The sequence below is a fragment of the Symphalangus syndactylus genome, chromosome 3 (genome assembly GCF_028878055.3).
Source record: "Symphalangus syndactylus isolate Jambi chromosome 3, NHGRI_mSymSyn1-v2.1_pri, whole genome shotgun sequence".
Classification (NCBI taxonomy): domain Eukaryota; kingdom Metazoa; phylum Chordata; class Mammalia; order Primates; family Hylobatidae; genus Symphalangus; species Symphalangus syndactylus.
In genome coordinates, this window is record NC_072425.2 from 130,679,327 (window position 1) to 130,742,032 (window position 62,706).

Sequence of the window (62,706 nt, forward strand, 5' to 3'; positions counted from 1 at the left end):
GTGGTTTCTGTGAAGAAGGAACAAAGTACACAGCTTTATATCCCGCATTGCCAGGAGTGTGCCCAGGGTTTGGTCCCTAAATTGGGTTAATACCCAGAGAATCCAGACTGAAAGGATCTTGTTTCTTTAAAGCAGAAATTCTCAAAGTGTGGTCTCCAGACAAGCAGCATCAGCACCACCTGGGAACTTGTTAGAAATGCAAATTCATGGCCTGGCGACATAGCTCATGCCTATAATCCCAGCACTTTGGGAGGCCAAGGAGGGCGGATCACTTGAGGTCAGGAGTTTGAGACCAGCCTGGCCAACATGGTGAAACCCCGTCTCTACTAAAAATACAAAAATAAGCCAGAAATTGCTTGAACCCAGGAGGCAGAGGTTGCAGTGAGCTGAGATTGCGCCACTGCACTCCAGCCTGGGTGACAGAGGGAGACTCCATCTCAAAAAAAAAAAAAAAAAAAAGAAAAAAAAGAAATGCAATTTCACAGGCCCCACTCCAGATCTACAGAATCAGCAACTTTGGCGGAGGGTCCCAGCAGTTGGTGTTTTAATGATCTCTCCAGGTGATTCTGATGTATGCTAAAGAACCACAGCTCTGTTAGCTGAGAAAGCAGGTCTTTGCTTGGACTTAGCAGAGAGAAGCCCAGTCACAATTAGGGGCAACATATGCAGGGAGCTGGGCAAGGTAAGATTATTCACCCTCTATGGAGCCCACCTGCATGTGGCTAGTAGTGAAGAAGCCTCATTCTAGGTCACAGAAGTCTCCTACATCCCCAGCACTGGCTAAGTGTAGAAGATTGCAGAAAGGAGACAGAAGAGGGGGAGCACTGTGTGTAGTGAAAGCAGAGACCTCTACTCACCCTAATGAGAGGAGGGATCCAGAATATCCTAGGTCCAGACTGATATTGACATTATTGTAGGTTCAAACCTCCATTTGAGTTTTACATCTGCTTGGAACCAAACTGTGCTGGTTTAAACCTAAACTCAAAATTATAAATGCAGGAGAACAAGTCCTTCAGGATATGTCTCCTATTTTCTTAATTGGTTATTGGAATGTTCCATCTGCCCGTGGCTAAAGGGTTAGAGTGCCCTGGTCAATCCAGAGGCTATTCTACCTTGTGACAGGCCAGATCTCACTCTTGGCTGATCAGGCAGGCCTCTGTAACAGCTGTTTCAACACTGACTGAGTGGTTAAATATTAAAAGCTGAAAGAGTCCCCTTATACAAAGGCTAGAATATAACAAAAGCCCACCAAGAGTTTTGCCTAGGCCTTTCCTGGGCCTTGAAGCATGACAAGATAATGAAAGAATTCTTAACAGGACTCGTTTAGGATTAAACAAGTTTTTATTGGAGGTCTGAAGAGACTCTCCAGACCTCCACAAACAAGTTTATTGGCGGTCTGAAGGTTTGGAGGTCTGAACTCCCCAAACCTCCATGATTTAGCAGGAGACAAGATAAAGGTAATCACCCCAGCACTGGGATCCATGTAGATTAAGTAAATTTACTGAGGTTCCAGAGGAATGCCTTCAAGACTCAGACCTTAGTTATAGATTAGAAGAAGTTAATCACTTATATCTTTAGATGCCTGCACACTTAAACATAGACATATAGCTTAGAAGGTATATAAGCTCTGGAAAACTTTGTAATTTTGAGTTGGTCTGGCGATTTTTTCCAGGTCTTCTCCCTGTACCTGGTTACAAAAATAATTCTCTTCTTTCCCAGTTCATCTGCATCTCCATATTGGGCTGCAAGAATAAGCAGCCTGACCCTCAGTTTGGTCTGGGAACAATGTCTCCTCCAACCTCAATGGCAGGCTGTTGTGCAAGACCCTCATTCTCTAGCGTTCAGCAGCTTTGAGTGCACATAGTTTATTGATCCTCAACAGTAGAATCAACAGGGCAGCTTAAAAGGAAATTTTAAGTTCAAGGCACATCCCAGAGCAGTGAAATCAGAGTTTCTAGAAGTGGTTCAATCCTTGCTATTTTCAGAAAGCCCCCAAGGTGATTCTAACACGCAGCCAGGGCTGAGAACTACTGAGGATTACAGTTTTTGTGTGAATCCCATCCTCCTTCTGTCTGGTCTCTAATGCTTAAGGGAAGGAGGGTGCCCTTTGATAATGAGACCTGGACTCTTGGATACGGATGTTCATGAGACTTAATTATTCCAAGGCTATGACATGGCAAAAGTGTCCAACAACAAATATGTATAATTAAAATTTAATGATACATTTTGTGAGTCAATCATTCAACAAATATCTATCGCATACTTATTACATGTCAGACATTCAGGATATAATAAACAGACAAAAAGTCCTGCCTTCATGAGACTTACATCCTAGTGGGGGGAAATAACAAATTAGTAAAATATATGCTATGTTAAATGGCGACAGGTACTATGGGAAAAAATAAAGCAGAGAATAGGACCAGGAATTGCCCAGGACTAGGGAGGGTTTGCTCTTTTTAGAATGGCAGAGACTTAAGTCAGAGAGACGAAGTAGCCCTGCAGACATTTGGAGAAAGAACAATCCAGGCAGTGGACGATTACCCTAGTGTAGGGGTATGCCTACCATGTGCTAAGCTCCTTGCAGACATCATTGTATTTTATTCTCACACAACCCTTTAACAGAGGTATTATCCCCATTTTCCAGTGTTCAGAAAGGATCAGCAGGCTGGGTGCTGTGGTTCACGCCTGTAATCTTAACACTTTGGGAGGCCAAGGCTGGTGGATCACTTGAGGTCAGAAGTTCGAGACCAGCCTGGCCAACAAGGTGAAACCCTATCTCTACTAAAACTACAAAAATTTGCCGGGCGTGGTGGCGCATTCCTGTAGTCCCAGCTACTCAGGAGGCTAAAGCAGGAGAATTGCTTGAACCTAGGAGGCAGAGGTTGCAGTGAGCAGAGATCACACCACTGCACTACAGCCTGACAGAGAAGATTCTGTAAAAAAAAAAAAAAAAAAAAAAAACAGAAAGGATCAGTAGCTTGTCCAAGGGCACAGTAAAAGTTGACGTTGAAATTCCAGGTCTGTGCAACCTCAAAAGTCCTGCTCTTAACCCCTACTCTACTGCCCCTGTCAGCATCACATCTCACCCCTGCCATGGAGATGCCACAGGCAAGCAATGTCTGGGGAATGATGCGTGCCCCATAACCCATCTTGCCTCCCCACTACCACCAGTGCCAAAGCCTGGCTTCCATGCCAGGTGTTGATGCTGTCCCTCCATGCTTCTCTCCTCCTAAAGACCTCCAATACACACACACATACACACACACACACACACACACAAGCACATCCTTTATCAAACAGGCCCAATCCTGTTTCCTGTCCTGTCTGCTTCTTTCACTGATCTGCTCCGCACGGGGCGATCTCAGACCAGATCACTCACTGTTTCAGAGCCGTCAAGCTGACGTAACAGAATCCTAGTATCTCATAGTTTCTGTTTGGTAGTTAAGACCATCCTTCAGGGGCTTCCTCGGCCCCTAAGTACCTCTCTCAGCCCTAAGAGTGGTGTTCTAGGGGCCAACACTCAGCTTACTCTTTTACTCTGATCTGAAGTCATCTCAAGGCATTCTCTTCCCCATCAGTATCTACAGAGTTGTTTTTGTTTTGTTTTGTTTCTAGTAAGAGTGGCCCAGAGTGTGAGTACCCTGTGAGAGCCCAACGAAAGAGGTAGTTGGGGGTATGAGCTTTGGATTGGTTGGTTTGCATTTGAAAGGCACACTTGCAAGTGAGTCCTTTCTATATCCAGGAATTGACTAAGCCCTAGGAGCGGCAGTCCCTCCAGAATCAGCCAGGCCCCAGATGTCAAAACATCAAAAAATACAGAAAATAAAAAGACATGATGAAGTCAGTGCTGATTTATTTATCCATCTCCTCCTGCCTGCAGCACAGTGCCTGGCCACAGCAGATGGTTCAGTGGTTGTTCACAGAAAAGACTAAGAAGAGCAGCGCAGAAAAGGCAGTTATGTCTGGGGAGACACACAAGGGTCGGAGTGGGAGGTGTTGATCACACTGTTTTCCATCCCCGACAGGCAGCAGACAACGACTCGACGGACAGGTAGCAGGAAGGGGAGTTCTGATGTAGGATGAAGGAAGTATTTTGAGAGAGAGGCAATCTCAGTAGGACCCCACCACGAGCAGGCAAGTGGGACAGGTGGAGATCAGGAGGGCTCCAGATGCCACAAGGGCTCCTCCTTATACCGCTGAGCCCAGGTGAGCCATAGTCCTTCCCACAGTCTACACAGACATCACCTCCTGCATTTGCCGTCACTACCCCCTCCCCAGTCTAACTCTTGAAAGTCCCGAAGTGCCTGTGATTCTGGCTGGAGCTGCCGTCCTCATCCCAGGTAACAGACTCATCACCTGCCCTCCCCTCTTCCCTGGTGCCTGGGCAGCTTCCATTGTTCTCTGGAGCTTGGCTGGCTGCCAGGTCTTAAATCCAAAAGTTACTTTCTTTCCTGTGGTGGCACAAAAGAAAGTTTTGCCCCTTAGATGGATTTTTTTTCCCCATTCTTCCCCACAATGACCAGACTCTGAAAGGAATAGCAAATGACTTTTTCCTCTTGGCAGAGTAGTGAGATCTTGATCATTCCAAGCCCAGAATGTTTGTGGATCAACATTCACTCAGCAAACCTTGATGAATCGTGATGTGGGACGAAGAGGGTAAACTGGCAGCATTTAACGAGGGTTATTCTACAATCAAATGCATGCTTGACAGTGGCAAAGTGCTTCTGCACATTTGCTTTTATCTTAGATCTATCACAACTCTGCAAAGAGGTGAGGGAGTATATTATTCCTATTTTATCCATGTTGGAAACTGAAACTCAGAAAGGTCAAATAACTTGCCCAAGGTTACGGCAAGAAGTAAGAGCTTCTAACTCCCCTATGGAATATTCTGGTCTCATCCCTGCTGGGAGACACTCCTTCTAGACTTCGTGGCAAAGAGAGGAGCTTCTTGTCTTCTGTTCAGGAGGCAGGAATAGTAGAAGAGCACAGACTTTGGAGCCAGAAAATGTAGACTTGAATCCATTCCTACCCCTCACCAGCTGTGTGACCTTAAGTGTGTTACTTAATATCTCTGAGGCTCCATCTCCTCTTACGCAGAGAAGAACAAGCTACCCCTCACAGGGTTTTTGTAAAGACTCAGTGAACCAACTTTAATAACACACCTGGCTTAGTGCCTAATACAAAGTAACTGTGCAAAAAGTGCTGGTTCTCTCTGTTCTTCTGTGCTGGGGCAACAGTTTGGCCACATGGAAAGGGGCCACATACTCATTCTCAGAGTCCTGAGCTGGACAGGATCCCCAGGAGCTGACAGTTTGAGGTTTGTGGGCTATGACTAAGGGGCATGAGATTTTCCAGCATGATGCTCACACAAAAACCCCGAATGTGAGGTTGGGAGTGAGTATAGCATGCTGGCGCCTGAGCAGAAACCCTCGAGGGACACTTGGAAATCATGACTTAAGAACACTTGGGTGTGCAGTGGCATCAGAGGGGTCAGGGGAGGCATGCTGAACTTCACAGTGGCTCTCCCACGCAGTTGGGCAAACTCTTTGGGCCTCCCCGATTCTCCTTAATAAGCCCTTTCTGTCTTCACTCTCCAAGAACTCATTAAATCCTTTCTTGATGCTATTTTCACTCTGTGGTTCGAACATCAGAATAAGGAGTGCCATAAAATTGTCCCCAGCAGGAGATTTCTTTCGTGAATCCTGAAATACATTTTTCCAGCTTTCAGGAGTGGTGGCCACTCCGAGACTCAGCAAACATGTCAGCTTCGACCCTGACCATGACTTGATTTTACAACATGTTGCTCCTGCCAATCAGTGTGTCCCTGATGGACATGTCTTCATTTATTCAGTCAGCTTGGCTTAGTGTTCATTCTTGAGAAAATCCAGCCTGGTCCCTTAGGACCTTCCATTAATAGACTGGTTTTGTTGCAGTCGCTACCCCCACCCTGCTGTTTCCTCTCAGTTTGGTTGCTTTGCCAATTCACTTTCCCTCCTGCCTTTTCTTACACTTTTCAGCCTCCTGTCACAGTGGAGGCTTAAATGGGCAACTTCTCTTTACTTGGAAGGACCAATACCAGATAAGGGTGGGTTGAGGAGGATTCAGGGGCTAGGGCCACACCTTACCCAGAGCCTGAGCATTACCCTTGCTGTTCTGGGTCTGTTCCATCCTTTTTGTACGTTGGATTCTGCCATTAAAAGAGAAAGCAGAGACTGCCTAGCTCACAGACCCTGAGGATAATTTACTGACTTCATGGCACCTGAGAGTGTCCTGAATGCCTGGCTCAAGCCTAGCTCCAGAGAGTACATTTCAAAAAATGTCAAATATATGCAAAGTACCCCCTCCCCACCGGTATTGCATATTGTACGATTTCACTGAAACTCCATCCTGAATATCACCATAAGAACATCATCATAGAACCCACATTCTCCGACTAGCACTGGGGGCATGATTAGGGACAATTAAAGCACAAATGCAGTGTTCATTCCCAAATAAAAGAGATTTGATTAAAAGGTCCAATATGAATCCTTTCCTTAAAGAAGCGGCCGGGCGCGGTGGCTCACGCTTGTAATCCCAGCACTTTGGGAGGCCAAGGCGGGCGGATCACGAGGTCAGGAGATCGAGACCACGGTGAAACCCCGTCTCTACTAAAAATACAAAAAAATTAGCCGGGCGTGGTGGCGGGCGCCTGTAGTCCCAGCTACTCGGAGAGGCTGAGGCAGGAGAATGGTGTGAACCCGGGAGGCGGAGCTTGCAGTGAGCCGAGATTGCGCCACTGCACTCCAGCCTGGGCGACAGAGCGAGACTCCGTCTCAAAAAAAAAAAAAAAAAAAAAAAAAAAGAAGCACACTAGAGCATGGTAATTAGAGATTCAGGTTCTAGTGCCAAACTACTGGATTCAAATCCAAGCTCTGCCACTTGCTAGCTGTGTGACTTGGGCAAGATGTTTAACCTCTTCTGTGCCTCAATTTCCTCATTTGTAAAATAGAAATAATGATAGCAATCAACTTGTAGGGATGCTGTGAAGAATAAAAGTGTCAGTACATATAAAGCGCATCAAACAGCACCCAGCAGATAGTAAGTGCTCAGTAAAAGGAGCACTCGCCAGTCTCCTCTTGATGGACTTTTATACAGCATGGAGGCTCCCTGGGAGTACACAGGCAGGAGTTTCCAGATGGATGTGGTGTCTTTCAAAATCCTGACATCACCAACATTTTGTGTGGGTTCCTCAATGTCCACAATCATGGTTCAGACAATGACCAAGATTATGCAAATTTCACACACTATCTATAAGAAAGATGAGCCCAGGCCAGGTGCAGTGGCTCACGCCTGTAATCCCAGCACTTTGGGAGGCCAAGGTGGGCGGATCACGAGGTCAGGAGATCGAGACCACAGTGAAACCCCGTCTCTACTAAAAATACAAAAAAAAAAAAATTAGCCGGGCGTGGTGGTGGGTGCATGTAGTCCCAGCTACTGGGGAGGCTGAGGCAGGAGAATGGCATGAACCTGGGAGGTGGAGCTTGCAGTGAGCCAAGATTGCGCCACTGCACTCCAGCCTGGGCGACAGAGCGAGACTCTTTCTCAAAAAAAAAAAAAAGATGAGCCCAGTGTAGTCATCCCACCCCCACTTTCCAATATTTTTGAGAGAAGCTCCTCAACTGCCACAGTAAAGAAGTCTTTATCAATGCAACCCAACAGTCCAGCATTAGCCATGGTGAAGGCCAATTGTGGTCTCCCAGTGAATGATGGACACAAATAAGTCACAAAATACCCTTCATCTCAAGGTAGGAATAATTTCATATATCTTCAGTTCTCATATATGGCTAGGGGGGTTCTCAAACATTTTATTTAAATTTCATTTAAAATTTATTTTAACCATCTAAACAAACCATAATGAAAATGTGGTATATAACCAATTTTGATACATAGAGGTCACCAGCCCATTAGCTTAGGATGCCAAATTAACTTATTTTTATGCAGGCCTCTGAATGAAGTTTTCTCATTTTAATTAAAAAGTACCCCGAGACTAAGAGTCAAGCTGTGAAAAGGCTATTGCTATTTGCAACTACTCAACTGTATAAATCAGGATTTCTTGGTGCTATGCAACCCAAACCAAAATCTAGAGAGAAATTGGTTGCCAAGACTGATACAACTCTGCAATTTGATGCATAGGCCCTGATTTCAATTTCCTGTGCTCACCAAAACAACATCATTCACACCGACACAGAGTAGGTATCACCAATTACGAAATATATGCGCGGTCATAAAATACTGTTCTCATCTCTTTTATGTTTAAGGGTTCCAAATAAATATTTTATTATTGAAAGAAGTCTGAAATCCCACTATAATTGTTATAATGGTATGCTAGTGTCCCTCAAAACCCTCCTCCACGCCTCTCCTAGAGCAATGCAATCTCTCCATTATATGCCTATGACTGTGACTCTCTCCTACTTGAAAACTTTCAGCGGCTCCTCCCATTCCCCATAAGACAAAGTGAGGACTCCTTGGCTTGGCAGACAAGGGCATAGCAATCTCGTTCCCACACACTGTTCACTGGCATCTCTTGTTCCCTGGCATCAGTCCCTGCTCCAGCTGCACAGAACTGCTTGGTATTTCCTAGGAAATGTCAGGTATTTTCATGCTATTCCCTTGGCCCCAAATGCCCTTATCTCTCTCCTGCTCCCAGCCACCTCCCCTCACTCCAACTCAGTTCTGAAATTCATGCGTCAGGACTCAACTCAAGCAGCATCTCCTTAAGCAGCCCATGGCTCATTGGTGCCCCTGTAGTGCCTTACGCCTGGCTCTATAGTGAAATCATCAGCGTGCATCTCCACGTTCCCCACCTGATTGAGAGCTTCTGGTGATGTAGTGCTGTATTTATCTTTATATTCTGGCACATACAGGTGTTTAATAACGTAGAAGGAAGAGAGGGAGGCAAAAGAGGGAAGAGGGAAAAGGACAGAAGGGAGGACAGAAGGGGAGGAAGTGACAGCCAAGCCTCTCATGCCACGCCTGCCCACCTCCCAGGATCACAGAAATAGCCCTTCCAGATTAAGCTGTTACTGGATTACCTGCGTGACTACTCTTTTCCCTGCTCTTTCAAGATAATAATACCTTTGATTCCATTTCAGCATCGTGACACTGAATAACGTTTGTGAAGCAGCATTACTCCTATTACACAGATGAGGTAACTGAGACCAGAGACATAAGGGGATGGGCCAGAATTCTGCCAAGGGCCTGGTCTAATTCCTCTAAGGGCCCAGTTTACCCATCACTGTGAGTTCAGTTCATATGTATATGTGTGTTAGTATGCCCACTTTGGTGGGGCAGTGTGGTGGGAGGGACATGACTTAGTCTTTTCTATTAAAGAGATGATTCAGCCAAAGCTACCATTTCGTGGATTAGAAACAGCATTTTGCCTTGGGCTTTTTATTCTGTGCAAATAGGTTGGTATGGAAACCATGCTTCTGAGGTTGCAATCAAAACACCATTTGCCTCTATTGGTGTTCTTAAAATGTTACATGCTGATAGTAGATGAGAAATTTTTACATTTACCACATCAATTCTTTCTTGTCAACAAGCATCTATCTATAAATGGTTGTAAAGTAATTGTAGCAAACTCTTTCAAAATATTCCATATTTGTGCTCTAACAGCAAACAATAAATATAGCTACTTTACAGCATCTGTCTCCAACTAGATGGTAAGCCCCCTGAAGGCAGTGATATTTCATTCATTTCTGGGTGCTCAAGGATTAGATAGGGAATGGCACCAAGGAGACATTCAATCAATGAGGTTTGATTGGATAAACAAGACAACTGGCAGATTTGCCAACACAGGTTAACCACAACCTTTTACACTGGCCTAGCCCTACACAACCTTCAAAGCCTTCTTGCTACTTTACTTGGTCTTCCCACCTTTTCCACAAGTTAAACAGGCAACATATTATTAGTTCCATTATGCGGAGGAGAAAATAGACACTCAGCAAAGTCCAGTGACTTAGCTGGGCTTGTCAACAAGCACCGGAATCCAGGTTAGAACCCAGGCTTGTCAGCTCCTGGGCCAACACCCTCCCCTCCTCCCCACGCAACCCCCTGCCCTGCCCCACTCCACCGAATGCCTCCACACGTTGAGCAGGAAGTACCTGCTCAACAGGCTCCAGAACACCTGCAACTGGCTCCCATACCTTCTCCGCTGTTTCATGGGCATCCTCTATGGTGATTTAGTTTAATGCAGACCTCTCCAAAATGCATCTGGACTCACACCCCAGCTCCTCTTCCACAGCTTTTCCTTGACCCTGCACATCCGTTTTTTCCTAATTAGCTTTGGCTTACCTTAGTTTTCACTGAAGTCTGCCCTGTGAGAGTTCTGGAGTACGGTGTATTTGTACACTAGAGTTTTTTTCGGGGTTTATTGACATTAATTTCTAGGAGGCCATGTGAGTGGGGATGATAATGAATCACTCTGGGTACTTTTCCGCAGAGAATGAGCTCAGGACCACCATGGGGGCTGGGCTGATACGGACGTGGAGCTCCCTGAAATATAATCAGGGGATGCTTTACAGTGCTTTAGGGAAGTGGGGACTCACAGGAGAGAGGTCTATTTCTGTCATCTTGCCTTTTTGTCTCACTCCAGCGGTTAGGAGTAACCATCAATACCCATGGAGACCAGATGGGAGAAGCCCTCCCTGCTCCGGGCTGCTCACTTTAGAGGACCCGCCCCCTGCAGGGCCAAGACCAGAGTGAGGCAGGAGCCAGCCTGCCTTTGTATGACCCTGAGAGTGATGCCTCCTTAAATTTTGCACTGAGGCACATCACCTGCCTCGCCCTAGTCCCAGCCCTGCTGTCCTGGCCCTTCTTTGACCAGACTCACCTTAAGGGGAGAATTTGCAATGTTGATGTCCTGTGCCTACCCAGACCTGTGTCTCTGTCTCTAGATCCTGAAATTCCCAAGGTCCCTGAGCCCGCTTCCAGAGGCTGCACAGGTGCCCCTGCTGGGCATACCCCTAAGCAGGTTGGAGTGTCTGCACGACTGTGCAGAGGGGCCTTAGCAGACGGCCCTGGCTGAGGGCATGGGAAGAAAAGGTGGCCAGAAGCCTACTCTCTTCATCAACCAAGCTCCAGGACAGAATCCAAAAATTCAAGAATTCAAAATTTGGATCTGACCTTCCATATTTTTATATGGTCTATTTTTTATGGTAAGAAGATAGAACGTTTTTAGTTTGACAGTTAGGGTGATGTGTTACTTTGAACTATTTAGACATGTGGTATATGGGCCTCTATCCACACTCTTGTCTGGACCCCACAAATGTGAGCCTGGAGGAGTCTTGACAGAGGGTGACCTAAACTTCAGAAGACTCTGTGGAGAAATGACCCCTCCACACACACCTACTACTGTAGGTCTCTATTTCTTGTATAGGACCATTGCAATTAATTCTTCATCCTGATTTATGATCCTGCCTGCCAGGTAAAGTGTCCAGGTGGTATGTGAGCATGTGTATGAGGGGATAGGCTTAACGTGGTCACTCACAAAGGATGAGCCATTTTTGCTGAGGATGAAGCATGGTTATTTGCATGAGAATTTCCCTGACATTGTCCATTGAAGGAGGCAGCTAAACATAGTGGGGCCCTGCACGTGGAAAGCAGCTGGAATCAGATCTGTCCCTCGCACAATTAGGGGAGAAGCTCTGCAGAGTCTTAACTCAGCGTCCTTACACTTCCTCCCTTCAGTCAAGCACAGTGACTCACATCTGTAATCCCACCACATTGGGAGGCCGAGGCAAGCGGATCATTTGAGGTCAGAAGTTCGAGTCCCTCCCTTTCTCTGCTTCCTTCAGGCCCTTCAAGCTTCCCACAAAATCAACACATACGCGTGCACATGGATCCTGTGATCTCTCAGAGCCTCCCAAGCCCCCCAGGCTTTCCACTCTCCTGCTACCTTCTGCCACCAGTTTTGACCCATTAGGACTGACGTCATGAAAATTGAGGCCCATCTTTTGGTGGCCCCAGGGACAGTACAATGTCACCAAAACATGGGCTGTACAGCCTTAGACACACATGCAGGGGTAACATACCTGCAAGGTCATCTTCAGCTGCAAGGTTCCAAGTCTCAGCCACCACCCAGGCCCACCCAGCCCCAGGCAGGCTAGGCCGTGATAAAAGTTATTTCTGGATTGCGTCCATTATCAGGAGCAGGAGTGACAGACGAGCTCAGCTGGAGCCCTTTCTTCTGGGATCCTCACTGGTAACACACTCTGTCAGGCCCACCACGTGCCACTGGATTTGGAGATTCTTGGACCCCAGCTGCCTGCCGATGGTTCTGCTAGCCCAAAACTTGGTTCACTGTCCCACCTCATGTGGGAAAAGGCTGGTGGCTGGTGGGGACACTCTGGCCCCTGATGGTTGGGGAGGAGTTGGTCTAAATCCACTCCTGCCAGCCTCACCTTCGCCTTCCACCACCCACCTGGGTCCCTCCAGAAAACCTTGCAAGGTCTGACTTTCTGCCTGGGCCTCAGCAGTCCTCTCAACTGTTCCAGCCCCCTCCTGGATCCACTATACAAATACAGGCTCACTGCCAAGACGTGGGAACAACAAATCTTCCCTCATTCTTTTATTCATGTCCTCACCTCTGCAGAGAGTGCTGAGGAAAAACAAACCCCACAAAATCCCTGTGGGCTCTGGCAGTCGGGCAGTCTCTTCTTTGCTCCTCTCTGATGATCTTGGGAAGGCAAAGGCCAGGAGAAGAAGCCCATCCAGCTCCCGTAGGGGCGGCAGGCCCTTCTCCTCCTCCTCCTGAGTGGGCCCAACCACTCGAAGCCAGCACCTGTAACATGCTGAGCCTGCACCAGGCTCTGGGGACCAGAAATCAGAGTGACCTGAGTGGTCTTTGTGGTAGAGAGGAAATTCCTTTGGCTGCCTTTGTGGAGCTGGGGTCCATGAGGCTTCAGACAGAGCCTGGGGTATCAGAAAGTGAGCTGGAGAGCACCTAAAAAACTGCTAGATTGAGGGGCTCAACCTTTCCTTGAATCTTTGCCCAGGGTACAAATGCTAGGTACAGCAACATGGCGAAAGCTGCCTTCCAAGTCTTTTGCCCAGTTTCTATTGCTCCCATGGATCCAGAGGGCTCCCAGCGACAGCAGCCTTGCAGTGCTGTGAAGCTATAGCAAGCTGACTTCTGTAGATCTGTCCCAGGGAACAGGCTCCTCCGAAAGGTTATCCAAACTGGAAGTGGTGGGCAGACATCTCAAGAGGCAAAAGAAGTTTGAGTTAAAGCTGGTCTGACAAGGCAGCTCCCGTGGAGACCATTTTGCCCAGACTTCTAAGTTGACAGATGAGAGACCAAAATCCAGGGAGACTGAGTCACCTGCCTGAGCAGCACGTTCCCACGTGGGATGTAATGGGACTCTGCATCTAGAACCATTGTTTCCTACTATCAGATGTCACAGCCAGAGGTTCCTTGGAAGGGAGAAAGCTCCGAGATGATCCCAGCCCTTTGCAAGTCTCTGCCTTCCTGGAGCCCACGTGCTGTTCCGGGAGAGGCTAAGTAGCAAGAACTCTGCCTCTGCAGCCACGACTTCTCTCTCCACTCTGTTTGATTCCCCAGCTTGGTTCCCTCCAGCACCACCTCCAGGTGAAAGCCTCCACAGATCCCCCCGGAGTGCTCCACCCTGGGGAGACTCCAAGCAGCCTGGCCTGCCTGGCCTCTTTCCCAGCCTTGAATGTGTGAGAAAGACCAGCCTCAGCCCTCAGGAGTGGGAAGCTGCTGCCTACCTACTTCCTTACGAACCTGCCTACAGGTGGAGGGATTTAACACACAGTTGAAAGAGTCATTAACAACACCTGGCTCTGATCAGTTTAGTAGGAAACAGAGTCCTGAGGGTGGGGCACACCCTGAGTGTTCACTGTGGCATGTCTGCTAGGGAGGTAGAGACAGGGCTCAGTACCAGGATGCTGGACTGGAAAGTGGGGGCAGGTGAAGGCAGGTTTTCCTTTGAGTAGCCATGGAGCAGCAAGAGGGTCCTGAGAGCATGGCCAGGAGACAGCAGAGGAGAGAGGAGAGAAGCATCAGAGGGACTTGGGAAAACATCTGACAGCTACCAAACCAGCTCTAAGCATTTATAGCATTTCCAGTTTTGTCCTATTGTGGGTGAGCCAAGCACCTCCAAAAAGAAAAGATAAGCGCCTGAGAAATGTTCCTGAGGAATGGCAGGGCCGCCCCTTGTTCCCAGAAACCCTTTTAGGAAAAGCATGACTCCACAGAAGGTGTCAGGAGGGGAGAACCTGAATCTGATGCTAGAGGGATCCTGAACCCTCTAGCATCCTTGAGACCCCATAAGCACATAGAAGAAGAGGGAAGGGATCTGCACCCATCATGGCAGCCACGAATGACCCTCTTGGAACGTCTCAGGAGGCTCGAAAGTTCTGCCCAAGCAGGTGGGATGCTGAATCCTACCGGATGAAGACAGAGGTTTCCCTCATATAGAATTGCTCTGACTTCTATAACAATAGGCTCTTGGAATTCCCTGAGCAATTACTACCTCCCCACTCAGCTCTATGCCTGGCTGGCTACTAGGAATTTATTGCAAATAAGTATCATTTCTCCAATAAGACAGTCGGCTTTTCTACCTCCAAATTCCCTACAGAGCTTAAGAGTGCTGGGAACCCAGCTGGTCCTCATTAAGGCCCTTCTGAACCCGAATCTTCCCAATCTTCCTGGCCCCACCTCCACCCCTTCATTCCAGGAGCAGGCTCAGGGGAACAGAGCTGGCCAAGCCACTCGCTTCCCTTCCCTTTCCAAAGAGCTGGACTGGCAGATGCTAACAAGGAAAGTGAGAGCTTCTGCATCTGCAGATCTGACTGGTAGCCTGGCCAAAGAGAACAGGAACTTCTGTATAGTAAGCAAGGAATCTTTATTAGCAAATTCTCTAATTAGGGTACCCTTTATAGCTCTCCTATAGGAGTTATTCATTTGTAAGTTTTAGTCAAGACCATGAATCTCAGGGAGAACTGGAAATTTCTTTTTTTTTTTTTTGAGACGGAGTCTCGCTCTGTCGCCCAGGCTGGAGTGCAGTGGCGCAATCTCTGCTCACTGCAAGCTCCGCCTCCCGGGTTCACGCCATTCTCCTGCCTCAGCCTCTCCGAGTAGCTGGGACTACAGGCGTCCGCCACCACGCCCGGCTAATTTTTTTGTATTTTTAGTAGAGATGGGGTTTCACCGTGGTCTCGATCTCCTGACCTCGTGATCCGCCCGCCTCGGGCTCCCAAAGTGCTGGGATTAAAAGCATGAGCCACCGCGCCCGGCCAGAACTGGAAATTTCTAAGAGTATTGCCTGAGAAGGGTCTTTGGCAGGAGCCTCTTAAATTCCTGGGTTTTGGTTCCTTCATCTATAAAAAAGTAGGTGTGGGAGGCCGCGTGTAGTGGCTCACGGCTGTAATCCAGCACTTTGGGAGACCAAGGCAGGTGGATCACTTGAGGCCAGGAGTTCGAGACCAGCCTGGCCAACATGGCGAAACCCCATCTCTACTAAAAAAAAATGTACACAAAAAATTAGCCAGGCTTGGTGGCACACACCTGTAGTCCCAGCCACTCAGGAAGCTGAGGCATGAGAATCGCTTGAACCTGGGAGGCAGAAGTTGCAGTGAACCAAGATCGTGCCACTGCACTCTAGTCTGGGTGACAGAGTAAGACTGTCTCAAAAAAAAAAAAGGTAGGTGTGCCAATGCATTACTATAAGCAGGTGACTTACACCAGGTGATCTGAGCAAGTACCTTCCAATTCTATTCTTCTGTGCAATACTGGACCATCTCATTCATTCACGTGCATGACAGTGATTTGGATTTAGAGTAAAAAGACCCACGGTTGACACTGTGGCTCTGGTGCTTACCAGCTGGGTGGTCTTGGGGGAGTCACTTAATCTCTCTGAATTAATTTTCTCATCTGGAAAATTAGGACAATAATAAGAATATCTGCACCACATAGATTTGTGAGCTCCCACATATGGGCATGTTTTCTAAATGGTAAAACACTATTCAAATGTTACTGATTATTGAAAGACCTTGATGGCTGTAATTTTTTTAAACTCCCTTTAAATATGCAAATGATTATGATTGACATCAGAAACACAAAAAAGATCACAGCTGCTGGATTTGCTGTTAACTTATCCCTGCCCAGGGGGATCCACTACCCCAACAGTGCCTCCTGAGGCAGGGACTTAAGGGAGCTGGGCAGTTAATGTTGATCTCAGGGTAGAGGCTGAAAGTCTGATGTCCAGGGACACAGGGCGAGACTATTTTGCCATTCAGCAGAACTTCTCCCACGTTGCTTCTACAATTTGACAGCAGACTCCCAGCAACTACTTCCCTGGTTAATAAACTGGCAGTAAATTGAAACCTTCATTTTCTAGTGCACTTCATGTAAAGGGAGCAGACCCTCTAGAAATGAGTAATCATTTCTACAACTCCTCAAAAAATATGCTGATAAACTCACAAAGTTCTGTTATTGCTAAACACTAATTGCATTTCCTTGGGTAAGCACAAAAAATTCACTGCAGTTTTTATAAACAAGAAGCCAATTACATTTTAACTGCTAGAGAGGAGAGAGTTGGGGAGAGGCTTACCCATGGAAATGCTACCTGGGCATAAAACTCAAAAAGAAAGGCCAAGTCAAAAGGCCCAGTTCCAAAACAAGAGCTAAGAAGGAGAGATGGGGCCTGGTGCGATGGCTCACACCTGTAATATCAGCACTTTGGGAGGGCGAGGCAGGTGGATCACCTGAGGTCAGGAGTTCGAGACCAGCCTGGCCAACATGGTGAAATCCCATCTCTACTAAAAATACAAAAAATTAACCAGGCATGGTGGCTGTAGTGCGCCTGTAATCCCCGCTACTCGGGAGGCTGAGGTAGGAGAATTGCCTGAAGGCAGGAGGCAGAGGTTGCAGTGAGCCAAGATGGTGCCACTGCACTCCAGCCTGAGTGACAGAGCAAGACTCCGTCTCAAAAAAAAAAAAAAAAAAAAAGGAGAGAGAAGGAGACCTGGGCCTTGCAGGGAAACCAAACCTTTCCAAGCGAGCATTGACTTAAGTGGTTCTCAGACTCAAGATCTCCCAGCACCTGGATGGCTAAGGCTTTTCATTGCAGATCACGACACGTAGATTTTTTTTTTTTTGAGATGGAGTCTCGCTCTGTCACCCAGGCTGGAGTGCAGTGGCGTGATCTCGGCTCACTGCCAGCTCTGCCTCCTGGGTTCACACCATTCTCCTGCCTCAGCCTCCCAAGTAGCTGGGACTACTGGTGCCCACCATCATGCCTGGCTAATTTTTTGTATTTTTAGTTTCACTGTGTTAGCCAGGATGGTCTCTATCTCCTGACCTCGTGATCTGCCGGCCTCGGCCTCCCAAAGTGCTGGGATTACAGGCGTGAGCCACCGCGCCCAGCCAACATACAGATTTAACAAATTTAAAGAATTAAACAAACCCCATTTCTACAAAAAAATACAAAAGAAGAATTAGCCGTGTGTGGTGGCATGCACCTGTAAGTCCCAGCTACCAGAAAGGTTGAGGTGGGAGGATCCACTGAGCCCACAACATCAAGGCTGCAGTGAGCAGAGGTGGTGCCGCTGCACTCCGGCCTGGGCAAAACAAATAAGCACAAACCAAAATTCTCGAGTAGATGAGCAGGAGTCAGCACCAAAGCTTCAATATGTATAGAAGATAGAAGGAAAATTGTCATTCTACCCTGTAATGTGTGTTTGTGTGTGTGTGTGTGTGTCTGTCTGTCTTTGTGCGAGTGAGAGAGAGGGAGACAGAGAAAACTGGACCAAGACCATATATCACTTTAATAACAGAACTCCCTGGACCAGTTCACAGAACAGTCATTTAAAACCAACGTCCTAGACCAACTCCAACCTTCTTGTTTTCCAGTGCACCCACCCTATACAGGGCCAGCCAGAGCCAGGTGAGAACAGGAAGGGGAGTGGGGAGGGAGAGTGGAGAGGGTCCTGACTCCCGTAGGCTTCATCTGGGCTGGCCCAGACTTGACCCCATCTGCCCAGGAGCCTCTCAGCCATGGAGTCCTCTAGGGAGGCACTTAGCCCACCTGAGAGCACAGGGAAAAGGTGGGACTGGGGGCACCTCCCAGCACCCTCCCAAAAGACTCACACAGGGGCAGGGAGGGGAGAGGGCAGAAGGGCAGGCTTCCTGCTGCTTCCAGCAGCCTCTTCATCTCCAGCTCCTATCTCTCTCCTCCTCCCCCTCATCCCTCAGCAACCACAGTATGCCCAACTGAGCCCCAGCCTCTCTTCTGTCATTGAGTCTCTAGTGAGAAAGAGGACTCTGAAATCAGGGCCCAAAAGGAGAGACCTGGCGGCTGGGTGGCTGGCCGGTGGGTGGTGACTGTTCCTCACGCACAGTAGTGGGAGGTCCATGCGTTGCACGTCGGAGGCTACTGCCTCTCCTCCATTAGTGGAGCTGCTGGAGGCCCCAGGAAGCATGAGGCAGTAGTGCGCAGTGAGACTGGAGGAAACAGCAGGACTCAGAGGAGGGAGTCCTAGACCAAAAGGGAAAGGAAGCGATTCACAGCATGGCTCTACACTAGCCAAGTGACTTTCATTTTAGTAAATCACTTAACCATGCAGGGCCTTGATTTTCACTCCTATCAAATGGGGCTAAAAATATCTGCTGCTCGAGATTTTTTGTGAGATTTCTATGAGAAGATTAATGCATACATTTCTGTAAATTCCGAATGTATTATGTACCAACCCCCACCCCTGCCCAAACTCAGAGGAAGATGTTTTTCATGATCATCCCCTAAATTTGTAAAATACTTTATGTAATTAATGTTTGTTGTGTTTTGTTTTGTTTTTGAGACAGAGTCCTGCTCTGTCGCCCAGCCTGGAGTGCAGTGGCACTATCTCAGCTCACTGGAACCTCCGCCTCCCAGGTTTAAGCGATTCTCCTGCCTCAACCTCCCAAGTAGCTGGGTGCGTGCCACCATGCCCAGCTAATTTTTGCATTTTTGGTATAGATGGGGTTTCACCATGTTGGCCAGGCTGGTCTCGAACTCCTGACCTCGTGATCCGCCCACCTCGTCCGCCCAAAGTGCTAGGATTACAGGCGTGAGCCACCCCACCCGACCAGTAATGTGTTTTTATACACATTATCTCACTTGGCCTTCCCATTGAACAGATGAAGGAGAGTGGCTTGTCCGGAGTCACACAATTTATGTAGATGCAGAACCCGAACTGCTAAATGCTGAGCTCTCTCCACAGTGCAGGGAATGTGGCCACTAGTAACTGCCTTAGAGACCAGGGATGAATGATGGTAACAGATATACACGGGCGCGGTGGCTCACGCCTGTAATCCCAGCACTTTGGGAGGCCAAGGCTGGTGGATCACCTGAGCTCGGGAGTTCAAGACCAGCCTGACCAACATGGTGAAACCCATCTCTACTAAATACAAAAAACTAGCCAGGCGTGGTGGCGCATGCCTGTAATCCCAGCTACTTGGGAGGCTGAGGCAGGAGAATTGCTTGAACCCGGGAGGTAGAGGTTGCAGTGAGCTGAGATTGCGCCATTGTACTCCTGCCTGGGCAACAAGAGCAAAACTCCATCTCAAAAAAAAAAAACAAAAAACACTACAGATCACTCACTCTAAGCCTAGCACTGTGCTAGGCATTGTACGGGTCTTATTTAATAGCATATAACAATAGCATATAAGTAGCCACGATGGTTATTATCAGGAAATTAAGGTTTACCAAAGTTAGAAACTTGCCAAAGGTCGACACGGGAAATGGTAGATCTGGGATACAAATTCAGGCATAATCTTACCCAGTTCATCCTTAAATTGATAGAAATCCAATGGATTCAATGTTTAAGCTTCACTTCTTCCTCCACTCACTCTGGGGAACATGTCCTAGGCCCCTCCCCAGCCCCCCGCAGGGCCCGGGCCTAAGGGGTAAGGTTCCTTGCATTCTAGGGCAGGTCCTTTAGAAACCTCCCTGCCCTACTCCTGCCCCCACACTCACCTGAGCAGTGTCATGGATCCAGTCCAGAAACTCAGCTACCTTGGCGTAGACACCTGGGTGATTGGGCTCTGCACAGCCACGCCCCCAGCTGACCACCCCCACCAGGCGCCATGTGTCCCCATCTGGGCACACCAGGGGGCCCCCGCTATCTCCCTGAGGGATCCAGGCATGGAGACACAGAGAAACAGCCAGTTAGTTCTTCCTGATGGAGAGTACCAGACCACTATGGCAAGTGGAATCTCCTTACTGGGCCCCTCCTGCTTCTAGCTGAGATACCTGCTGGCCTCACCCCTCCTTAAACCCTTAGCATGGGCTCCAGACTTGCCTAAGTGCCCCTCCTTCTAGAGAGGCTGTCTCACACCACCGACAAGCTCAGACCAGGGCAGGGGGCCAAGTCATAGCAAGCCCCCTTCCCTCCCACCCCCACCTCCACCCCCACCCTCGCCCCAGACACCAGAGGCCACACCTGGCATGCATCAGCCCTTCCGTCCAAGTAGCCAGCACAAAGCATGCGGGGGGTGAGGGCTCCACTGTACACGCAAGAGCTGTTGCAGAGCTGAGTGCTGAGCAGGGGCACCACCGTGTCCTGGAGCATATCTGAGCTGTAAGCTATGAGAGACACCGAGAAAAACTGTAGGGCACAAAGCAAGGCCCAGGCAGGCAGAACAGCAAGAGGGGAGGTAATTAAAAGTCCCGGAGACAGGGAGACCCAAAGAGGCGAGCCCAGGTTGGGAGCTGTGGACCCTGAGCAAGGAAGCAGTAGGCTATCAGACGTGGGGGCTGGGAGTGGGAAGAGGAGGAAGACTCACACATACACCAATTGTGAGACCATGGCGCTCCTGGGACAAGGGGACGGGGAGTAAAAGGGTCTGGGTTTAGGGAAAACTTGCAGTAGACGTTCTCCCCAGAAAGGCCCAAGCAGGGAAGACTGGAGCCCCCAGGCCTGGCCAAGGGTGATGCCAGGGAAAAACAGAGCTGGCACTGTCATGTGGCCGGGGGATGTGGCCTTGCCTCACCCTGTGAAGAATGCCTCCCACACCCGCTCCTGCACCGAGGGCCCAGGGAGCTGACTCACTATGGCTAGGGTCGGTGTGGCCCCAGCCAGACACCCAGCACTGCGAGCCCTTCGGAAAATGCTGCTCCTTGGCTGGCAGGCACACAGCGCCCACAGTGTCTGTAGAGAGGCACATGGTCCTGGTTCCCAGTCAGGCTTGGCTTCCCCCACTGCAGAGCCTGGGCGAAGGACCCAGGACTGCCAGGTCCTCCTCACCCCCCTTCTCAAACAGTCCTGGTTTCTGGGTTCCACCAGCCAGGCCTCCTAGATGGCTATGCAAGTGGGGCACTGTCCCGTCTTTGGGGTCCCCTGTCACAGAGGACAGCATGCAAACTGCAGTGTGCATGGCGCCCCCTAGGGGTGGACAGGGCCCATGCTGCCCCCTCCCCACACCTGGGGATGGAGTAGGGGTGAAAATTCTTTCAGGCCATGGGTACCCAACTTCTAATGAGGACAGTGTTTCCAAAAACATGTGGCATATCCAATGGGTGCAGCCATGCATGATTTTAGGTAGTACATAGGCACGCCATTGAGTAAAGCATTCACTTGGGGAGAGTGACATGTCCTTTTCAATTCTTTTTCAGTCCCTCTAACCGCGTCACAGAGAAAGACTTTGTTTGGTGCTGGTCTGTGCCTTTCTTACTGCCCGCTATCTTCCCACCAAACAGGAGACAGCACGCCCAGGTGCAGCAACTTCTGCAGCAGACTCGGCTACCTATAACTTCCACAATGATTTCTTTTCATGCTACATATTTTTGTGGTTAGTATCTATTTATTATAAGTAACATAGGTTCTCTAGTTAGGTAAGTAATATAGGTTATCTAGCTAGAGATACTAATTATTATCTATTTACTATACCTATTTTGTATATTTAAATAGTAAATATGCTATTTACTTACTATACTATATAGTAAATATACTATTTATTATAACTAAATAAGTATATTTAAAAGAGAAATACTGCTACATTAGATACCCATGTAGTATGTACTACTTAGATACTAATATAGTAGTATTTTTCTTTTAAATATACTTATTTCGGTCAACTAAGAAACTTTTCTTTTCTTTTCTTTTCTTTTCTTTTTTTTTTTTTTTGAGACGGAGTCTTGCTTTGTCACCCAGGCTGGAGTGCAGTGGCACGATCCCAGTTCACTGCAATCTCTGCCTTGCAGGTTCAAGTGATCCTCCTGCTTCAGCCTTCTGAGTAGCTGGGACTACAGGCATGAGCTACCACGCCCAACTCATTTTTGTATTTTTGGTAGAGACGGGGTTTCACCATGTTGGCCAGGCTGGCCTTGAACTCCTGACCTCAAGTGATCTGCCCACCTCACCCTCCTAAAGTGCTGGGATTACAGGCATGAGCTGCCACGCCCAGCCTTGGAAATATTATCTGTTGAATGATAGTTCACGTATGTGATAAAATTTGCGAAATGTGTATGGCAATGACTGTTATTTGGGAAACTTAAGGCTACAGGTGATGACGGGAGGGAGGAGTGTTACGTATATGTGAATGTATTTGTGTGTGTACAGTGTGCATGTTTGTGTGTGTGGTGTGTGTGCGCAAGTGTGTTCATGTGAGCACGTATGTGTGAGCATGTGTGAATGCTCGTGTGTGAGCCTATGTGCCTGTGACTGAGTGCATGTGTGTGTGTTCATAGGTGAATGCCCACATGCACATGTGTGTCGGGGAGAGTGGTTGCTGGTATGGCTCCAGCCTGGGCTCACCTTCTAGGGCAGGTGCAGCAGCAGGAGGAGCCCTGGCATCAGGCTTAGGAACTGTTTGCCACATGACCTTGAAGAGAGTTGCTTCCCTCCCTACACTGCAGTGCTCTTGTCTGTATCTACCTGTTTCATCTACCTATCAGGGTTGTTACAAGGACTGAAAGAGAAGATATTTGAAAAAATGTATCTCATAAACTGTAACATGGCACCAAATGGCTAGGACCTGAGGCTAGCCTGGGGACAGGGGTGGAGCAGCCTATTGGTGGATGGGGCAGCTGCTTTGGACCTCAAGGCAAAGCCCACCTGCAGCCCAGCCATGAAAAGGGTCTGAACCTCTTTTCCCAAAAGAGCCTGTACAAGAGTTGATAACAATTTCAGAACCCGGTGATGCCAAAATTCACTACAGTCCCAAAATAAATAGAATGTTTTAAGGTTTACGGTGTTCAGAGGAAACTTCAGAAATCAGCTCACCACTCTCCCACCCAGCCCCCGCCCTCTCTCGCCATGGTCTCCAGCCTGCCCACCCTCAAGCCAGTGCCGCACCTGAGAAGTTGAGAGGGGTCTGGAGCCTCAGGAGGGCGACATCGTAGTCATGATTCTGGGCACTGTAGAGGGGGTGTGGGATAATCCTCTCCACCACAGCCCCTTGGTAGGGCCTGACGGCACGGTGGCTGACCAGCCCCGCATGAACCCGCCAGCTGGACAGGTGGGCCAGCCTGAAACTGCACACAGGGGCCATGCTGAGCGGGGAAGGAAGGGGCAGAAGAGGTGTTCCTAAGCGAGGTAGCGGGTGGAGGAAGCTGGCCAGAGCAGCCATTGGTGGGGGGGGCCGTCAGCAGGCGGTAAGCTCCCAGACCCCACGGACTATGCCTCTTAGTATCACCCCAGCAGCCGGCAAGACACTGGGCATGCAGTAGGTGCTTAATAAATGCTCCAGGACTGATAGATAGAGAAGACTATGGGTCATCTGCAACCATCACTCCCTCTTTCCTGCATAACTTCCCTCCAAGTTTTATAACAAACACATAGAGGGCCTTGTGTCGGAAAAACTTCCCCTGGTCCTATCTCTCAACTTACTGTGTGTGATCAGGAGAGAGGCACTTCTCCCTCCCAGCCTCGGTAAAATGCGGATTACACTCTCTGCCCTGTTCGGCATCAAGAGAAGATCAAAGAGCTCATTCACTCATCATTCATTCATTCCTCCAAGTCACATTTATTAAGCACCTATTATATTCCAGGGACTGTTCTAGACCCTGGGGACACAGCAGCGGATAAATCTACAAAGAGATTTAGTGGTAAATAAGACTGAGAGTCCCTGCTCCTGCAGAGCTTCCCATCTAAAGGGAAAGAAACATATTAACCAAATAATTACATGGAAAATGATTGAGCCAAAGAGAAGCCTGAAGAAACACAGGGTGCTGTGAATGTGAAAGTATTTTTAACACTTAAAAGCTGATGAGGGGCCGGGCGCGGTGGCTCACACTTGTAATCCCAGCACTCTGGGAGGCCGAGGCGGGCGGATCACGAGGTCAGGAGATCGAGACCACAGTGAAACCCCGTCTCTACTAAAAAAATACAAAAAATTAGCCGGGCGCGGTGGCGGGCGCCTATAGTCCCAGCTACTCGGAGGCTGAGGCACGAGAATGGCGTGAACCCGGGAGGCGGAGCTTGCAGTGAGCCGAGATTGCGCCACTGCACTCCAGCCCGGGCGACAGAGCGAGACTCTGTCTCAAAAAAAAAAAAATTAAAAAAAATTAAAAAAGGCTGATGAGGCCAGGCACGGTGGCTCACGCCTGTTATCCCAGCACTTTGGGAGGCCGAGGCAGGCAGATCACCTGAGGTCAGGAGTTCGAGACCAGTCTGGCCAACATGGTGAAAACCCCATCTCTACTAAAAATACAAAAAATTAGCTGAGCATGGTGGTGCCCAGCTGAGGCACAAGAATCGCTTGAACCCAGGAGGTGAAGGTTGCAGTGAGCCAAGATTGCGCCACTGCACTCCAGCCTGGGCAACAAAGTGAGACTCCGTCTCAAAAAAAAAAAAAAAACTGATGAATATAAAGAACAAATCTTCATATTATTACTGTTCTTTGTGCAGATCTGTTCTTGATACCGAATGGGAGAACTTCACAAACACCCTTACCCTTTTGGAGCAAAAAGCTGGAGACAGTTGGACACGAACATTTGATACAGGACATACCAACAGCCAGACAGAAAGGGCAACTGAGGCTCTCTGTCCTCAGCAGCCGCAGAGACTTGCCTGTGCATACAATGTGCAGCAGTCACCACCCAGTGTGGCGCTAGCACAGAGCCCCCACACGTGTGCCGGAAGCCCAAGGCCACGCTGGCCTGCCACGGCCAGCGCCCAGGAGCCACAGACTGCCCACCAACTATCCGGGAAGCCAGGGGCCTCGCTCCACACTCTGCCAACAGAGATGGGTGAGATAGAAAGAGAGAGAGAGGTGAGTGTCAGCATGGTCCTAACTCTCAGGGAGCGTGGCCCAGTGCCAAGCCCCAGAGGGCCAGTGTGGACAGCTCTCCTTTCTTATTCCTGGTCCTAAGTATGGGGGATGGGAAGATAGAAGTGTTGATTTCACCCCTGCCTGCCCCATCCAGCTGTGGGCCCGCTGAGAGCAGAAACTGTATCTGCACTAATGGAGCCCCAGTATCTAACAGAATGCCCGTCCTGTAGTAAAGGTCGAAGTGTTGGTGTGTGGAAGGGTGTGTGAATGGACAGATGAAGAAACAGGTAGATGAACGGGAAGACCAATGAAAGGAACTCCACAGATTGCTTCCCGTTTGGTACCTGACTCACCACCTGCCCTTAGTTTCCTGAAGCTGCTAACAGGTCACTCAATAGCCAATAATAATTTCACCTCTGGGGCTCTCCAGAAGGTGGAGTTGGTGTCAGAGGCCAAGGAAGAGAGTGGCAGGTAGTGAAGGAAGGAGATCATCAGCCCAGATCTGTGGCTGGTGAGGGACATGATGGAGGCTTAGAAAGGGTTCTTCCGGGGCAGAACAGCAACTGCAAGAAGGGGCCTGGCAGGCAGATGGGCAGGTGGGCAAGACCCCTACCCCAGGCCCAGCAGAGCCTCACCATAGGGCTCTTCCACACTTGAGGCAGAGGGAACACCCCTTCCTCTCACCACCACCTCCCCTGGACCAAGATATGACTCACCAGAGCACCTGAGGGAAACAACTCGACCAGAAGTGCAGTTGTTCCTGCAAAACAGAGGTACCAACAAGAAGCTGGGCAGGGGCTGCCCTGCAGCCACACACATCCAAGGACGTGAAGAATAGGGGAGGCTGGTGGGGGTGGTGGATAGTTCTTAAGGCTGTCATGTAGCCACAGCCTGAAGAATACCACCATTTCCTTCCTGCCCCCACCCAAACACTCAGACCCCTCCTCATCACTGGTCCCCAGGACAGGAGCATACCTCCTGCCTAGTCTCCCAGAGGGCAACAGAAGGACTTCATGGTCCTTGCAGATCAACTGGGACATAGCGCGTTTACAGATGAGAAAGCCACACTGTTCCCACTAAGTGTCCTGAATGAATACACACTCAATGAATGAATGGATGGATAGGTGAGTGTGTGCGTGACTAGGGTTCTTCACCCCATGCTCCTTCCTAGGTGTGCTGTATTCTCCACCCTGGTCCCTCTGCCTGGGCCTTGCATATTCATATTCTTGCTCTCCTCTTTCCCCTCTTCTCTCTTAGCTCTTAGTTCCTTTTTTGACCAAAACTCTCTTCTCTTTCTTTACTCACCTCTTGCCCCTAGCAGTCCAATGTCTAGACCCTCTTAGTTTCTCCTAGTTTCCCAAATCCACAGCCCTCCTGGCTCTCCTGGAGGAGTCAGCCCCACCCCTACTTCCATTTTCTCATTCAGGTATCCAAGACAAGAACCCAGTCAGAACCTTCCCAACTCCAGCCACATTCCTGAGCACAGGAGCTGGAGAGGAGGGGCCTGAAGGAACAGTTCAAATTGGTAATGTGGTAATGGGGGTGCCCACCTTTCTATCCCAAGAGGCTGATAGGCACCTTGAGGAAGCCTAGGAAGGCACAAAGACCCTCTCTGCTTGTGCCCCAGTCATACCAGACCATCCCCAGGATCTGGGGAAGGGGCTGCTCCATTCCACAGCCCTCTTCTCTAGGAGACTCTCCAGACTACAAGCAACTCCTAGCCAGAGCAACTCAACCATCTCTCTCCTGAAATAATCTGAGTTATCCAAATAATGAGTGGCAGGATTCAGAGAGCACTTAGCTTGGAGACAGGAGCCTGGTTTCAAGGCTTGACTTGACTGCTTATTACATATGTGACCTTGGACAAGACTCTTTAACCTTATTAAGCCTCAGTTTCCTAACCTGTAAAATGGCGATGAGTACCATTTCACATCTTGTGACAATAATAACCAACCCTACATTTCTTGTGAAGGGCAAATAGCAGATGTGAAGTGGTGACAGACAGGGCTCACGTGAACTGAGTTTGTAATTTCTAACTAGGAAATGTTCCTCTTTGTCCTCCTATCTTAGACCACCAGTGTCCTCACCACCGGTATCCCAAGAAAGGAGATTTTTGCTGGATTGACCACCAGGAAGTAAGGGACCCCACTCACCTAACAGCCTCAGTAGTCCTACCTGGGCTGCCACGCCTCCTCCAGGAAGCCTCCCAGTCCAGGAGATAGCTGAGCGAACTCCTGGGAACTGGTGACTTTGATGTCAGTGAGGTTTACTCCCTTGTGGTGAGTGAGTCTTGGCAGAAGAAGGGAATAGAACAGGAGGAAATCATAACTGGAATGTGTACAAGATATAATACTAGTATAGTGACCGCAAGACTGTGATAATGACTACTGCTAGGATTTATGCTTGTTAAAAAGCAGTAATACTCCAAACAGAAAAATGGGCTGGGGCACCATTGTGCCCAGAGGCCAGAAGATGGCCAAAAAGACCTCTTGACATTTCCTGAGCACATTGACCAGTGATGGGCAGATAGAGGTCTCCAACTCCCATCCTACGCCAGCCAGGCCTCCCCCTTCACAGGACCCATATCTAACTCCTGTTACCTGAGATGCCCAAGGCTCCAGCAGATCTGCAGCCCCAGGGCGGGGCTCCAGCCCTCATGGCAGACCAGGAGCCAGCATGGCCGATCCCTCACTTGCACTTCCAGCAAGAAGTCTTCACTGTTTATTCTGAAAGATACTGAAATCACAGCATGAAAACCACATGGGAGAGGATGGTAGTAGGGTGGGACAGGAAGAGCTGGACCCAGGACTCTGTAGTACTTGAAGAGGCCTTAATGACAGCATCTGGGTCACCTAATGCCAAGTTCCCTGCTCCCCGGGGAGTGAGACCAGTCCCAAGAGCAGTATCACCCCTATTGGTAGGGCATTTCAGTTTTCTAATTTAACCAAGTGCTTTTAAGCGTGGTCTACCACTCATTGTCACAGCAGCCCTGTGCAATGAGTACTGCCATCCTCTCCATTCTGCAGAAGGAGAACTAAGGCATGGAGTTTAAGCAACTTCCCCAAGATCACAGGGTTAGGAAATGATGGATCCAGGACTTAAATCCAGGTCTTCTGATTTCAAATCTTGTGATAATAATAGTTACCGGTTGTTGAGTATATGCTTTTTCCAGGCTGTTATGGACTGACCCGTGTCCCCGCCCCCAAACACACACACACACACACAAATTCATATGTTAAAGCCCCAACCCTCAATGTGACTATTTGGAGACAGGGCCTTTAAGAAGGTGATTAAGGTTAAATGAGGTCACGAGGATGACGCCCTGATCCAGTAGAGCCAATGTCCTTATAAGAAGAGAAAGAGAGCTCCCTCTCTCCTCAAGAGCAGAGGAAAGGCCCGGGGAGGACACAGGCAGAAGACAGCCATCTACAATCCAGGAAAAGAGCTCTCTCCTGAAACTGGATTCCACAGCACCTTGATCTTGGACTTCTAGCCACCAGAATGGTGAGAAAATAAATGTGGTTTAAACCACCCGGTCTGTGGTACTTAGTCACAGCAAACCAAACAGACTACTACACAAGCTCTGTGCTAATGTCTTTTCTTAGATTAGTTTGTCTTATCCTTAAAAAATTTATTCAGTAAATATTTGTATTTCCATTTTATGGAGAAGGGAACAGAAGCAACAAGAAGTAATGTGCCCAAAGTCACACAGTCAAAGACAGACTCCAACCTTATTCTAATGAGGTTATTCTAAGCCCCAGCCTCTGGACAGCATTGTACCTTCTGATCCCCAACTCTTACCTGCAGGGGAGGGGACAATCAGGAGAGGGAGAGTGGGGATGAGGTGGGCTTATGTTCCCAGGTCCCTAGGTGGCCCTGCTGGTCACACACTGGCTCCCACACACACATCTGATCCCTCCTTCCCCATGTCCCTGGCTCACTCTGCCCCAAATGGCAAGTTTCCGTCCCTCCTGCCAGCCTGGTCTCCGGACCTTGCCCCAGCTAGAGATCAGGACAGTCCTCAGGGAGCGCTGAAAGCCCCAAATCAGAGATCACCTCTGCAAGGTGACATCTTGTCACCGCCCTCACACTAGAGAAGGGAAACACATATGGTTGGCAGTGAACAGATGGCCCTTCAGTGTCAGTTCTCTTGCCCCCAGCTGTGACAGGTCCCTGCTGGGGAGGGAGGCCCGTAGCCTTAGGGGTGCAGCCCACCTGTTTTGGGAAGTGCAGGGAGCAGAGCTTCCTCACCGCTGGCCTCTGAGCAGCTCAAAGTTATCTCCTCATCCTGCAAGGTCCCAGAAATGGGCTGAGAGGCAGCAGGACACAGATACAGGACTTTAGAGAAGAACAAAGAGAAAGGGTCTGATTTCCAAAGGAGGGTGTCAAGGTGCTGACCTCCTCATCAGCCACCTTGCTCTCAGGCAGCTCCCCAACCAACCTGCTGAGGAGGGGCATAGCGCTCCATCTCTCTCGGCCTCAGCCTCTATCTCTGCCTTTTTGACTCTCCTTTTCTCTCTCTCTCTCTCTCTCTCTGTCTCTCTCTGTCTCTGTCTCTCTCTCTCTCTCTCTCTCTCTGTCTCTCAGTATGTCTCTGTCTCTGTGTGTGTTCTCTCTGTGTCTCTCTCACTGGGAAAGATTTCCAGAAACAGTCTGACTAAGACCTCCTTGGATCATACACTGTTCTTCTCTATGTAGAGCCTAGATCCCTCCTGCTGTAATTTCACCCTTTCTCCCCTTGTCTGCACAGAGTAGTTGAGGAAGACACTTGTCCCATTTACCTTTAACACCTGCTCAGCACCTGCTTCTCCCTTCCAACCTCCCCCACACCAGAGAAGGGCCCCCAGCACTGACCTAGGAGCCATGAGCCAACACTCGCACCGGCCAGCAGCCCCAGGGCTCCCAGCACTGCACAGCCACGTCGCATGGAACACCAGCACACCGCCTGAGAAACTGTGGGAAAGGGCAGAAGGGTATCTGGGTCCCCTGCTCCTGCCAGCCTGCCTTACTTCACCCTAAGTCACCACCATGGGGCTAGGCACCCACAGAGCTCCAACAGGACACCTCCTCCTGCCCCATCAGCCCAGATTAGGGAGGGGGTGGGGGCAGGGGAGGATGTAGAGGGCCTGATCACTGAAGCCCACAAATCCCACTCAATCCCTAAAGTGGGAAATGGGGAGCAGAAGCAGTTCTGGGGATGAAGAGTGAGACAGCCTCTCACCATCAGTCATGTGGGGCTGACCCCAAGGAGGATCCGGGGAATGTAGGATGATTGCCCTCCACTGTCCCCACCCTGTCATTCCCCTATGGCCCAGTCTGGCCTACTGGGATGCTGCTGGTCTCCAGGCTCTGCTCTGAAGATCCCAGGTCCTGGGCCCTCTTCTGCATACTGGGCCTCCACAGGGGGTTGGTCATCCAGCATCAGGCTCTGGGGAAACAAGGGCCAGACACCCAGGATCCCCACATCAAGGACTGCTGAGAGAAGTCACAGCCCAGTCCAAGTCCCCATTCTTTAACCCCAGTCGTGATTCCATTGCCACTTGTAAACCTCTACTCATCTTGGAGACTCCCTGTATATTCCCACAAATACCTTGTCAGGCTCCCCTGTGTCCTCCTGGGGCCCCTAACCCCACTGACCTTACTCTCACATGGCCAGTAGCAAACACTTGAATGCAGATTTGGCCCACTCCAAAGCCCGCACTCCTAGCCACTCCTTCATCTTCCATAAACATTGAAGGCATCTGCTAAAGTCCCTCAACACCCTCCTTCAGCTTCAAGATCCCACCCTTCTTCATTCTCTCCTATCTCAGAGGAAGAAGTGCCCCTCCACAATGCACCCACCCACCCACTCATTCATTCCATAGATATTTGGTCCAAGTGCACAGGTCACTATAGGGGACACTATAGGGAGTTCAGAATAAACCAACGTGGACCACTCCCCACTCTGACTGTGTCAAAGAACCTGTAGTCTGGTCCTGAATATAAGTCATGTAAAGCACAATATGTTAAATGACAGAAGGAAAGTTCAGCTAAACTACCTGATAGAGTTTAGCTGTGTCCCCACCCAAAATCTCATCTTGAACTGTAATCCAAATTGTAATCCCCATGTGTTGGGGTAGGGACCTCGTGGGAGGTGATTAAATCATGGGGGTGGTTCCCAAATGTTGTTCTCATGATAGTGAGTGAGTTCTCACGAGATCCGATGGTTTTATATGGGGCTTTTTCCCTCTCCACTCTGCACTTCTCTCTCCTGCCACCATGTGAAGAAGGACATGTTTGCTTCCCCTTCTGCCATGATTGTAAATTTCCTGAGGCCTCCCAGCCATGAGGAACTATGAGTCAATTAAACCTCTTTGCTTTATAAATTACTCAGTCTCCAGTAATTCTTTATAGCAGTGTGAGAACAAACTAATACAGTAAATTGGTGCTGCTGTAAAGATACCTAAATATGTGGAAGTGACTTTGGAACTGGGTAACAGGTAGAGGTTGGAATAGTTTGGAGGGTTCAGAAGAAGACAGGAAGATGTGGGAAAGTTTAGAACTTCCTAGAGACTTGTTAAATGGTTTTGACCAAAATACTGATAGTGATATGGACAATGAAGTCCAGGCTGAGGTGGTCTCAGATGGAGATGAGGAACGTCTTGGAAACTGAAGGAAAGGTGACTCTTGCTATGCTTTAGCAAAAAACTAGAAGCATTTTGCCCCTGCCCTAGAGATCTATGGAACTTTGGTGGTTTTTTTTTTTTTTTTTGAGGGGGGGTGGTGTTTTGTTCAACTTTATTGACGCATAATGCACATTCAAAATATTACATTTTAAGTTCTCAGATCAAAACTTTGACAAAAGTATACACCCACACGACCAACACAGTCAAAATATAGGACATGAAGGTCACCTCAGAAATTTTCCTTCTGCCTTTTTGCAGTTAACTCCTCCCCAACCCACAGCCCTGGAAAATCACTGATCTGTTTCTCTCACTGTATATTAGAGTTCCCTTTTTTATAGTTTCATATAAATGAAACCATGTGACATATAGTCTTTCTTTTTTTTATTTTTTTATTTTACTTTAACTTCCAGGATATATGCGCAGAACTTGCAGGTTTGTTACATAGGCATACATGTGCCATGGTGGTTTGCTGCACCCATCAACCCGTCATCTAGGTTTTAAGCCCCATATGCATTAGGTAATTGTCCTACTGCTCTCCCTCCTCTTGTCCCCAGCCCCCAGTCAGGCCCCGGGATGTGTTGTTCCTCTCCCCGTGTCCATGTATTCTCACTGTTCAACTCCCACTTATGAGTGAGAATATGTGGTGTTTGGCTTTCTGTTCCTGTGTTAGTTTGCTGAGAATAATGGCTTCCAGCTTCATCCATGTCCCTGCAGAGGACATGATCTCATTCTTTTTTATGGCTGCATAGTATGCCATGCTGTATATGTGCCACATTTTCTTTATCCAGTCTATCATTGATGGGCATTTGAGTTGGTTCCAAGTCTTTGCTATTGTAAATAGTGCTGCAATAAACATATATGTGCATGTGTCTTTACAGTAAGATGATTTATAATCCTTTCAGTATATACCCAGTAATGGGATTGCTGGGTCAAATGGTATTTCTGGTTCTAGATCCTTGAGGAATCGCCACACTGTCATGAGATCTGTGGATCTTTGGACTTGAGAGAGATGATTTATGGTATCTGGCAGAAGAAATTTCTAAGGAGCAAAGTGTTCAAGAGGAAACAGAGCATAAAAGTTTGGAAAATTTGTAGCCTGATGATGTGACAGAAAAGAAAACCCATTTTCTGAGGAGAAATTCAAGCCTGCTGCAAAAATTTGCATAAGTAATGAAGAGCTAAATGTTAATCACCAAGACAATGGGGAAAATATCTCCAGGGCATGTCAGAGACCTGCAGAGCAGTCTCTTCTGTTACAGGACCAGAGGCCCAGGAGAGAAAAATGGTTTTGTGGGCCAGGCCAGGACCCCCAGTTCTGTGTAGCCTGGGACATGGCACTGTGTGTCCCAGCTGCATCAGCTCCAGCCATGGTTAAAAGGGGACAAGGTACAGCTCAGGTCATTGCTTCAGAGGGTGCAAGCCCAAGCCTTGGCAGCCTCCTTGTGGTGTTGAGCCTGCGGGTGCACAGAAGTCAATAACTGAGGTTTGAAAACCTCCACCTAGATTTCAGAGGATGTATGGAAACACCTGGATGCCCTTGCAGACGTTTGCTACAGGGGTGGAGCCCTCATGGAGATCCTTTGATAGGGCAGTATGGAAGGGAAATGTAGGGTTGGAGCCCCCACACAGAGTTCCCACTGGGGCACTGCCTAGTGGAGCTGTGAAAAGAAGACCACCATCCTCCAGACCCCAGAATGGTAGATCCACCAACAGCTTTCACTGTAAGCCTGGAAAAGCTGCAGCCCATGAAAGCAGCCAGGAGTGGGGCTGTGCCCTGCAAAGCCACAAGGGCAGAGCTGCCCAAGGCCATGGGAGCGCACCTCTTGCATCGGCATGACCTGGATATAAGGCATGTAGTCAAAAGAGATCATTTTGGAACTTTAAGGTTTAACAACTGCCCTATTGGATTTCAGACTTGCATGGGGACTATAACCTCTTTGTTTTGACCAATTTCTCCCACTTGGAATAGGTGTATTTACCCAATGCCTGTATCCCATTGTATCTAGGAAGTAACTAACTTGCTTTTGATTTTACAGGCTCATAGGCAAAAGAGACTTGCCTTGTCTCAAATGAGACTTTGGACTTGGACTTTTGGGTTAATGCTGGAATGAGTTAAGACTTTGGGGGACTGTTGGAAAGGCATGATTGTGTTTTGAAATGAGGACATGAGATTTGGGAGGGACCAGGATAGAATGATATGATTTGGCTGTCCCCTCACCCAAAATCTCATTTTGAATTGTAATTTTGAATTGTAATGACCACGCACTGGGGGAGGGACCTCATAGTAGGTGATTGGATCATGGGGGCAGTTCCCCTATGCTGTTCTCATGATAGTGAGTGAGTTCTCACAAGATTTGATGGTTTTATAAGGGGCTTTCCCCCTTTACTGTGCACTTCTTTCTCCTGCCACCATGTGAAGAAGAGTGCGTTTGCTTCCCCTTCCACCATGATTGTAAGTTTCCTGAGGCTTCCCTAGCCATGCAGAACTATGAGTCAATTAAACCTCTTTCCTTTATAAATTACCCAGTCTCAGGCAGTTCTTCATAGCAGTGTGAGAACAGACTAATACACTACCATCATCATTCAAAAGAATAAGAGCTTACTTCTCATTGAGGTGATCACAGACGGCTTCCTAGAAAAAGCAGCCTCTGAGACAGGCCCACAGGGATGAAGAGGGTTTAAGCTGATATAATGGGGATTGGGCAGTCCAGACAAAGAGGATTGAATCAGCAAAGGCATGGGGATAAGAAAGCATAGACCAGAGTAAGTCATATGTGTGCCTGAAGTTCATGAGCCATGAAAAGGAGTAATGAAAATAAGATCTTAAAAAAAACACCAGACAGTTCAAAGCTAAGTCTGCAACCTACTATGTGAACTTGGACAACTCAGGCCATCTCTTCAAATTTCAATTTTCTCATTTGTAATATAAGAGTAATAACTCCTACTTCCCAAGGAATAATCTCCCTCTTCAAGTATCTTGCCTCTCTCTGTTATCTCCATGCCATAAAGTCAGAGTAATCTTTCTAAAATGCAAATATGAGCATGTGAGCCCCATCTCTACCCCACGAGTCTTTGTGGCCTTCAGGATCAAACCAGAACTCCATGGCATGGCTCACAAAGTCCTCTATGATCTCGCCTTGCCTCACTTCTCCATCCTCACTGCCAGCACTTGCTCCCTCCACAGCAAAATTTGGAGTCACACTGACATGCATGCCATACCTCAGTGCCTTCAGGCACTCCCACAACAGAGAGACTTTGCACCTGCTCTCCCCTTTCCCATGTAACTGACTCCGACTGACCCTTCAAGACTCAGCACAGACGTCACTTCTCCAGGAAGCTTCCTTCTATGCATACAGCACCTGTTGGGCCCTATATTGTGCTCATTTACTTTCTTCTCTCTCCTTTCTCACTGGTTTTTGCATCCCAGGGCTAAGCACAGGGCCTGGCACAAAGTGGGAATTCAGTTAAAGTACATTAAAGGAGGGAAGGAAAGAAGGGAGGGGGGAGGGAGAGACAGAGGGAGGTACAAATAAGATAACGTGAATTAAAATGGCTTTAAAAATTGTAAAGCCCAATACAAATGTTAAGTATAAAAATATTAATAGAACTACACCTAAGCTGTGGAAACTTCCCCCCAAAATTTATAATCCAGTAGGGTAGATAAGATCTCTCAAAACTGAAGGAACTCCTGTTTCCCCTGCAGACTGCTGTCTCCTCTGCATCTTTCCCTGTCAACACATAGGGTTGTACCCAATGAGGATAAAAGCCTGAAACGCTGACTGCAGGAAAGCATTGGCTTAAATGTGATTTTCATGTGTCACATGAAATGTTCTTTTCACACCAAAACCTCCCCAGTCATGCCTTCGTACTCCACTGAACTGTCTTCCTAACCCTCCGGCAGGAGGAAGGAAAGACTTTGTCAGACTCACCTAGGTCAGTCACCTCCAAATTGCCCCGAAAATCATTCCACTGGACCCAGAGCACCCATGCCAGTTCAGCTCACAGACAGGGCAGCAGCCCCAACATTTTGCCTATAGAAAGAGGTACCAGCCCCACTTCCCTATTCCCTACGCCAGCCACAGCCCAGGACCTATAGGACTGGACCTCCCAAGAGCTGCAGGCCTTGCTTTTCCAGGAGAAACAGAGGTCATGGTTTGTATCAAACCACACACATTCTTTCTTGTGCCTAGAGATGAGACTCACAGGACACAGGCAGTGAGGCTGGAGGACAGCAGGCTTGGGAGAGCCAGTCAAGCACCATAAGATAGTAGAGAAGCAGCAACAGAAGGTGAGGTTTGGATTTCTTTTCTGGGGTTGTGTGATTGCTTTTGAGCTGATGTCCCTCTGAGTGGAGAGGCAGACCTGATCTAGAGAGAATTCCAGGGCATGGCCAGTCTTTTCTTCTGCCTCAGTACCAAGGAAGCTTGGCTTTAAACCCAGCCTCTGAACAAACTGGCCTCACCTCATGTACTGCTCCAACTCAAAATTCAACTGCCCAAGCTCATGTGCTAGCCTAGAAAAAAAATGGCCTTTAAAATTATAGGACTCCTTGCTCCTCTTTTTGAGTGGAAGTTCAATGTAATAATGATTTGTTGAGCACCACATATGTGCAAAGCACTTGATAGATCTAAGAGGGACAAAAGAGGATAGTAAAAGGCAGTCCCTGGGGAGGAAACAGGAAATTGGCCACACGGGGCCCCTGCTAGGATTCAGCCCCTGTACCAGAGCTGCCTCAGGACGCTCTTTCCACCAGCCTAGAATCCCAAGGGCAGAGGAGGGAGAGAGGAAGAAAGAGAAAGAGGCCACAGCAGGGATGGCACAGAGGCATAGCCTTACCATAGGGGTCAGTGGCACTGTTGTAAAGCCTCAGGGTTTACTAGGCAGCGTTCTGCTCCTGTTCTCAGGCCAGCATTGATTAAAGCTAGCCCAGCAAGCTTGGTTGGAAGATGAGGTCTCCCTGGTTCACACATGGCCCCTCCCTGTATCCCTACTCCAACACTCACACAGACACGTGCCACAGAGACAATGAACTCTGCTCAGGACCCATGAATAGGCCCCTTGTTGCAGGAAAGGGGGACAAGGGCTGGGCTGGGCTAGGCAACTCCAGCCCCTCCTATCTGCTAACTGGAAACTCAGAAACAGAGGAAAAGGTTATGGGGAGGAGGGGAGGCCAACTACTGTTGCTTAGCAACAAGGTCCCTTGTGCCAAAAAGTGTGCCCCATGCATGCATGCTGGCAGAATTCTCCCTTGCTGCTGACAGAGCTGTATTGGAGAGACCGATATTAGCATTTGTTGAAACATTTCTGAGCCCTCTGGATTTTATCTCGCCTCCATGTGGGTTGGCTATTCTAGCAGTCTGGGGCTGTCACCATGTTGGAATTGTTGGGGTGATGATGAAAGATCTTTGTCACCCCTTGCCCGAGGGCCACATCTGTCACCCCAATGCCAGGGAAGTGGGCCTCTACCCCTGTCTGCCCTGGGAGCCAGTTGCAGCAGGAGCCCTCAGTGCTATCTTGTTTCAAAGCACAAGGTGATCCAGCTGAGCCCACATGGGGCTAAACACACCTGGGAGCAGGCATATCTCTTTAGACAAGGAGGCAGAATAGGTCCTAGGGAAGGTAAACTCAGATGGGGCTTCCTTTCCTCCAATTGGCTGCTCAAAAACCCCTCAGATGCGACAGTTAAGAATATAGGATTTAGAGTCAGGCCTTCATCCAACCTCAGTTCTCCCACTTCCCTTACTCAGCCTCACCTGTAAAGTGAGGATAATAGTACCTACCTCATAGGGTTGATGTCAGAATTCATTGAGATATTGCCCATAAAGCCCATAACCTGGTGTCTAGCACAGACTGTATTCAGCAAACAGTAGCTGCTATTATTGTTGTTGTTGTTGCTGAATGTCACCCACACAGGATTTAACTTCTTGCTCCCTATTTTCCTTATACACTGTATTAGTCAATTCTTGCACTGCTATAAATAAATACCTAAGACTGGATAATTTCAAGAGAAAAGAAGTTTAATTGACTCACGGTTCCATAGGCTGTACAGGAAGCACAGTGACTTCTGCTTCTGGGAAGACCTCAGGAAGCTTCCAATTATAGTGAAAGACAAAGGGGGAGCAAGGCCTCTAACATGGCAGGAGCAAGAGCAAGAAAGAGAAGGGGGAGGTGCCACACACTTTTAAACAACCAGATCTCATGAGAACTCTATCACAAGAATTGCACCAAATGGATGATGAATCATGAAGGTTTCTTGATCATGAAGGATCCACTCCCATGATCAAATCACCTCCTATCAGGGGCCACTTTTAACATTGAGGATTATAATTTGACATGAGATTTGGGTTGGGACACAGATCCAAACCCTATCATACACTCAGTGTGTCAACTCTGAACTTATGGTCATCACACCAGAGCACACATAAGACAATGAAGAGACAGAGGTCAGCTGTGAATTATAGAAGGAGAAGGAGAGAAATGGCAGCTGGAACTCAGATGCCCTTGGCTTGGCTCTGAGGTCTCCCAGGACAATACTCTTCAGACTACAAACCTGAGTGTCTACTGTGTGTCAGAAACTAGCCTGGGCATGGGGGATGAACAAGTCACAGACTGGGTGCTTACAGACTGGAAAAAGGATAGAAACAGATGTAAGCAATTGTTATTATGAAACGTGAAATAACAAAGGCATAAACCCAGAGGTATAGGAGAATAGAGGAATAGCTGCCCTGAGGATACAAAGAAGAGGGCTTTGCAATGGAGGAGACATTTGAATTGAGTTTTGAGAAGTGACAAAGCAATCACAAAGAAGGGTATTTAAAATATACTGCAGGTAATGTCAATGAAAATGGTAGGAGTAAAATTCTCTGAAAATTCCCTCCTCCCTAAAAGCAATGAGAAAAATGGCAAAAAATGGTGAGAATCAATTTTTTCAGAACTCTGGAAATTAATCAAAAGTTTATAGCAATCTGGGAAGTCTTCATTCAAGAAAAAAAATGACATAATTTTAGTAAGAAGAGTGAGCCTTGTGGCATTTTACCTTGCTCCAATTCCATCCCCCTCATCCCAGCTCTGCAGTAGCCTTGAAAACCAACAAACCACAATCACCATGGAAACCAGCAGCCTGGCAGCTACAAGAAGGGGTAGAACAGCCTTGGAGTTCCTTCAAAGCCTCATTCCCAGAGACTTGTAATTATTTGACCTGTCTAGTGGTTCCCTGGAAGACACCATTTGCAAGAATGTCTTTATTTCACCTGTCTCAAAGCTTGCCTGGAGTGAACAGCTTTTTCCTTAAGGGTATTTGTTGAAAACAACTAGAGACAATTGTTTGACTTTGTGGCTGCCTAAAACAATGGATAACAGTTGAGGCAAAAAAAAAAAAAAAATAGGCTAACCAAAAATATTAAAAAGAAAATCTGGGGGAATAAAATATCTAGAAAGGGCCTTGAAAGGCTCTGAAATATCCCAAGGAATATAGAAAGCCATATGTATGCACAGGAGGGTGCACATGCCCAGGGCTGTGCACATGTGCAGGAAAAAACTAAGGAAGGTCCTGAGCTCTCATCCTGGGCTAAGCTTAAGGCTCTGCACAAGCAGGAAGGCTAAGGTGGAGTTGTCAATGTCCTGTCTGAGAGTTGAAGGCATGTCCCAACATACCCACAGAGCCACTCTGCAAAAACAAGGTGACTTATTGGTTCCAAGCATCAAGGCACTCTCTAATTATTAGCTGAACACTAAGCAGAGATTTCAGTGGCCACACATGACAAAAAATACAGACTTTGCAGAATTAGCTCAGAAAAGTCACTAAACACACAAAGAAGCAACATCAACAACAACAAACCCTGAGGAAGGGAGAGAATCTTATTTCCAAAGTTGCTGTATTATATTATGTTATTTAAAATGCAGTTTTCAATAAGAAATTATGAGGCACACAAAGAAACAAGAAAGTAAGGCACATACACGGGGGGAAAAATAATTGATAAAAACTGTCCCTGAGGAAGCCTATATATTGAACTATAAGATGAAAACTTTAAATCGGCTATTCTATACACATTCAAAGAACTAAAGAAAACCATATCCAAAGAACTAGAAAAAGGTATGAGAATAATATCTTATCAGGTAATGAATATCAACAAGGGGATAGAAATTATATATTTTTTTAAAGAACCAAATATAAATTCTGGAGTTCAGTAGTATGATAGCTGAAATGAAAAATTTACTAGAGGGGCTCAACAGCAGATCTGAGCAGGCAGAAGAAAGAATCTGTGAATTAAAGATGTGTAAATTGATATTATACAGTCTAAGAGATAGAAAGGAAAAAAGAATGGAGAAAAATGAACAAAGGTTCAGAGACATTTGAGATAACATCAAAAATATGTAGTGTGTGTGTGTGTGTGTATGTGTGTGTATAATGAGAATCCAAGAAAGAGGAGAGAGGAAGCAGAAATAATATTTGAAAAAATAATGACCAAAAACTTTCCAAATTTGATGAAAAATATTAATCTGCACATGGAAAAAAAACTCAATAAACTCCAAATAGGATACATCAAAGAGATCCACATGTAAACACATCATAATCGAATTGTTTAAGGCCAAAGACAAGAAAGATTCTTGGAAGAAGCATGAGGAAAGCAACTTATCACATACAAATGGATCTTCAATCAACAGTTTAACAGTTAAGAGTTGGCTTCTCATCAGAAACCATGGAAGCCAGAATGGCATATTCAAATTCCTTAAAGAAAAAGATGGTCAACCAAAATTCTGCATCTAGCAAAACTATCCTTCAAAAGTGAAAAAGCAATTTAGATAATCTCAGATAGACAAAAACTAAGAGAATTCATTGCTAGCAAACCTGTCCTACAAGAAATACGGTCATATGCCACATGACAGTCAACAATGTACCACATATTCAACAGTGGTCCCACAAGATTATAATGAAGCTTTCATACTGTATTTTTAATGTATCTTTTCTATGTTTAGATACATAAATACTTAGTATTGTGTTACAATTGCCTTCAGTATTCAGTATGGTAATATGCTATCCAGGTTTGTAACCTTAGAGCAATAGGCTATGCCACATTGCCTAGGTGTGTAGTAGGCTATACCATCTAGGTTTGTGCAAGCACACTCTATTTCACACAATGACAAAATCGCCTAACAACACAGTTCTCAGAATGTATCTCCATCATTAAGTGATGCATGACTATACTAAAGGGAGTCCTTTAGGCTGAAATAAAAAGATATAAGACAGTAACTTGAATCCATATTAAGAAATAAAAAATGCTAGTAAAGGAAAGTATATAGGTAAACATAAAAGACAGTATAAAGGCATTTTATTTGTTTGTAATTCTTTTTGTTCTCCCATCTGACTTTAAAGACAATTGCATAATGCCATAATTATAAATCTGTATTGATGGGTATACGGTGCAAAAATATATAATTTGTATGACAATACAGCACAAAGTAAGAAAAGAATGGAAGTAATAAGAGCATAGATTTTTACACTATTAAAATTAAATTGGTATTAATCTGAATAGATTGTTATAATTTAAAATATTAATTGAAATTATCAGGCTACTAAGAAAATAACCTTTAAAATGTATATAGTAAAAGAAATGACAGAGGAGTTAAAATGGAACACTAGAAAATAACTGTTTAACACAAGACAGAAATGAAACAAAAACATATAAGACATATAAAAAACAAATAGCAAAATAATAGACATAAATCCTACCTTATCTGTAGTTATGCTAAATGTAAATGGATGAAACTCTTCAATTAAAAGGTAGAAATTGGCAGAATGAATTTTTAAAGCTATGATCAGCTATATGCTATATATAAGAGACATATTTTAAAGACAAAATATGTTGAAGGTAAAGGGTGGAAAAAGAGGTTCCATGTACACAGAAACCAAAAGAGAGCTGGAATAACTATCATAATATCAGACAAAATAGACTTTAAGACAAAAATCATTGTGAGAGACAAAGTAGGACATTTTATAATGATAAAAGAGTTAATCCTGCCAGGCACGTTGGCACACACCTGTAATCCCAGCACTTTGGAGGGCTGAGGTGGGTGGATCACTTGAGGTCAGGAGTTCAAGAGCAGCCTGACCAATATGATGAAACCCCTTCTCTACTAAATATACAAAAATTAGCCAGGTATGGTGGCACGTGCCTGTAATCCCAGCTACTCAGGAGGCTGAGGTGGGAGAATCACTTGAGCCCAGGAGGCGGAGTTTGCAGTGGGCTGAGATTGCGCCACTATACTCCATGCTGGGTGACAGAGATAGATTCCATCTTGGAAAAAAAAAAAGAGCTGTTTTCTGTGGGGCACTGCCCAGTGGCTCTGGCCCCACAGGGCCATTGACCCAGCCTGCTGGTCCCTGAGCTCCGGTGGCCCATCGCTGGAGGAGCTGTTCGCCCAGGGCGGGCCCTTGCGGACTCTCCTCAAGCTCCAGGCGGGGTCTGAGGCCCATTTGAAGGTCAGGAGGCCCGAGTTGGTGGCGGTGGTCAAACTGCGGAAGGAGAAGGAGCAGAAGCTGCAGGAGACCGAGCACTTGCTGCACCATGAGAATGAAGATTTAAGGAAACTTGCAGAGAATGAAATAACTTTGTGTCAAAAAGAATAACTCAGCTGACGCATCAGAAGAAACAGATGAAAATTATTTGATCCTGGAAGTAACTGCAGGAGTTGGAGGTCAGGAGGCAATGTTGTTTACTTCAGAGATATTTGATATGTATCAGCAATATGCTGCATTTAAAAGATGGCATTTTGAAACCCTGGAATATTTTCCAAGTGAAATAGGTGGCCATAGACATGCATCTGCCAGCATTGGGGGTTCAGAAGCCTATAGGCACATGAAATTTGAAGGAGGTGTGCACAGAGTACAAAGAGTGCCAACGACAGAAAAGCAAAGCCGCATCCAAGCACCATGACAGTAGCAATATTACCCCAGCCTACTGAGATTAATTAATTGAATTGATCCCTTTACCATTATGTAATGGCCTTCTTTGTCTCTTTTGATCTTTGTTGGTTTAAAGTCTGTTTTATCAGAGACTAGGATTGCAAACCCTGCTTTTTTTGCTTTCCATTTGCTTGGTAGATCTTCCTCCATCCATTTATTTTGAGCCTATGTGTGTCTCTGCATGTGAGATGGGTTTCCTGAATACAGTACAGTGATGGGTCTTGACTCTTTATCCAATTTGCCAGTCTGCGTCTTTTAATTGGAGCATTTAGCCCATTTACATTTAAGGTCAATATTGTTATGTGTGAATTTGATCCTGTCATTATGATGTTAGCTGGTTATTTTGCACATTAGTTGATGTGGTTTCTTCCTAGCCTTGATGGTCTTTACAATTTGGCATGTTTTTGCAGTGGCTGGTACTGGTTGATCCTTTCCATGTTTAGTGCTTCCTTCAGGAGCTTTCGTAAGGCAGGCCTGGTGGGGACAAAATCTCTCAGCATTTGCTTGTCTGTAAAGGATTTTATTTCTCCTTCACTTATGAAGCTTAGTTTGGCTGGATATGAAATTCTGTGTTGAAAATTCTTTTCTTTAAGAATGTTGAATATTGGCCCCCACTCTCTTCTGGCTTGTAGAGTTTCTGTCGAGAGATAGAGGTTACTTTGTGGGTAACCTGACCTTTCTCTCTGGCTGCCCTTAACATTTTTTCCTTCATTTCAACCTTGGTGAATCTGACAATTACGTGTCTTGGGGTTGCTCTTCTTGAGGAGTATCTTTGTGGTGTTCTCTGTATTTCCTAAATTTGAATGTTGGCCTGCCTTGCTAGGTTGGGGAAGTTCTCCTGGATGATATCCTGCAGAGTGTTTTCCAACTTGGTTCCATTCTCCCCGTCACTTTCAGCTACACCAATCAAATATAGATTTTGTCTTTTCACATAGTCCCATATTTCTTGGAGGATTTGTTCATTTTTTTTTTACTCTTTTTTCTCTAAACTTCTCTTCTCATTTTATTTCATTAATTTGATCTTCAATAACTGATACCCTTTCTTCCACTTGATCGAATCAGCTATTGAAGCTTGTGCATGCGTCATGTAGTTCTTGTGCCATGGTTTTCAGCTCCATCAGGTCATTTAAGATCTTCTCTACACTGTTTATTCTAGTTAGCCATTCATCTAATCTTTTTACAAGGTTTTTAGCTTCCTTGCGATGGGTTAGAACATCCTCCTTTAACTCAGAGAAGTTTGTTATTACCAACCTTCTGAAGCCTATTTCTGTCAGCTCGTCATTCTCCATCCAGCTTTGTTCTGTTGCTGGCGAGGATGTGCAATCCTTTGGAGTGGAGGAGGTGCTCTGGTTTTTAGAATTTTCAGCTTTTCTGCTCTGGTTTCTCCCCACCTTTGTGGTTTTATCTACCTTTGGTCTTTGATGTTGGTGACCTACAGATGGGGTTTTGTGTGGATGTCCTTTTTGTTGATGTTGATGCTATGCCTTTCTGTTTGCTAGTTTTCCTTCTAACAGTTAGGTCCCTCAGCTGCAGGTCTGTTGGAGTTTGCTGGAGGTCCACTCCAGACCCTGTTTGCCTGGGTATCACCAGCAGAGGCGGAAGAACAGCAAATATTGCTACCTGATCCTTCCTCTGAAAGCTTCATCCCAGAGGCGCACTTGCCTGTAGGAGGTATCAGTCAGGCCCTACTGGGAGTTGTCTCTCAGGCTACACGGGGGTCAGGGACCCACTTGAGCAGGCAGTCTGTCCTTTCTCAGAGCTCAAATGCTGTGCTGGGAGAACCACTGCTCTCTTCAGAGCTGTCAGACAGGGATGTTTAAGTCTGCAGAAGTTTCTGCTGCCTTTTGTTCAGCTATGCCCTGCCACCAGAGGTGGTGTCTACAGAGGCAGCAGGCCTTGGTGAGCTGTGGTGGGCTCCGCCCAGTTCGAGCTTCCATGGCCACTTTGTTTACCTACTCAAGCCTCAGCAATGGCAGATGCCCCTCCCCCTGCCAGACTGCTGCCTCGCAGGTCAATCTCAGACTGCTGTGCTTGCAGTGAGCAAGGCTCTGTGGGCATGTGACCCACTGAGTCAGGCATGGGATATAATCTTCTGGTGTGCCGTTTGCTAAGATCATTGGAAAAGCACAGTATTTGGGCAGGACTGTCCCGTTTTTCCAGGTACAGTCTGTCACAGCTTCCCTTGGCTAGGAAAGGGAAATCCCCTGACCCCTTGTGCTTCTTAGGTAAGGCGATGCCCCGCCCTGCTTTGGCTCCCCCTCCACGGGCTGCACCCACTGTCCAACCAGTCCCAATGAGATGAACCAGTACCTCAGTTGGAAATGCAGAAATCACCCATCTTCTGCGTCAATCACGCTGGGAGCTGCAGACCGGAGCTGTTCCTATTCAGCCATCTTGGAATGGAGAAAGAATATAGCAGCTTAGTTCTTGACCAGTTTGGTCCTCTGTCTGCCCCTTTCATCTAGATTCTCCCACAAGAAGGCTGGTAGTGGCTTGGGTGCTTAGTGGGGAGATCTCATACCACTTTTACGCAAGTCTTGGCAGCAAGCATCCTCCCTAACTCAGCTCCCAGCTCTGGCCATTCTCATCACCATCAGGCTGGCTGTGACTTAATCATTCTGGAGGAGGCTGTATTCAAACCTTTGGTTTCTAGTATAACATAAGTTATCCTAGAATAAGCCCTATTAAACCCCTTGGTTTCTAGGTTTCTAAGGACAATATAGCAATTTTTATGTAGATTCTAATTTCTATTAACCTGGGTGATGAAAATGGAAAGGGGTCACTAAAGACTCCAAAATAATGATTAAAACAAAGTACAGCCAACTATCAATTATCCAAAGATGAACTAAAATATGGAAAATATGAATACATTGTAGTCCCTACTCTCAAAGGAGTTTATAATCCAGTTGAAATGACAAACAAATACACCAACGGGAGTGACCTAAGAGGATAGGTGGTAAAAGTAGATAGTGTAGGCTCAAATAGAATCAGCAGCCCTGAGTTCCACAGTGTCATGCTGAGATCATGGTTTACAGTGACCATATTGAAACCCTAACCCTGGGAATAGCACATGGCAGCATCTGCAGGCTGACAGTACCTAACCAGGCCCTGAAGGAGTGGCTCAGAAGTCAGGTTCTGCTGGAGGGACAGGGTTTGGAAAGGACTGGCAGAGGAATGACAGAAGGTCACCAGGGAAAGGAAGGCTGAGACAGGCATATTTCCAAATTTTCCAGGGCAAGCCCTAGCCAGTGACCCCTGAGTTTGCTCTGGAGTTGGTTTTTCCTATTGAAGATACCCAAGAAAGCATCAGGCAACATAACTGATCTTTTTCCTCACAGTTTTGGCCGCCAGGCCAATTGCTCTTAACCCTGGGTGGTTCACTGGAATCCCCTGGGAAGCTTGATACTAAAACAGTCATCCCTTGGCCCTATTTGAAACTCCATGAAACATCACCCCTGTAAATGGGGGTCCTTGTGTCTGTTTTACCCTGGTGATTCTGGGGAAGCACCATCTCAGCTAAGCTTCTCAGTCTTCTTTAGGCCTAGTAGCAGCAGCAGGAATTGGAGGAGGGAAAGTTGTGTCACAAAAGAGTTATTTTTAAAATCATCAGTTACCCTGAGTATCTTTCCATGGTACATGGTGTGCCATTACCTTGGACAGACTTACATCATCTTTGTAAAAAGAGCTGTGTTTCTCCATCAGCTGCCACACGGCCAAAATTCTACTCAAAGAGATCCTTTGTGTTGGAGTGAGGCATTGTGTCTCCAGTGTCTAGCACAGTCTGGTACATATTAAGCGTATAGGCCAGGATAGGCCAGGTTATGCTGTAGCACCTCCCAGGTCGCAGTGGCTTAAAACAACAAAGGTTTATTTCTTACCTATGCTTCAGGTTCACAGGGATCAAGCTGGGGACTTTTGTCCACATATCCTACAATACAGTAGCCTCCATCTGGAATGTTACTGGTCACAGTGGCTGAAAGAAAGAGGGTTCTGAAGGGCTTCACACTGGAAATTAAATGTTTTGGCCACTTGCAGTTCATTAGCCCAAGATGTCACATGCTTCTGCCCAACCATGAGGAGACCATGAAAATGCAATCCTACAATATGCAGCGAAGCACAGAGCCAGAAATACTTGGTGAACAGCACTAGTAACTACCACAATGGGTATTCAATAAATATTTGTAAAATAAAATAACAGATGAGCAGAAATCACCTTACAAGGCAAGGTCATTAAGTCCACATTTACCCCACAATGGCATTTTTTTTCCCTTGAGATAAGAAAGAGGCAAGTGAAAGCAGGACTAAATGATTGAGCACACAGCTCTCCACCTTCTCTGTCATCCTGGTTGGCACAGCCCTTAGGGACTCTGGCTGGCTCTCTTCTCTCTGCAAGAGTCCCACTTCTGGAAAAAGGTAGCTCAGTTGCCCTGAGCCTCTGTAAGTCATGTTTGAGTAGTGTGAGAGTTGGCTCTGGTGTTGCATGACAGTGGAATACTCACAATTATAGGGAGATCAGCAGCTGCTGAAACCAGATCTGCTCTCCTTCAAGAGCAGATTTTAGATTAACCAGAGCTGGTTTCTTTCTGCCTGACTACCCAATTCAATGCTATCCCTATCAAGCTACCATTGACTTTCTTCACAGAATTAGAAAAAACTACTTTAAATTTCATATGGAACCAAAAAAGAGCCTGCATAGCCAAGACAATCCTAAGCAAAAAGAACAAAGCTGGAGGCATCACACTACCTGACTTCAAACTATACTAGAAAGGTACAGAAACCAAAACAGCATGGTACTGGTACCAAAACAGATATATAGACTGATGGAACAGAACAGAGGCCTCAGAAATAATGCCACACATCTACAACCATCTGATCTTTGACAAACCTGACAAAAACAAGCAATGGGGAAAGGATTCCCCATTTAATAAATGGTGCTGGGAAAACTGGCTAGCCATAAGCAGAAAACTGAAACTGGACCCCTTCCTTACACCTTACACAAAAATTAACTCAAGGTGGATTAAACACTTAAATGTAAAACCCCAAACCATAAAAACCCTAGAAGAAAACCTAGGCAATACCATTCAGGACATAGGCATGGGCAAGGACTTCATGACTAAATCGCCAAAAGCAAGGGCAACAAAAGCCAAAATTGACAAATGGGATCTAATTAAACTAAAGAGCTTCTGCAAAGCAAAAGAAACTACCATCAGAGCAAACAGGCAACCTACAGAATGGGAGAAAATTTTTGCAATCTACTCATCTGACAAAGGGCTAATATCCAGAATCTACAAGGAACTTAAACAAGTCTACAAGAAAAATACAAACAACCCCATCAAAAAGTGAGCAAAGGATATGAACAGACACTTCTCAAAAGAAGACATCTACGCAGGCAACAAACATGAAAAAATGCTCATCATCACTGGTCATTAGAGAAATGCAAATCAAAACCACAATGAGATACCATCTCACACCAGTTAGAATGGTGATCATTAAAAAGTCAGGAAACAACAGATGCTGGAGAGGATGTAAAGAAATAGGAATGCTTTTACACTGTTAGCGGGAGTGTAAATTATTTCAACCATTGTGGAAGACAGTGTGGCGATTCTTCAAGGATCTAGAAACAGAAATACCATTTGACCCAGCAATCCCATTACCAGGTATATACCCAAAGGATGATAAATTGTTCTACTATAAAGACACATGCACATTTATGTTTATTGCAGCACTATTCACAATAGCAAAGACTTGGAACCAACTGAAATGCTCATTAATGATAGACTGGATAAAGAAAATGTGGCACATATATACCATGGAATACTATGCAGCCATAAAAAAGGATGAGCTCATGTCCTTTGCAGGGACGTGGATGAAGCTGGAAACCATCATTCTCAGCAAACTAACACAGGAACAGAAAACCAAACACCACATATTCTCACTCATAAGTGGGAGCTGAACAATGAGAACACATGGACACAGAGAGGGGAACATCACACAATGGGGCCTGTTGGGGGTGGGGAGCTGGAGGAGGGATAGCATTAGGAGAAATACCTAATGGATATTGGGTTGATGAGTACAGCAAACCACCATGGCACATGTATACCTATGTAAAAACATCCACATTCTGCACATGTATCCCAGAATTTAAAGTATAATTTTTTTTTAAAAAGTTTCTTTTCTCTTTCTTACTGCTATGCCCTTCCATTCTAGATAATCTATTCTGGTTTGCCCTAGCCATTTCTCTGGTTTGGACAGAAAAACCACTCTAGGATAAGGCAGGAGCCTAGATGCAGAATTGAAGGAGTTGCTCACTAGCAAGTGGAGTGCCAGCACTTGAAGAGTCTAAGAGTGAGCCCTCCTTAAATTGTGTGCCCTAGAGTGCCCTATCTGAAACTTCCCGAAGCACAACTCCTCTAAATGGGGGCCTTGGGGTCTGTATTGTCACCCTGGTGATGCTGATGTAGCTTCACTCTAGTCCTGGCCCTGCTCCCCTGCCTCCTCCCACTGATGACTCCCTGTCCCACCAGGCCCATCTGTGGATGAGCTTTGAAATTCTTGCTTCCTCTCCTCCTTCAGTCACTGTTTTGATATTTTCAAAAACATCAAGGCTTTTTCTCAACTGTCCTCCAGATGGAACCTGCCACCTTCACAATGTCTTTCTCTCCACCCAAGCAGAAATACCCAAGTTCTAGTTCATACAGAATTATCAGACTTGCAAAATTTGTTGATAGAGACCATTGAACCCACCACTTCTCCTATCAGAGAAAACTGAGGCCACAAAAGGTGAATATGCCACAGAAATGTGGAGGCAATTCAAGTCCAGGTCTCCTGACTCCTAGTCCAGGATCTTTTCCTGTTTTCATCCCACATGCCACACAAGTCATGTATTCACTGAATAGGCAGGCTCGAAGAGAAGAAATTCCACCTGTGGACCACAGCTCTGGCCAGTGCCTATGGAGTTCCATCCTGCTCACGATCTTCTCTTCCCATCTGTCAGTGGACAACAACTTCAGCTGAGGATTCAAGGTTGCCTATGACCTTCCCCAACCTGATTCCCTGCACTGTGAATTTCTGGCTTGCTTAGACAGCCCCCATAATCACAGGAACCTCTTGTAATCTCTCTCTCTCTCTCTCTCTCTCTCTGGAAATGTTGGAGGTTGGTGCTCCAGGTGGTGGTGATGAGAAAGCATGGATCTGGGGAGATGAAAAATTGATAATCTGAAAGCTTTGTACATTGACCTTGGTCCCATGCTATTTCCCCATTTGTCTTCGTCTCTATCAATAATGTGTCCCTCATTATCATCTAGTCTCTACCCGTAGTAAGGTCCTCCTGCATCCACAATACCCCAGTTCCCTCAAACAAGTCCTCAGCCCCTTCAAGTTCAGTTTGTGTCATCCTGCTTGGGTTAGTTTAAGCCACCAGACCCTCTGCTGTCATCCCACAGCCTGATGGGGCCCGACCATACACTCTTTCCATCCTACCTTCTGGAGAGTTGTTTTCTCAATGAAGAAATGAATAATTCAGAAGTCTAAGAAGAGAAAAGCTTTAATGAATGAAAAATTAGGAAAATATTCAATCCAGTTAACTTATTCCAGATCCAGACCATTGATTGCATATTTATAGACAGTGAACAAACCCCGAGTGACTGTTGCCATTTTACTTGCTTTAAATACCAAAAAAATGGATTAAAGTATATTTAAAATGAAAAATTGTGTGGTCTCATATAGTAGTGAGCTGCCTTGATTAGCATATCACATTCTTTTTTTTTTTTTCAATAGTTTTGGGAGCAAGTGGTTTGGTTACGTGAATAAGTTATTTAGTGGAGATTTCTGAGATTTTGGTGCACCCATCACCTACCCTCAAGGAGTTTATAGTCTAACTCAATCAAGCCAACAATTCTAGTGCAGTCTCCGATGGCAGAAGAACAAGGTGTCCTCAGCATGGCATGAAAGGATCTTCCTAGGTACCCAACATACCTTTTGTCCTCATCTTTAGCCCCCCTCCATAAGCCAGCCACTTGTTTTTCCTAGAATATCTCCAAAATAAGCCACAGCCCCTTTGCTCATGCTGTTCCCTATTTCTGAAATACCCTTCTGTATTAGTTGTTCTCACGTGGCTATAAAGAACTACTCGAGACTGGGTAATTTATAAAGAAAAGAAGTTTAATTGACTCACAGTTCTGCAGGCTGTACAGGCCGAATGGCTGGGGAGGCCTCAGGAAACTTACAATCATGGTGGAAAGTGAAGGAGAAGCAGGCACATCTTACATGTCCGGAGAAGGAGGAAGAGAGAGTGAAGGATGAGGTGCTAAACGCTTGTAAACAACCAGATCTCTTGAGAACTTTTATCTCGAGGCAGCAGTAGGGGGATGGTGCTAAACCATTAGAAACTACCCCCATAATCCAATCGCCTCCCACCAGGACTTACCTCCAACACTGGGGATTATAATTCAACATGAGATTTGGGTGGGGACACAAAGCCAAACCATATCACATTCCTTCTTTAGTTATTTTACTCTAGCAGTCAGTCAATATATATTTATTGAGAATATTCTATGTGCCAGGCACTGTCCAACACTGAAGACACAATGGTGAGCAGAGACATTCATGAAACAAAGGACCACATAAATGCAAATTTATGACTTTGATAAAGTGCTATGAAAGACCAGTATGAGGTGCTAAAGAGAGTACATACCAGAAGTCTCACTAAGTCTAAAGACTCAAGAAAGACTTCCTCAAGGAAGGCAAATTCAGCTGGAATTTGGGAGAGGACAGTGAGCTCCAGATAAAGGCAAAGGCAAATTTTCTGTGTCAGGAGAGAATGTGGTGCCTCCAAGGGACTGGAAGCAGCAGAGCAGGACAGCAAAGAGGAGATGGTGGAACAGAGGCTGGGGCAATGAATGGGCCCGGACAAGCAGGGCATTTAGTGCTGCAGTAAACATCAATCTTTGTCCCCAGAGGAATGGAAACCATTTTTAATAAGCCACCTAAAGACATAATCAGCTCACCACCATCCTTTAAGACCCAGGTTAAATGTCCCTCTCCCTTCCCCAGTGCCCAAGGCAACCCTCGCACTGTATAGCCCCCTCTGGAAAAGCATGCACCATATCATGGTACATGGTGAGGGTTAACTGTGTTTGGCTCACTCAGCGGTAAGTTCTCAAGAGCAGACATCCTGTCCTCTTTATCTTTGTAGCCTCAACTGCACACAGTGCCCAGAATATGGCAAGCGTTCCATAAAGATTCGTTGAATCAATCAACTGACATGTGCAGATGCTGCCCTGTTTCCAATTTCCTCCCCTCTCTCTTCCTGAACATTCAGGAAAGTTCCATCCCCAACCCCTCACCCCACTGCCAACAATCTCCCTGCCTCCCTTCTCTCCCCAACACCAGCCATCCCCCATGCGGCTACCAGGTTTCCTTCCTAAACAAGTAAAAGCAGGCCACTCTACTCCTTACATAATTCTTCATTGATTTTGCCATTGCTGGCAGGATCAAATTCAAATTCTTCAGACTAATTATCCAATGCATTCATGACCCAATCCCAAACTTCTCTTCTTGGCCTCATGTTTCATTGCACTCTTTCTTCCCTGTACTCTATGTTCCAACTGCAAAAAAGCTCTAGAATATTCCTCAAGTCAAACACCCACTCCCACCTCCATGCCTTTGCTTAGGCTGTGCTCTCAGTCTAGAATGCCCTTCCCTCATGCTTCCCTAATTAGAAAATTACTGGTACCTCAAGATACAGCTCAAACACCAACCCATCCCAAAACCTCTCCTCTCATCCCCCAAATCCAGAATTCATGACTTCTGTTTGTATAGGTATATTTATTCCTAGCACCTTTCCTAGGTGTGTAAATGGCACATCATAGTTCTCAAATTAAAAAACAAAAACAAAAAAAAAGCCCCATTCTATCCCTGCACTGCAGTCTCGCTGCACCAGCCACCATGGCAGCAACAAAGAGTGGGAGAAATAGGAAAGCAGCTTTTCTCCTCCCACGCGGGAGCGTGCATTCCCAGGAAGAAAGGGAACACAAGGCTTCCCTTGTTACAATATACAGACAAAAAATGACCCAAGTTGTATTCTAGGAAATTATCTCTAAGCCTACAAAGAACCATCCATTGTTTCTAGACTATTTTTCTAGCTCAGAGATAAAATATGAAGTTTATAATTTACATACTATAAATTAAAATGCCCCCCCTCCGGCAAATTGCTCATTTTGTAAAGCAGTTTTTTACTTTGTTTAAAAACCAGTTACTCTGGGAGCCTTTCAAGTTTATAGGTAAAGACTTAAGCTTGTAAAATTCTCAGCTGAATATGGACTATGAAAACAAATCCCCACAGTCAATGGTGTCAATATCAAACACACAAGACATTTTTCATCTGCTTTAATTAAGACACAAAGGAGCAGCAAAAAAATATTAATCATGAAGTTGATTAAAAATAACTTCCTAAACATCTGTTCTTGGTAAAAAAAAAATAGCTATCAAATACTTTAAATCAATGTTTAATGACTGGCATAAGTGTAAACCCTTGTGACTCACATAAAATAAGTCACACCATGTGCAATCTTCTTAGATACCCCCCTTTTCACCCACTGGTCTTTTCTTTATTCTCCAAGACTGGCTTTCCTCAAACATTCCAAGTCTTCTATACCTGTTTGCATACAGCGCAGGCTGGACCTCGGACAAAGTGCTCTGCACTCCTGGAATTCACAGGCTGACTCAGACACATACATGCAGAGCACACAGACCTCAAAGTGATCCCACTCATATGGTACATACAATACAAGCAAAAGCAGTTTTCTTCGTTTTTCCACCAGCTTGTGCTAGGGACAGCTCCATTGAGGTTTACTCTGTCTTCATGACCATCCTGAGAGGTAAGCAAGCCAGGGATGCCTATGTCCATTTGATTAGTGACCACACTGAGGGCAGAGAAGCTAAATGCTTTGTCCAATCTGACACTGGTCAGTAAGTGACAGACCAAAAGTGAAATCTAGTTCTTCTGAATGCACACCTAGAACTCTCTCCCCTCCTGTGGGAAGAATAGTGATAGATTGATAAGGTCAATGCTCCCGGGACTGAGAGGTGAGTCAAGGACTAGGTTTTAGAAGAAGGAGGCAGGGAGAGATTGAAGGAACTCTACCAGCTTAGCTGGGTGAGATGGAAGCAGCTGACAAACCTAGTGTACAGGCCATGGTTTGTAGTGAAGGAAATTTTCAGGACACTTTTAAATTATGGGAGAGCTGAGTTGATACACGGCAAGATAAGGAGAGAGGGGAATGAAGCTGCAGGGCCTTGGCTTTTAATCTATTTTCCACTTAATCTCAAAAGACACATCCAGGACAGAAAATCCTAAATGCCCCTTCAGCGTCCCTCTGTTTTCCTGCCAGAATAGGAGCAAAGTTCCTAGGGCCCGGGGCGGCATCAGCAACGCCTGGAATCAACAATGAACTCTGCCAGTCCCGTCTCTGTTCTCTGCCCGTCTGTGAATCACAAGTTACAAGGCAGCTGTCACAGTAACTTGGCTAATTAAATTAGAGCCCACTGAATGCTTTATTGACCTGACGCTCATTCCAGTGAGCAGGCCCACTTTGAAGGTGACTAAATTCAAGGCTGTTAGTTCACAGATTAAACAACATGGACAAAAACAATAAGGGGCCATCTGAAAAGTCTCTTCAATGTAAACACAGTGTCTAAAGCACAGCTGCCAGAATGTGTGACCTACAGGAGATTTATTTTGTATTATGGGTTGAATTGTGCCCCTCAAAATTCATATGTCAACCTTCTCAATCCAGTATCTCAGAGTGTGACCTTATTTGGAGGTAGGGAATTTACAGAGGTAAACAAGTTTAAAAAAAAGGTCATGAGGATGGGCCCAAATCCAATGTGACCAGTATTCTCAGAACAACAGGAAATCTGGACACAGAGACACAGACAGGGGGAAGCCCACATGAACAGACACACAGAGAAGATGAACATCTACCAGCCAAAAATGAGAGGCCTGGAGCAGAGCCTTCCCTTTGAGCCCTCACAAGGAACCCATCCTTCAGAGACCTTGTTTTGAACTTGTAGCCTCCAGAACTGTAAGACAATACATTTCTGTTGTTTATGCCACCCACTTTATGGTATTTTGTTACAGCAGCCTAGCAAAGCAATATCTGGAGATATATAAGAGGCAGAAAGAGCCCTGGATAAGGAAGACTTTTTGTGAGAACAATGAAAAGAGCATGAGTTCTAGAAGCAAACAAACCTGGGTTGAGACCCTGACCTTGCTATTACCCACAGTGTCCTCAGCCAAGACACCTAACCTGTCTGTGCCTTGATTTCTCCTCTGTAAAATAGGGATGATAACGTTTTCCTCACAGGGGTGTTCTTAGAATAAAACGTGAAAACCTACAGTCTTTGGCTTACGTAGATCCAGGTCCCATAAGGCCCCTCACAACCAGTTATAGTCACCACTGTAAATTCTGACCACCTACCAAATACTGACAATAATGAACATGAGTCACTTTTGTAAAATAACTACAAAACGCACGCTGGCCTGAGGCTGCCATGCCCTCTAGGGGATTCTGTACATGTTATGATGAACGCTTCCATTCTCAGTTCTTTCTGCTCCACTTAATTTATCACTTGCTCTGTCTCTCTGACTGGAGACCTCAGTTTTATGCTTAGAAGTCCCTCTTCGCCATTTCTCCTGCCAAACTTGGGCCAGGAGGGGATGGTCCATTCAGCAGCCTTCAGGGCCTGCCTCTCACTACCTCACTCTCATGCTCACTCTTGTAGACAGCCATATAGACTTTGAGACAAAAACTGCACTTCTATCTTTTTGCACTGCCTGGTTTAAAAAAAAAAAGGTTGTTACTTAAGCTCTCCTATTTGCACTCAAAAATGGTAATAATCCTAACAAAACCAAATGGAAAATACCTTCCGTGACAATAAAGCTCTATTTTGTCCAGAATTGTGGGGAAATTGGCTATTTTGGTTAACTGCCCACTCCACTTAGAAGTTACCCTATCAGAACTGAAGCCTAACTTTTAAAGAATTAGAATGTAAATCAAATATACCAAATGCCAAGAGGCTGGGATGGCTGGGTCTTTACTTGGTTCTTTAATGGTCTTGCAGAAATTGACAGTGTTTTGAAAACACTGTCAGGGCCTCAGTTATTGCTGAAGTGTTCTAATAACAAAAACTGGAGGTGATTTGTGCCTCCTGGTGGTATGAATTCTTTAAAACACAGGTTTTTAAATAGATATGCAAATACAAATATCCGCACAGCCAAGGGAAGCTCTCCTGGAACCCAAAAATCAAATCCTTCTCATGTTGGAGCTCTCGTGGGTTACTTTCAAGGATGCCCCAGCTCACACCACAAAGGGACCCCCATTCTTTTCTCTTTATTCGGGCTGCATTGCCACATATTGTATGGAGTGACCTCAAATCAGTCCATATTTATTAAGCTTCTCTTCCCAGCTCCACAACAAGAGAAGCATTAGACGCTATTCCTGCCTTCCAAGGAGCTCCAATTTAGTTGGAGAACTGCCTATGTTATTAAATTCTGCATTGTGTGCACTGAGCTTGAAGTGCTGAACAGAGTTGACTTTTATGATCCCTACCCTGTGCTGCGTGTTTTACATAGATTACCTCACTTAATCAGCTCATATTCTGAATCATATTATTATCCTCACTTTACAAATGAAGATTCTGAGTCTTGACAGAGAATATGTAACTGGCCAAAGGTCACAGAGCTAAGTAAATGTCAACTTAGGTATGAAACCCCAGTCAGCACGACCCCATAGCCCGCTTCACCCCCCTAACACTGCCTCTTTCACCTGTCTGCTTATCTAAGTCCTGTAGAGCAGGTAGCCACAGCAAAAATCCTACAAAGGATCAGAACAAGCTCCTTTGTGCCTTTTTTCCCCCTCCTTTTTTGATCCCCACATATTCCGCCCACAGCTCCTACCAATCTCTCCCAAGGTTAGATTTTTAAAAAACAGAGAACTAAGAATAAGGGCTTCTCAGGAGCCCTTTTCTTATACTCTGAAGCAAACTTCATCACAAATTTAAAAAGAAGGTGTTTGCTATCTTTGCTTCATTGGAAGAATAACATTGTCTCTCAATGAGACCATAACTTTGTCTTTATTTAAAAAAAAAAACACTGTCATATAGGTCTGCTTCTCCTCCTAAATGAACTATTCTTTCCTTCTTACTGCTTTGCTGGCAGAAATTAATTAAAAAAAAAAAAAAAGCCAAATAGAAACTAAGAATCTATTGAGTTCTCAGGGATCCCAAGTTAATTTCTCACAAGTTGATAAAGTGAACATTAAACAACCAGGCACTTGGGGTGATTAGAAACAAACAAACAAAAAAAAAAGAATCAGAACTAATACTTCCATATGCATGTACTGCAGCACCACCCAGCCAGCTAGAAGAGGTGGCTGATATTTTTCTTAAATGAACAAAAAATTGACATAGAGGATTTCGGTTCTCCATAAGTTAGCTAGAGGTCCCACTCTGCTAAAAATCAGAACGTCCAATGTGATTTTTAATTGCCTTGCTAATAACTACCTTTCAGAAAATTGAAGAAGAGGGAATTTTTTATCCAAAATATCAGTTAGCAAAAAGTTGCAAATTTCACAATAGGTGAGGAAGACATGATGTGGCGTAGGCATAGGCCCTGCCTTTAGAAAACTATGTTTCAAAGAGCACAGAAAAATGCCAAGAATAATCTCATGGTCATAGAAAGATATCGTACTATGGATGAAAAGGGGAGTGAGGAGGGAGGTTTTCAAATGGAAAATATGACCATAAAATAAAATCTGATGATACAATAAAAAGCAGAAGTGCAGCTGCAGGTGGAAACCAGCAATAAATTCTATAACATTCTATGACAATATAAACAAGACAACAAACAGTCCCTTCGTAAGCAAAACCATAAGAATAGCCTGAACGTGGAAAATTAATAACAGGAAAATCAAAGGCCAGAAAAGCACTATTTCAAGGAATTTGGGGTGAGAGAAGGGGGTACAGTCAGTGAAAGAAGAGGAACAAGAAAGAGATTATGCCTGAAGTTGATGACTTGATGTTAAAAAAAAAAAGGAGATGCCAGAGGCCTGGTAGAGCGGCTCACTGCCTGTTATCCCAGCACTTTGGGAGGCTGAGGTGGGAAGATTGCTTGAAGCCAGGATTTCAAGACCAGCTGGACAACAAAGCAAGTCCCCAGCTCCACAAAAAAAAAAAAGTTTTAAATTAAATAAAAAAGTTTTAATGACAGAAAGCTGAAGGGCTCAAGCAGTATTTTCCTTTTATATTCTCTATCGAGAATGACCTTCAAATTGAAAAGGCTAGAACAAATGTAGTTGAGAGGAAAATGAAGCCTAACATAAATGAAAAGATAGGAAAAGAAGCTGGGCACGGTGGCTCACGCCTGTAATCCCAGCACTTTGGGAGGTCGAGGCAAGCAGATCACGAGGTCAGGAGTTTGAGACCAGCCTGACCAACATGGTGAAACCCCGTCGCTACTAAAAATACAAAACTGAGCTGGGCGTGGTGGTGCGTGCCTGTAATCCCAGCTACTCAGGAGGCTGAAGGAGGAGAATTGCTTGAACCCGGCAGGCAGAGGTTGCAGTGACCTGAGATCGCGCTACTGCACTCTATCCTGGGGGACAGAGCGAGACTCCATCTCAAAATAAATAAATAAATAAATAAAATAGGAAAAGAGAACCTAGGTTTTCAGTGAGTTCACAATACCAGACCCAGAGAAATTATATCCTATGGTACTTACAAATAAAAGAAACTGCAAATGCAATAACAAAACCATGCTACATAGTCCTTGAGATGAGCAAATACTCTAATTTTCAAAAAGAGGGCAAAAGATCTACTGTGACTTCAGACCAATGCAACTGAAGCCAATTTTACAAACGATCTTAGAACAGATTGCTACATAAATAGTTGGTAAGCAAAAGTTCTAATTTTTTTTAGTTTTAAGCAATATTGTAGATACAGATATGGCAAACTAGACTGTGTTTATGAACAGAGCTTAGTATTGAAATTAAACGAAATTTATAATAGTAAATGACATACTTAATGTTATACATAATTTTTATCATACTGCATGGTAATCAAGCATAAATGGAACCCTTCATGCAAATAGAAATGATTCATATTCTTTTAAAGCATCATTTCTAAAGCAGGGAATGGGGAATGGGAAACAGAAGACAGCCAGTGGCTGCTCCACTACCGACCGTTCCACTCAGACAGATCTTAGGGAAGGGGTAGCTTTGCCTTAAACCAAGCCAGTCCGACTCCAGCCACCATCAAGTCCTAGGACTCAGTAGGTGAAGCTGGGTAACCATGCCTTCTGGGATTCTCTGTGAAAGTAACCCCAGATAAAGTGGTTCTAAGAGTACAAGGGATATACTCTCTGATGAAACAATCAGTAAGAGGAAAGCCTCCCGTGCAGATTTTGAACACCCAGAAGCTATGGGATTGGGTTAGGTAGAGCAAGTGGCTGAGGCAGAGGAAAGGAGCAGACAAAGGGGAAGTGGAGGCATAAGTCAGCTGTCAGCTGCTTTGGGGGTGTCTGTCATTTAATACTCAATGTTCAGGGAATGGGAATGGAGTGGAGATAGTAGGATGAGCCTGAGTAGAGAAGTGCGGTTGGGGGCAAGAGGAGGAAGGAAGACAGATCCTGGGAGCAGAGACAAGGGGGAGTGACAAGAGCTGAAGAAAGGATGCCACAAAAGAAAACTGCACAAGAAACAACATTCAGGCTATGGAATGAGTCCTGAGTTTCAAATACACTGCCTGGCCTTTGCTTCAACAATCCACTGTGTTTGTGGGTTCCGGGGAAGAGAGGCAGGGCAGGCACAATGAAGCATGCCTGGCCATGTGATAATAATTGTTGAAGCTGAGTAATGGGTACACGGGTTCACCATGCTATTCTACTTCTGTTTCCATTTTTTAGTGTGTGTTGTTTTTTTTTCCTAAGCTACTAAGGGTTTACCATTTAACTTGGAGTTTAAAAAATACAAAACAAAACATAAATTCTTACACTGGTCTGTAAGACCTGACACAATCTTGCCCCTCTTTTCCTGTTACTGCTCTAGTATCCTTGCTGCCTACCTGCTCCCTCACTCTCTGCTATTCCCTGAGCTCCCGAGATATGCTCCTCTCACCCCAGGCTTTGCAAGAATTGGTCTCTCTCCCTAGCATTGTCTCCACCCAGACATCCACACAGCTTACTCACCTTCTTAAGGAGATGCACTCTGCCCTGCCTATGGAGAACTGCAGCTCGCCCCTCTGCTCCACCTTCTCTGGAACTCCTAATCCTCATCACCCTATGTTTACTTTTTCCTAGCACTTATCATCTTCAAACATACATACATATATATATATATATATATATATATATATATATATATACACACAAATACATTTCATGTTTATTATCTTTCATCACTGGAATTTAAATTACCAGAGGCACAGGAAATTTTTGTTTTGAGGTTTTGTTTTGTTTTGTTTTGGTTGTAGTTCAGTGACTAGAATGCCTGGCACTCAATAAGTGTAAGTAGAATGAATGTAGAAAGTTTAAGAACTACTTAGAAGCCTGTGGCAAGGGAGGGTGTAGGTGTCTTTGGCCTTGTCTTCTTCAATAGCTAGAGTAGCTGAGACCCAACTACTCCCACCCTACTCTCCTGAGCTAAACAAAATCTAGGGCACCCAATTTCTGAAGAGGAGTGAAAAACTTATACATAGCTCATCAGAATTACTGCCCTCCTCCCCAGCTTCTAGGCAGAGATTTCATAACTTGATTTTGAGACATCTAAGGCTATTTCCAGCTATAGCTTGTGATATCATAAAATTCTTAACCAAGCTCTTCATGATAAAGTGAGGAATTTCTGTCTAAACTATAAAATAATTGGAAAACTTCTCAAAACCAGAGCTTTGTAGTTTTTTGGAAATTTTAGGCTTTGGCAAATGCATATTTTTAAGAGAAACTTACCACATAACAAATATTTAAAATTGGCTTTGTGATTAGGGAGAATGTGGGCATCAAAACCCAATTTAGAACTACCTGGTGCCAAGACTTTTTGTACATGAGACAATTTCCAATAGGCTGCATTGACAGCTATGTCCCAAGGCTAAGAAGTTACTCCTACACATCTCCACAAACCAGCTATGGAGTTGAACAAATTACTTCCTTGAGCCGGTTTTCTTATGATCACAAAAATATCGTGTGTGTGTGTGTGCACACACACATCCTCACATATTTGTGTGTACCATTCTACTTTCAGAAGACAGACAAAATCTTGGGAAATCAGAACAATAAAATAAAAGCAAAATAAAAAAGCAAAAAAAAAAAAACAATAAAATAAAATAAAAATCCCACCCCCAAAAAGCTGGGAATCATTGCTTTAAGTGATAGCATCAGTATGTGCAAGCATGAGAAAGGGATCATCCAAAACTCCTTTAACAGTGTTATTAATGAAAGAAAATACTGTTTGATCTATTCACAAGTGATTGCTGAGCAATGTGCTGCAGCATATAGTACCGATGTTGTTCAGAGTATGGATGACCTTTCCGGAGCTGACCAAGGTCAGAATATAAGCTCAGGGTAAAATGGTCAGGTTTCTCTGGCTTGCATTTCCACAGATCAGGTCTAGATGCCTTGTGAGGCTCCCAGGCTGAGGTAAGAGTGCCATCTGGAGGATCTCCATTTCAGAGAAAAACGCGTTTGCAAAATTGACCATAAAACAGTTCACCAAGTTAGGATCCACGTAGAAACAGGAACCATTATCAAATAATTGCATGGATTTACACTGTTTGCACACTTGCCTTTTTAATAAAAACTTTCCTTTGGGAAACCTTTCTTGAATTTCATCTCTCGAAGTCATTTATATAGTTCTTGTTGCTCTTTAGGAAGGAGGTTTCTTCTACTTGGCCCATAAATCCACTGAGTCAAGCCTCTTACAGTTCCCCTTCTCCCATAATCTACACACTTTTCCTAAAAAAAGGTTCGATTCCCAGGTAGGACAGGTACCCTCAAGATCCCACGGAACTCTCAGGTTCCCCATCAGAACAGGTACCCTCAAGGGTCATGTAACAGTTGCCATGCCAACTTCCACATGCTCAATTAGAGGATTCATCTCTAACCAGAATGAACATGCACTTAATCATCAGCTATCAATTGCCTTGACCAGGGAAGAGGATAGGGCCTGCCTACTCTATGTGCCATAATACATTACTTTTAATGGCAAAAACTGCAATTACTTTGCACCAACCTAATATAAACTATTAATTAAGTGAAAGTCCCAAAAGACTGCATCTGCATAGGCTAAGAAGAGCTGCAATGCAGTTTCCTGCGTTACTGTGAGGAAGGAGTGAAAAGCATGCTTTTCAGTTACAAGAGATCCTATCTCCAAATTGCTGTACCTGTCAGGAATAGCTTCTATGAAGAAAAGAAATCTGCTGTTCTGTGTAATAGCCCTGTGATGCATTTATTTCAGTTCTACCCTTAGTTCCCCATTCTCTCAATTGCTGAGAAAAGTAATGCTATCTGAAATTACATGAATTTTCAAAAATGGGTATTTTCTTCACCTGCAAAAATGGGCCCTTCCTCCTCTCTTAGAAAGCCAACTTCTTTGTTCCTCAAAAAAACAAAGCTGATTCAGACAATTCTTTTCTGCATTCTCATAGTAGGGCATCCAGAATATACAGAAATAGTTTCTTGTTAACCACAGCTGACTTCTTTCACAAAAAGAAAACCAGTCTTCTTTCTTAATAGTTCTTGTATGACCCTTAAATAAGAAAAAGAAAGACTAGGCAACCAG

General features: G+C 45.7%; 1 protein-coding gene and 1 pseudogene across 6 annotated transcripts; one reads left to right on the forward strand and one right to left on the reverse strand.

The window, feature by feature from the left end:
• Positions 1–17,806: 17,806 nt before the first annotated feature.
• Positions 17,807–47,660, reverse strand: TMPRSS5 (transmembrane serine protease 5). Of its 6 annotated transcripts, none has more exons than XM_063635358.1 (13): positions 45,191–47,660; positions 30,578–30,680; positions 30,107–30,205; positions 29,468–29,590; positions 27,853–27,988; positions 27,428–27,541; positions 25,969–26,096; positions 25,051–25,213; positions 23,335–23,513; positions 21,091–21,189; positions 20,482–20,624; positions 20,016–20,168; positions 17,807–18,539 (listed from the first exon to the last, which is right to left on the reverse strand). In XM_063635358.1, the coding sequence occupies exons 2-13, from the start codon at positions 30,672–30,674 to the stop codon at positions 18,525–18,527; spliced, it is 1,449 nt and encodes a 482-aa protein (XP_063491428.1). In that variant the 5' UTR covers positions 30,675–30,680; positions 45,191–47,660; the 3' UTR covers positions 17,807–18,524. The 6 variants fall into 6 exon arrangements, with proteins under 6 accessions (XP_063491428.1, XP_055129152.1, XP_063491424.1 ...); XM_055273177.2 differs by lacking the exon at positions 45,191–47,660 and adding an exon at positions 36,754–36,880 and having other exon boundaries at positions 25,969–26,012; XM_063635354.1 differs by lacking the exon at positions 45,191–47,660 and adding an exon at positions 36,754–36,880.
• Positions 42,224–43,595, forward strand: LOC129478572 (peptide chain release factor 1-like, mitochondrial; annotated as a pseudogene).
• Positions 47,661–62,706: the final 15,046 nt, after the last annotated feature.

What these genes read in the sequence shown, in the direction of transcription:
- TMPRSS5 (XM_063635354.1), bottom strand. An exon ending in GAGGAGGCGTGGCAGCCCAG is followed by an intron (nt 26,097 to 27,427) that starts GTAGGACTACTG and finishes CACCCCCACCAG; the next exon opens with CCTCCCCTATTCTTCACGTC. An exon ending in GCTGCACATTGTATGCACAG is followed by an intron (nt 23,514 to 25,050) that starts GCAAGTCTCTGC and finishes CCCTGTGTGCAG; the next exon opens with TTTCAGGCTGGCCCACCTGT.